This window comes from Xenopus tropicalis, chromosome 7 (genome assembly GCF_000004195.4).
Source record: "Xenopus tropicalis strain Nigerian chromosome 7, UCB_Xtro_10.0, whole genome shotgun sequence".
Taxonomy (NCBI): domain Eukaryota; kingdom Metazoa; phylum Chordata; class Amphibia; order Anura; family Pipidae; genus Xenopus; species Xenopus tropicalis.
Window position 1 is genome coordinate 15,566,985 of NC_030683.2, and position 72,089 is coordinate 15,639,073.

At 42.7% G+C, this 72,089-nt stretch overlaps 2 protein-coding genes across 2 annotated transcripts in view; one reads left to right on the forward strand and one right to left on the reverse strand.

Moving 5' to 3' along the window:
• Window positions 1-7,068: 7,068 nt before the first annotated feature.
• On the reverse strand, window positions 7,069-34,361 carry ipmk (inositol polyphosphate multikinase). Its single transcript, XM_002937105.5, has 6 exons — window positions 33,997-34,361; window positions 27,289-27,374; window positions 21,646-21,742; window positions 18,759-18,931; window positions 9,809-9,890; window positions 7,069-8,721 (listed from the first exon to the last, which is right to left on the reverse strand). Exons 1-6 carry the CDS (start codon window positions 34,133-34,135, stop codon window positions 8,099-8,101), a joined length of 1,200 nt encoding a protein of 399 aa, XP_002937151.3. The 5' UTR covers window positions 34,136-34,361; the 3' UTR covers window positions 7,069-8,098.
• A 35,636-nt stretch (window positions 34,362-69,997) lies between these two features.
• Window positions 69,998-72,089, forward strand: part of cisd1 (CDGSH iron sulfur domain 1) — an 11,203-nt gene continuing 9,111 nt past the window's right edge. Inside the window, 1 exon segment of the mRNA NM_001004811.1 lies at window positions 69,998-70,031. Coding sequence (NP_001004811.1) covers window positions 70,013-70,031 — 19 coding nt within the window. The 5' untranslated portion in view covers window positions 69,998-70,012.

The window sequence follows — 72,089 nt, forward strand, 5'->3', positions numbered from 1 at the left end:
TTTAACAAATTTTGGTTCGGAAGCCGGAGTTCCACTTTCATATCAGTCAACAGCGCCATCTGCTGTTCATATGGGCTGAATGGCTTAGTCCATTTTACAATAAGGAGAACATGGAGGACTCAAATATGTATTTTCCAGGACGCTGCCCATACATTGCAATGGAATTATACACCTTATCAATGACAGAAGGATCGAGGCTTTTCAGAGACAAAAAGAAACTTTAATAGAATTGTTGATATGCCAAATATACAGCTATTTCTTTTATTTTTCGTCTAAATATCACGTACATTACAAAAAGTTACCGTAATTCGTGGTCTGTTAAGATCCGGTCGAGAAAAAAAAAAGAAATGATCGGCTAAGTATCCACTAATATCGTATATGTACATGTAGTGGCAATAAAGAAACGTCACCAGAAAAATCAAATAAAAATGAGTAAAAGTACACGACGTACATTCTCTTTATCAAGTACGACATGTTTCAGTACTGCAGCTTTATGAACGGTCTCGGAGAGAGATTCCCGTGCAGTTTCCATCTCTCTCATACAACTTCCAGTACATGTCCCAGAGTATTAAAGTGTCTGTGTGCGCACAATTGCATCACGTAGGTGCAAACATAAACCTTCCATTGTTTCCATAAAATATTAAATGCTTTTAGAAGTAAACAATTACATTTTATATATATATATCAGGGATAAGGGATGCCCCGACTTCTGTATCAGTCACATGTTTAATAAATGTTAATGGGCGGCTGAAATGTAAAGCTGTAATTGGCCAAGTTTTCTAGTCATGTGGTGGCCATAAGTTTCCTGGAGGTCACCGAGCCCTAGGGCAATGGAGGAAAGGCAGGTTACTACAAAGGCAAGCAAGGAGGGGGCTTGGGGGGGGATTGTCAACATGTTGTAGGGTTGGGTCTACTACTGCCATGGACAGAAGTTCTGAGATCAACAGAATTCATATGCAAGTTAATTCCCTATTGAACATACCTAGTCCTCTACATATTCCCCATATATGTGGTATTTCCATTTCCAATGGTATGCAGGACACAGTGGTGTAACTACCGGGGTAGAAGTGGGTGCAACTGCACCCAGGCCCACATTCCTAGTAGAGCCCCCGGAGTCATCAAGCACACTACAAGTTCTGATGGCAAGAGCGTACGCATGTCCCACCGGGGGGGGGTTCCCTAGTTACTAGGGATATGCAGGCCAGCTCGAAACCCGTGGGACCAACTGGTTGGGTAGGTTTGGACCAGCAGCCACAAAACTTTCGGTGGTAGGTTTGGGCTGAATATTACCATGTGCCCACTACCACCTGCAACCCTACTGTGCCCTGCTTTCATCTCCAGAGCTTGGAATTTCTAGATGTGTCTGCATGCCCTACCCCTTTTTTGACATCTGAGAGGGGTGAGATTGGCCATGGGTCTATAAATACTGAGGCTCTGCAGCTGAGGGTTGGGTGCGGGTAGGAAGCACCCAGTTAGGGTCAGGCACGGGTAGGAAGAGGCCTGGTTAGGGTCGGGTGCGGGTAGGAAGAGGCCTGGTTAGGGTCAGGCGCAGGTAGGAAGAGGCCTGGTTAGGGTCGAGTATGGGTAGGTAGCAGTCTGGTTAGGGTCGGGTACAGGTAAGAAGTGACTAGATTAGGGTTGGGTGTTGACTTGTTGACCCGCACATCATTATGAATTATGGCACTGGCAGGACATATTCTACAGTTCTGTTGAGTAGCCATAACGTTAGGAAGACAAATTACATGCAAGTATTTGGTGAACCAGATGGTGTGGGGCTCTTGAACAAGTTGTTTAGACTCAGCAGTAAAACAGTTAACTCCTGGCTGCTATTGACCCTGGAAACATGTTGGCCAGTTCCTACGATGCAACAAATGCTCTTGGGGATTACTACGTATTTTGCACTCGTGTTTAAATAAAGCCAATTTTTATACAAACTATAGAGACATTTTATATTTTGCGCTACCGTTAAGTATCGGGTAAAGTTTGGGCAGTTCAGGTACAGAAATGAAATTCCTACCTACAACTAAAAATTCTATGTGTACTTTGTACAATGTATTAGTCAATAAAAGCTAATAGAATTATGTTTTTGAGAGAACGGAAAGAGCTATTTAATAGTAACTAGGTGTATCAAAGTAAAGATACCGGACACTATTTGGGTTAAGTTTTTGGTAATAACAGACCAGAAGGCACTGAGAATGAATTCATTTGGACTTTATAGATTAAATTCAGCTTATTGAGAGGGGAAAAAAATACTATGGGCCGTGGTCTATGTGGCATTTTCATTTCTGCTGCCCAAGAAAAGTGTCACCTTTCCCAGCTGGCAGCCACTTCCTAACGAGCAGACTGGCCTCATTGGCCAAACCAAAACCAATTGATAGTCGTTGGGGTCTGTAACTAGTATTTCTCAATCATTTTGGCCTCTCCATATACGTGACTGCAGGTCACATAGCAAAAAGTTCTCCAAAAATGGGTCTTTTCCACTTTTTTATCTTTATAACGTACTTATGGCTCTGCAAGAATACTACAGCAATGAGCAAAGTTGGCGCAGCCACGGAAAGAACTGACCAAACACAGTTGGAACATGTATAGTTATACAAAAACTACAACCAAATTTTAAAAACTGCAAGGTTTGTGTTTAACAAAACAGGTCCCAGAAGACAGTGAACCCAAGATTATTACGCCTCTTAACGGACCACCAAAATAAAGATGACCTTTTTAAAGGGGAACTACTATGAAAATGAATATTTCTAAATGCATTACATTAGAAATATGTACCAGTCTCAACGGGCAGGCCTTGTAAGTGCATGTATTAGAGCTAACTGTCCTTCACTAAAAACCAACTCCGACACCAAGCCTGCGTGTAGAGAGAAATATTGCTCAGAGAGGGACAGTGAAGAGTACCTTTATTATTTCAATGAGATGAGGCCTGTTTAAAAGTATTGTTTTCATTATCATTCCCTTTTGAAATAAGCGTTTTAATGTAGGAGGCTTGTCTGGAGTAGCTTCAAATCGGGGGGCCTAGTGGAATAGTCATTTCCAAGTTGTTCCAACACAACCTGCCATGAAAAGACATGGTGCACTCATTATTTTAGTCTTTGTATAGAACAGAGAAGCTGTACATAAAGCTGGGCACTTACCAGCCAAGTCTGCCTGATATCAAGCCAATGGGCCCACAGGAGGACCTGCCAGGTATTAGTTCAATTTGGCTACACGATTGGGGTTGACTGGCCATATAAACAGCTCTGGGTAGCAACATGGCCAAAGACTTGCTGTGACTTAATTGCCAATTTCCATATACAATCTATTTAAAAAAAAATTAACTTTCAAACAGCCTCATCCACCAACAGGAGCCTTGAAAAATACCACCTTCTCTGCAGTACGGATATATGCTAGTATCATACACACATATTTTCTATAGGTTACATTATTTGAAGACAACTTTTGGGGAGAAAGTAATAATTCTAACCAAAAACACTGGTGGCAAAATGTAAGGCTGGTTGTGTGCGTTGCTGGTTTCATGATGCCAACCATAATGATATTGATCAACTAAATAGGTAGCAGTTGGTAAAATGTATGCTTTAACCCTAAATGTCCAAATTTGTAGAACTTGCAATAGGCCAGATATTGGCCTATTGATAATAAGTAGGTGGCTATTTATGATCAATGATTTTCATACCCTTCTACAGTCCAGTTAATACTCTTATTTCCAGTCAAGAGCAGGAAATGTTGCAGAAGAAATGACCGAATGTTGAATTAAGGGTATAATTCCTGTACATTTCTAGCTGCCTGGGGTCATTCTAGACCAGGGATCCCCAACTTTTTATACCCGCAAGCCACATTTAAATGGAAAAAGTGTTGGGGAGCAACACAAGCATGAAACAAGGTTCCTGGGGGTGCCAATAAGAACTATAATTGGCTAATTAAAGAAGGAGGAAAGGTAAAAACGAAGTAAACCTTTATCAGAGAGGTCCTCTATCAAAAGAAACACAGGATTTCTATTCTTCTCTTCTTCTCAAAGACTTCAGTATCAGGTTTGGGGCTTGAGTCTGCTCTGTTCTCTCCCTCTCCCCCTCCCATAAGAATGCATAAGAACTCACTTCCCCCTCCCTTAGGAATGTGTGATCTGAGCTTCCAACGGCTAGAGCTACAGCAGGAAGCTACCAAGACCAAGCTAAAATGGCAGCTGCTATCAGAGAAGCTTCCAGGGCTCTTTACTCAGGTATAGTAAAGCTTTCTGCAGAATAAATAGTGTTCTGGGTGGGAAATCTATTGGCAGTAAAATTCCAAAATGGCTTTCCTTCTGCTTTAATAGCCCCTATGTTGACTGGCAGCCTGCAGAAGGCTCCGGTTGGCAACCAACATATTTGGTTTTTATACAACCAAAACTTGCCTCCTTACCAGAAATTCAAAAATAAGCACCTGCTTTGAGGCCACTGGGAGCAACACCCAAGGGGTTGGGGAGCAAAATGTTACCCCCGAGCCACTGGTTGGGGATCACTGGTATAGAATAAATGTTACTTTTGACTTCCAACTCCCCGAGTGCTACACATACCCACTCTGCTCTTCCATATGCCGCTTATTTACAACATCTCATACGGTACAAACATGGCCGCAATAAAACTGCCCGTAGTGTCAAATACCAGTTAAAAAAAAAAAAGATAAACAGAAGGTACAAAATATACATTTCACACCTGACAAAATAAAACCAGTTCTTTCCTTATAATGACAATTTCCTGACCAATCATCGGGCCAGGAGGCGGCCACTTGAAAACCAATCACCATATTACCCCAGTATAAAAGATTCTCAATGGTTATTTCCCCAGACAGGAAGACATGTTATTAAGAAAAACCTCAAATCATCAAATGTGGAAGAACATGCAAAAACCTCAGTACTGAAAGTAACATTATTGAGGAAATGAACACATATGGCAGCATTTATTCACAATGTATATAGATATTTTGCTCTATAGTCAATGGTTTTCTGCCAATATATTTGATATTACAGTTTAAGCTCCATTTAGAAGGGGACTGCTATACATGACCCTACTCGCCAATGAATGGTATGGCCTATTGTATTAGCTGTCCCGGCAGCACGTTCCACCTAAACATCAAATTAATGGGGTAGTTCACCTTTAAATTGATGTCTAGTATAATGTAAAGAGTGCTTCTCTGAGCCAATTTTCAACTGGTCTCCATTTTCTAGTATTTCTAGTATTTAGAGTTAGTTCAGCAGCTCTCCAGTTGATCATTTCAGCAGCTATCTGGTTGCTAGGGTCCAAATTAACCTAGCAACTAGTCAGTGGTTTGAAACAGAGTGGAATATGAATAAAGGAGAGCCTAAATAGAATGAGAATTTATATAAAAAAAGTAACTGGCAATGAAGTTAAAGCCTAACAGAGTGAGTTTTTTTTGGTTGCTATGGTCAGTGACCCCCATCAGAAAGCTGGAAAGAGAAAGAAGAAGGCAAATAATTAAAAAAAAAAAAAAAAAACTGTAAGAAATAAAGAATGAAGACCAATTGAAACATTGGTAACAAAGGCCATTCTTTAACATACTAAAAGTTAACTTGAATGTGAACCACCCCTGTAATGTGTTTTTTTTTTTAGTGGTCAAAGACACCACAAAGGTACAAATGTAATCAATGAAATTCAATAAAATGCAGAAATGTTTACACACTACAAAATATGCAGAATAGGCATTCAATAACTGCAACTATTCAATGTTAATCTCTTTCAGAGGTAGAAATCTCCTGCTCCAGTTTTCAGGGGGAAGCGGGGGTAGGGGGGGTGAAGCCTGTATTCAAGTACAATTTATATTAAAAAAAAAAATAAAATAAAATGTAGGGCTGAATAAGAACAGATGCTCTATTGTTTCAGCCTGGAGTCTGTGGTATATAGAATCTGTGTCCATGCAAAGTCACCATTTACTTTCTTTGGAATAGGCAATGGGCCTATTGAGGAAAGGCAGATGGATCTCTGTTCTTTGGAATAAAGGACTGATGTGTTGGAATTGTGCCCCACAAGGTTGCCTACACGACTACCGAATGTTTCTTAGAAAAGAAGGACAGAGCCTGTGTGCACCCCCCAATGCTGAGCTCTGCACCACACACTGATTTTTTTTAAACCACTGGGTGGCGCCAAACCGCTTGGTGCTCTTGCACTTTTTCCCTGGGCCTTCCCTATGTATTTGTTTCCTTTAATTAATAAGAGCCGATACGGATATGTTCTGGAAACTTGCTATCCAGAAAGCTCGGAATTACAGAAGGCCATCACCCTTACACTCAGTAATAATCAAATAATTCAGATTTTTACAAATGATTATCTTTTTCTCTGTAACAATAAAACTGTAGTTTGTACTTGATCCCAACTAAGATATAACTAATCTTGACTGAAGGGAAAACAACCCCATTGGGGTTATTTAATGTTTTATTATTAGTTTAGTAAACTTAAGGTTCAGTGATCCAAATTACATTCTGGATAACAGTTCACATACCTGTAGTATATATTTTTTCTATGAAGATTCTCATTCATCCAAGTCATGATATACAGTATCTAGTAGAATTAAGTCTAAAACAACTGGACTTTTCTGAGTTTTTTCCTTGAAAGGAAAAAACTCAGAAAAGTCCAGTTGTTTTAGACTTCATTCTACAAGATACTGTAGTATATATTATTTATTTCACCAAGTTTCTATGATGGGCTTACTGGCTTGGCTTGCTCTGCGGCAAGCCACACCCAAAATTAACCTCCTATAAACCCCAGTAGTTGAAATCATGTGGAATCAGGTCCGGTCTGGGGTTCAAAATAGGCCCTGGCATATCAAGTACCCTGGCTGATCATTAAAAAGAAAACTAGAAAGGAAAGTGGCACAACAGTGAGGTCTGATATCAGAGAGGGGGTTTGAATATGGCTCTCAGTGGTAGTGGCCCCTTTACGATGAAGACACACTGAGCTACTAGTAGCAGCTAGTAAATGCCAGAAAATACCCTGCCATAGACAATGCTGAGAATTGCCTCTGCTAAAACACATGTAAAGACAATTATCAGTAAATGATCAGCATTGTCTGTTTTAGTAGCCACAACAAGCAGCTGCTACTAGAAGCTTAGTGTGTCTTCACCCTAAATTATGCACCCCTGGCACCAGTTTTCGGCATGTTGTGGGGGCCTGTAGGCTCCTTGATGGTGGACACAAGAAACCTGGACAAGCCTGGTAAAGAGCTGGGGAAGAGTGGGAGCCAACTAACCAACCAAAAAAAGTGGCTTTAGGTCCCCTTGCATGGATACTCATATAGCTATATATTACAGACAAATGCAAAACTATTGAATTATATTCCAGTAACATTAGAAGTCTTGTAAACAGTAGGAAGAAACCCAAATGAAAAGTACAGTGGTTCCTAATGGCTCAGTATAAATACGGTCAATTTCATTACAAGAACACTATCGTCAGCAAAGCAGAGATGGTTAATCTGGGGGTCATTCCAGCAACTACTGTGCTTCCCAGATTTCTCCAGCAGCTACTAGGTTAGCAAACCCTTACAGAGTGTGACACCTATATATATATATCTCTATGGTGCAGTGAAATGAGAGATTTCTTTTCCTTTACAAATATAAATAAAATGAATGAAGGCACAGCTTATTTCCCCCGGGGAAAGACAGAAACAGCTCATTCCAAGTGGTAAACTATACGCGGTACTTCTGATCACCGATATTGTCTTCAGTTAGAAGAGTGGTCCCAAACACCGATTTATCTTATGTGTCAGAAAGGCAGAGATCCCCCCCATAGCGTCATTATTAATCCCAACTTTCCTCTTGGTTTCAATCATCAGCCCAAAGCCACTATCCGTTCCAACTTCCGGGCCATACTGCTTTTCCAGAAGGACACGAACCAGTTCAATTTTCCTGAGTAATATTATAAAAGTTAAAACCCTTCCACCAAAGATCAAAAAAAAAAAAAAGGGGGGGGGTTAGAATATATTTCGGAATTTACGATTAAAAACCCAGTATACCACAATTACAAGTGCAAATATTCTGAACGGCGTTATCGTCCATGATTATCAGGTCATTGCCCCCCCCCCCCCGACTAAAAATGTAAAAGGTAAGTATTCAGTCGTGCAAAATACTTTGCAACACTGAAATCAAGCTTTTGAGTCCGTAAATGTAACCCTCGTCTTTTCCGTTACTGGGGAACACGTGAGCGAAGTCGATCATCCGTACATCCACCTGAGGGCCTTCCTTGGGGTCGGTGGGAATATGGCAATGTATGTTTTCCAGTTTGGATACAAGGTTTCCGTTTAGGTGTTCGTGGGAAAGGTCATTGAGACTTCTCAGGGTGCCTTGGTCTGTACTCTCCCCCTCCTGAGACACTTGGCTGTGGTGCCTCTTGGAACACGGCTTTCGTTGAAGTGCACAGATTTCGGCCATGTCTTTTTCTACAGCTTCTTCAGTCTCTCCGTTCCTTACCGAGCTAAACATGGGAATGTTGTTGTTACACTCACCGTCTGTGAACTGTCCTTTTGGAACAGCCCTCTTCTCGACCACAGTCCCGTCGATCAGTCGCTTCGTGGTGTGTAGAGAGGAGCCTTCGTAGACAAAGAGCAAGGAGCTTGCATAAAAATGATAATTTTCCTGAAACTCGAACCACTGCAAGATGTTCTGAACTTTCCGTATGCATTCGGACACGGCGTCGTTTCTAAGGCGAGCCCCATTATGAAAAAATTTCGACACCCCTGCAAAAATAAATAAAACCCATTAGTGGCCATAATTACATTAAGCTGCAGGAACAGGCAACCTCAAAAGCCTACAGATGTTGCAAAAAGACAACTACACTTATGTTCTGCAACATGTGGGGCACAATAATTGGCGCTTCTCTGATCTACAAGAGAAGAACCACTGAGGAAGCAACAATCATTGAAACAAAAAGGTGTGAGTATTGTAAGAGCTCTAGAATGGTCTCTACATAACCTTTCAACAGCTACAAATCTGAATTACAAAACGGAACCTTTATATTTAAACATTGAGGGTTATGAGAAGGATAGAACAACAGTTATGCTGTGCATTCTGGAGAACTAAATCAGAATGCTATGGTGGCCAAACTGTTGACTTGGCCCTTCCAGACCAAATCGACATCTGATGAGGACCACACTGATACATTGATGAGCTCCTGGTCTTAAGGTCCCCATACACTTTCAGATCCGCTCGCTTGGCGCTCCCGATATCCCCCCACCTACGGGTGGGCGATAGCAGGAGAATCCAGGCTAATTTGATCATTTGGCCCTGGAGCCAAACAATCGAATTAGAGTGACGGGTATAGGCAAAGTTGGTCCCCAATCCAACTAGATTTTTTAACCTGCCCGATCAATATCTGGCCAATTTCAGGCCAGATATCGGTAGGACAGGCCCATCGGTAGTGCCCATACACGGGCCGTTTAGCTGCCGAATCGGTCTAAGGGACCCGTATCGGCAGCTAGAATCGGCCCGCATATGGGGACCTTAACAGGTCTGTCGGCCCCTCATATGATCCAATCATTAGCACCCAGATTGACAATCGGATCAGCCAGATTTGGTCTGACATGTAGGTTGCCGAAATGGTCCTAGGGGATCTTACCAGCAACCCCTTATTACTCTACTGAAGAACTCTGATGGCCTCTACATTTCCACCTTTTGTAAAATATCTCTTCCTATTCTGCAGCATTAGTAAAATTCTACCCATTTGTGGTACAAGTTTCATTAGCAATAAAATATTCTGCATATGGATGCAACACAGGGCATGATAAAATACATAATTCCCTGTTCCACATCAGTAACACAACCCACCTTCTTTTACCGTCTCTTTTGTCAAGCTCCTCCCATAGTGCTGGTTTTGAGTTTCGTAGCTGTCGGAAAGGACGTTATAGACCTACAGGGAAAAGACAAGCATGCAATTTATTTCTGAATTCATCTCAACTGGCTATTTCATATCAATTTTCATCATACACACAAAAAAAATGGAAAGATATCAGCGAGAATACGGTTTTGCTCAAAGAGAGGGCCTATTGTTCTGGATACTGTGAATGAGGGTATAGCGGCGGGATTCTAATAACAGTCTCCCTCCATAAATTTTATAAAGCATATTATTTTTCTAGCGTTCTGGCTGTTTTCATAAATACGTAAATGTCTTGCTAGGAGGGGAAACTTTTAAAACAAATTCACGGAAGGACAATTTACATCCTAACAAGGAGAATAAAGCATTTACAACATAAGGCCATGAATTATTATGATATTCAGAACAGTTGCCTGGGAGGTAACGGTGCGGTTTCAGCACATACGCTGCTGGCTGGTTACTGGAATATCAACATATTTCACTTTCTATACAAATTCGCTCAGACTTGGAAATATAAATGCTGCTATCACGTTGCTGTGGCTGATAGCCTTAGAAACAAGTCCGCATTATGATTTTATAAAAGCTCCTCTTAGAAGGTATTAAAAACAAAAACAAAGTATTAAGTGTACCAAACCTTTATTAAGCAAATATCAGCATCCTGCTTAAGCACCAAACCGGATCTGCTCTTGTGTAGCTTATAAATAATAATCTGCTAAAAGTCTCGCCTTACAATAAGTGGCTGTTGTGAGTATTTATACAGTCCTGGTCTGTGCCAATGTTCTCTTTACATTGGCAAATTCTGATGAATTGTCTAATTCTTTGTGGAAAAAAAACAAATCCAAAGATTGCTAGTGGGTAACCGTCACACCAGAATACTTTCCACCGTGACTGCCAGTTGGGTCTCACCGCGGACAACCAATATGGCACTGCAACTGGTAAAGCCTACAAGCAGCAACCATGGAGATGTGCCATACACTTACCAATGTTGTCCTCATTAGAAACCAACAGGACACCTTCATCTACTTTTCCATAGCATGATCATCTGATGAAAGGGTTTGGAACAGACCCCTCAGCGGTGCCTGCCAATAAGCACTGGAAACAATAATTCTCAGTTGAGTTTTTGGTTGCACCAGGGGGCACATCTATAAAAATGGACCCCACTCTAAAGCTGGCCATACACGCACTGATGATATTGTACAAAACCTCGTTTCATACGATATTCGGTGCGTGTATGGTGGCTCAACGAGGTGACCGATACTGCAAAAGGCTGCGGATATCAGTCAAGTCGGTGATCGGCCAGGATAAAAGATTTTGATCGGGCGCAATTGAAGACGCCCGAGCAAAATACCTTCAGGGCTGAATCGTCAGAACGAGGTAGCATTTCTATTGTTTCTACCTCCATATCTGGCAATTCAGCCCTGAACGTCAGTGGAGGGTGGGAACAATCTTTCGCTAGAAAGATCGAAATTGCTACGTGTATGGCCACCTTCAGAGACTAACCAGACTCTTATGAACGCTACAAGAAAATTTGTGTTGCCAAAGCATTGAGCTTACATGCCCGATCACATGAATGCACTTATTTTGAGACACAGCTTAGGGGTCTTTTCTGAACCCTTTGACATCCCCTAAGCCAGTGATCCCCAACCAGTGGCTCCGGGGCAACATGTTGCTCACCACCCCCTTGGATGTTGCTCCCAGTGGCCTCAAAGAAGGTGCCCATTGTTTTAAATCTCTGGCTTGGAGTAAAGTTTAGGTTGCATAAAAACCAGGTGTACTGCCATACAAAGGCTCCTGTAGGCTGACGATCCATATAGGGACTACAAATAGCCAATCACAGCCATTATTTTGCATTCACAAGGTGCTTTCTTCATGCTTGTGTGGCTTCCCAACACTTTTTACATCTAAATCTGACTTACGAGTAAAAAAAAAAAAGGGGTTCGTTGCAAACCTGTAAAATCATTTAAAGGCTCATTGTGATTGGTTGCTCAAATCCAAACCATGTTAGGAGAAATAAAGGTCAGTACAGTAGTATGATTTAAGTCTCATTCCAAGATAAATGCTATTTTCTCACACCCATGTCCTTATGGGATTCACAAGGCATAAGCTGTACTGAAAGGCCAAGGCAGCACTAATACCAGAATGTTTATCTAAGCTTAGGTCTATGTCAGGATCACAGCCACATACAAGTTCAGTCAAGGGATAATCAAATATCTACCCCCTTTTTTGATGCATAAGACTAAGGAGACTGCCACTCAAGTCGGGTGTATATTAAGGATTACGTGCCTAAAGCTTTACAGTTTATTTTAATCTCTTTATTGTTCTAAGGAAATGTTTGCTTTCAGGGAAAGGCGGCATAGGCGTAGGCTTAGACATAACTGTCTAACACCCACACCTTCATAAAGCCCTTTATCTGGTCCAGCATAGTTCAACATAACCTTTCAAAAGGAACTGGGAACGTCTTTATATCCTCAAACATAAAACCTCATCAACATGGGCCTTCAGGGATCTTACTCAGAGGAAAGTGCGCAACAACCATTTGTTAGGTGCCAATGTTGAACAAGGACCTCAACCATGACTTCAGTTTGAAATGGGGTTGGAATGGAGATCAGAGCAGTGATGACCACCTTAAATGTTAATGACCACCTTACATGCCCAAAAATAGAGTCTATGCCCACTATAATATATATAAGTGTATAAGTACTAATGCAAGCCCACATTTAAAAAAATGCTAATGTGAACATTTTTTCTCCCCGATATGCCCACCTAAGGTAGACAATATTGTCCTAGGGCCAAATAATCACACTACAGTGACAGGAAAACGAGCTGTCAGAGTAAGGACTGCATCAATGAGCCAATGGGCTCCTCGACTTGATGGGTGGGGGGTTTTCAGCCAGGTATCTGTTGGGTAGGCCCATTGTAGGGCCGCTTACATGGGCAGATAAGCTGCCAAATCAGTCTGAAGGACCTGAATCGGCAGCTTAAATCTGCCCTGGTATGGCTACCTAAGGCTAATGCCAGAAGAGGCGTCGGGCGGATATTTTCAGCAAGCGGAAAAGCACTTGCTAAAAAATTCCACCCTACACCTTCTACATGTGCCTGCACCCACATGAATGGAATACGCTCGGGTGCAGGCACATGTGGTCAAAATACACATAAAAACGTGAGACTTTCAACCACTCGCGTTTTTATGCGTACTTACGCTACATGTGCCTGCACCCGAGCATATCTCATTCATTCGGGTTCAGGCACAAGTAGGAGGCATAGGGCAAAATTTTCGGCAAGCGTTTTTCCGTTTGCCGAAAATATCCGCCCTACGCCTCGTCATTAGTCTTAAGGGCAGTGGTACACAGGGAGATTAGTCGACCCGCGACAAATCTTTGTTGTCGCAGGCAACTAATTTTCCCGCAATGCCATCTCACCGCCTAGAATGTAAATCACCGGGGGGTGGCATACACACTGCTGCAATGTCCCGAAGTCGCCCAAAGTTGTCTTGAGAGGAAACTTCGGGCGACTTCGGGACATCACAGCACATTGCTTTTCATTAAATACATTTTATGAAGGGGCTTGAAACCCTAGAACTGTAACAGATTGCCTTAGATAAAATAGTTTGGTGCAGAGCCTATAAGCACAAAGTAAACAAATGCCACCTCTGCACAAATCGAGGGAAAGTTCAGTGCAAGCCGAGCAAAAAAAAAACACTCCAATGACAATTCAGCATCTAAAAGCTGCCGAGTTAATGTACAACTGGGAGTTGCAGTTCCAACATTAGAGTTATTTTTCAACTTGATCTTTTGGGATAAATCTTAAATTTGCCATTATGAGTCAAAATGGCAAGTCAACGATTTATAAAGAAAATATGACTCCGTTCACCTATGAACTACAAATATTGAAATATTTCCTGCTGGAATAAAAACATTATCGGGGGTAGTTGCTTTGTAACAGGCAGAACAATGGCTATGTTAGTTCATGAGTCATAAAATGCTAAGATAGATGATCTAACCTTTGGCATGGCACACAAAGAGCCATTTGTTACCGGCTGGGCTTCGGCATGTGTGGAGGACGCTGCATTCACAGATAAGCCGTGTGGCACCTTCCTAGGAGTGTCCATAGTTACTATGAGAGCTATTTGTAACATGCTACAAAGGCAACAATTGTGACTCGCCACTTTCCATAACAGCGCTAAGGGCCAGACAAGAGGGGTGATAAGCTCTTATGAGTAGCCCGTGGAACAGAGGCCGTTTAAAGGGATGGCCCACACAAAAACAAAACACTTGACAAAACAGAAGGAAATGGCAATTTAAGCAACTGAACAGTAAAAGCAAATGGGGATGCTCTGGGGCATGACATACAGCAAAACGCTAAGGAATTAACAGCAGCTTAGATGGATCCAGTGAGCTTAAATACTATACGTCCATACGGTATAACACACTTTGTATTAATCCGGCACAGGAATTTACTCATTTACACAACATAAAGTTTTTCTATGAGAATTATGTATAGGATTGCATGTCGAATATTTACTATGAATGAAAATGGCGTTTTACAAAAAGCATTGCCCCATTTATACCACTGTTAGTACAGGTATGTACATTATTTTAATGAAATGTAACATTTTTCTCTGTAACAATAAAACACTGCCTTGTAATTGATCCCAACGAAGATATAATTACCCCTTATTGGGGCAGAACAGTCCTATTGGATTTATTTCATGGTTAAATGATTCCCTTTTCTCTGTAATAATAAAACAGTACCTGTACTTGATCCCAACTAAGATATAATTACCCCTTATTGGGGCAGAACAGCCCTATTGGGTTTATTTCATGGTTAAATGATTCCCTTTTCTCTGTAATAATAAAACAGTACCTGTACTTGATCCCAACTAAGATATAATTACCCCTTATTGGGGCAGAACAGCCCTATTGGGTTTATTTCATGGTTAAATGATTCCCTTTTCTCTGTAATAATAAAACAATACCTGTACTTGATCCCAACTAAGATATAATTACCCCTTATTGGGGCAGAACAGCCCTATTGGGTTTATTTCATGGTTAAATGATTCCCTTTTCTCTGTAATAATAAAACAATACCTGTACTTGATCCCAACTAAGATATAATTACCCCTTATTGGGGCAGAACAGCCCTATTGGGTTTATTTCATGGTTAAATGATTCCCTTTTCTCTGTAATAATAAAACAGTACCTGTACTTGATCCCAACTAAGAAATAATTACCCCTTATTGGGGCAGAACAGTCCTATTGGGTTTATTTAACATTTAAAGGGATATTATCATGATTTTTATGGGGTACTTTTATTTCTACGCTACTCTGTTTACATAGCAAATAATTCCCTCTGCCATTTAAACTTGTATTCTTGAACCAACAAATGTATTTGTAGCTGTAATATTGGTGTGTAGGCGCCATCTCAGTGCCTTGTGTCTGAGTCTGAGCTTTCAGCCAGCGCTACACATTAGAACTGCTTTCAGCTAACCTATTGTTTCTCCTACTCCCATGTAACTGGAGGAGTCCCAAGCCGGACTTGGATTTCTTACTATTGAGTGCTATTCTGATACCTACTGGGAGCTGCTATCTTGCTCCCTTCCCATTGTTCTGCTGATCGGCTGCTGGGAGGGGGGAGTGATATCACTCCAACTTGCAGCGCAGCAGTAAAGTGTGACTGAAATTTATCAGAGCACAGGTCACATGGCTGTGGCACCTTGGGAAATGAAGAATATGGCTAGCCCCATGGGAAATTTCAAAATTAAATATAAAAAAATCTGTGTTTTTGAAAAACAGATTACAATGCAGGAGTCTGCTGGAGAAGCTCTATTAACTGGGTTTTGGGGGAAAAAAAAACAAACACACCAGTTTAACCAGTGCCGGGCAACAGTACATTATATTTTAATCACTTTGCAAAACTTTCATGTTTTTGGTGTTACTGTTGCTTTAAGCAAATAAAAGCATATAAGCTCTTCTAACAAGAAAGCGGACAGATTTTATTTCTTCTCACCGTGTAACCGAGGAAAAGGGGGGGGGGGCGTCTTGACAAAATCATTCCCAACCACAGAAAATTCTGATATTTGCTGCAAAGAGAATTAGTTCCCTGCAGGCTTATTGTGCCTGACTTGAATCCAATACCCAAATCAGGATTTTGAACAGTAGGTGCAAGGGCTTTGTGTGATGGATAATGGCCGATAATCTCCATTAGAGACGTTTATGCCAATTCGGTGCCAGGCAAGGCTGTAATTCCAGACCCGTTGGCACTGGGCAGGCTCACTTAGCAGATGGCTATGGAAAAATTCCGCTCGCTGACTGTACCGAGTCCAGCGCGGAGGCATTTATACTGCGATAATTTGACTATAATATAGCAGGCGACATTTAGGCGCTATTGAGTCTCCAGTAATGTGCAAGAGCAGCTCAAGAAATACAGAATAGTTTACAATGGACACGGCGTTTTGTAATAAACATATGCAAATGCACTGTCACTGCTAATGAAAACAGCTCCTCGTTAGCTATTCTGCATCTATAATAAGCGGTTAATTATGCAGTAATTATGTAGAAAGAGGTCCTGTAGCACATAGTTACCCCCATTTTGGGCAAGTTCCCTTAAAGGAGAAGGAAAGGTAAAAACTAAGTAAGCTTTATCATAAAGGTCTATGTAAATACAGCCATAAGCACTCACATAGAGTCCTCTATCAAAAGAAACACAGGATTTATTGTGTCCTTTTTTGTAAACATGTTGTTCTGGTATTGGACTCTCAGAAAAATCCTTAACTCCTGGGGTCAGAGTCTGCGCAGTTCTCTCCTCTCTCCTGCTCCCCCCTCCTACAAGAATGCTAAGAACTCCCTCCCCCCTCCCTTAGGAATGTGCAATCTGAGCTATAACAGCTAGAACTGCAGAAGGATGCTACTTAAAACGGCAGCTGCTGTCTTAAGCAAAGGAAAAAGCTTCTAGAGCGGTTTATGCTTCCTGCAGAATAAATATATTGTTCTAGGTGGCACTAATGTGGCGAATCTATTGGCAGTAAAATGCCAAAATGACTTTCCTTCTCCTTTAAGACTGTACTGAGCATTCATAGGCAAACAAGATATTTGGGGTGAGTGCTTATTTGTGCCCTGGGTACCCCTGGAACTATAGCGGGGTGACTGTTACCCCAATGTTTCTATATATCTGTAACCTTGTTATGGGCTAAGGGGGCCCAGCCTGAAGGCCAGTTAGGGGGGGATTTGGGGTGAGTGCTTATTTGTGCCCTGGGTACCCCTGGAACTATAGCAGGGTGACTGTTACCCCAATGTTTCTATATATCTGTAACCTTGTTATGAGCTAAGGGGGCCCAGCCTGAAGGCCAGTTAGGGGGGGATTTGGGGTGAGTGCTTATTTGTGCCCTGGGTACCCCTGGAACTATAGCAGGGTGACTGTTACCCCAATGTTTCTATATATCTGTAACCTTGTTATGAGCTAAGGGGGCCCAGCCTGAAGGCCAGTTAGGGGGGGGATTTGGGGTGAGTGCTTATTTGTGCCCTGGGTACCCCTGGAACTATAGCGGGGTGACTGTTACCCCAATGTTTCTATATATCTGTAACCTTGTTATGGGCTAAGGGGGCCCAGCCTGAAGGCCAGTTAGGGGGGGATTTGGGGTGAGTGCTTATTTGTGCCCTGGGTACCCCTGGAACTATAGCAGGGTGACTGTTACCCCAATGTATCTATATATCTGTAACCTTGTTATGGGCTAAGGGGGCCCAGCCTGAAGGCCAGTTAGGGGGGATTTGGGGTGAGTGCTTTTTTGTGCCCTGGGTACCCCTGGAACTATAGCACTAGTACCCCTATTTATGAGCCAATGGGGACCTCCAAAATGCTGCATTCTAGCAAGCGTTCTTGGATGCAGTGGTACCAAACATTTTGCATACACTGGCACCCACACACTTACAAAAACAAAATAAACAAATATTTTTCTATTTTTGCTTTGCAAAGACTAACACTGCATCACAAATAGCCTGTTCCTGCAAGCCTAAAGCAATCACTGCATACAAATACACACACATCCTCCATACATACAAATACACTGGCTTTTATACAGATACTCTGTTCCACATGACAGAATATAACCACAGCCCTAGTTATAGGTGCTGACCATTGTACTATTATGCTATACAGATACTGATTATGATGCTTATGACTTTACACCAAGTTGTAACATACACAGGGGCTTTGCTATTTGGGTTCCAGTAACAAACTGGATGCTTGTTAATGGCTGTTGCTGCATGAAAATGAAGCAGAATGAGATTTCCAAACAAGGGATAACCACCTGTATTCAATAGGGCAACAACATTATCAAGCAAATAGTGAGCCAGCAGGGAGATTCTAGTTATAAAAAAAATAACATTAATTTTAGTCTCTGTGCTTGCCTGGGGACAGAATGGCACATAATTCAATCCCACTGCCTAAAGTAAAATGGCCAGTCACTTGCTATCTCCTACTTACTACTTAAAACGTAAAAAAAAAAAAAATTAAATATGAACCCACTATTTACCTAAGCTTAGGGACCCACTCACTATATAATGTACATATATAATGTAAGGCTGATTAGTAATTAATTCAGATTAACATGGCAGATCAGAAACCAGACCAATTAGCATCAGACTTATATAATCAGACCAGCAGCATCAGCTTCTATGATGGTGTTTTATGTTCTATTGGTTTTCAATGACCCCTAAGCTCAGCTTCCCAACAGCAGCCCAGAGCACACTGAGCATGTGCAGTGCCACTGACAAGCTGCCACGATCCAAGAAGGGGGGCTGCTGGGGGACATGCAGCGGTTCCACATCTTGTGGAGATCAGCTTTACAAATATCAGTGTTCGCATCACAGGTTCCTTTCAATAAACAGATATCGGACCCTGGGGACTTACCCTCATGCCGAGTACCAGGAAGCCGATCTCTTCCATCAGAGGGTACTTGCTGACCTGCTGCTGGATCTTCTCAGCTGAAGCAAATGGATCGTAGCTTTTTTGGCCTATTTTAATATCCATGATGCATGGCTTGTTAAACTTCCGGGTTATATCTTCCAGTTTTAAATAGAGATCTGCCATAAATAAACAGAATAAAAAGAGGATATCACAATGTGTGGGCTGTCGGCAATCAGACGGGGTGCTCACTGCCCCACTCTCCCTGACTCTCCCTGGCACCGCACTGGCGCAACACCCACAAAGACTAACTAGGGATGCACCAAATCCACTATTTTCGGATTCGGCTGAACCCCGAATCCTTTGTAAAAGATTTGCCCAATTCCTAATTTGCTTATGTAAATAAGGATAAAGAAGGGTTAAAGAGTACTGCAAAAATTTTTAACTTGTTTAAACATGGCCTTCCCGTAATTCAGAGCTTTCTGGATAACGGGTTTCTGGATAACAGATCCCATACCTGTACAGGTATGGGATCCCTTATCCGGAAACCCGTTATCCAGAAAACGCCGAATTTCGGAAAGCCCATCTCCCATAGACTCCATTTTAATCAAATAATTCAGAATTTTAAAATAGATTTCCTTTTTCTCTGTAATAATAAAACAGTATCTTGTAATTGATCCTAACTAAGATATAATTACCCCTTATTGGGGGCAGAACAGTCCTATTGGGTTTATTTCATGGTTAAATGATTCCCTTTTCTCTGTAATAATAAAACAGTACCTGTACTTGATCCCAACTAAGATATAATTACCCCTTATTGGGGGCAGAACAGCCCTATTGGGTTTATTTCATGGTTAAATGATTCCCTTTTCTCTGTAATAATAAAACAGTACCTGTACTTGATCCCAACTAAGATATAATTACCCCTTATTGGGGGCAGAACAGCCCTATTGGGTTTATTTAATGGTTAAATGATTCCCTTTTCTCTGTAATAATAAAACAGTACCTGTACTTGATCCCAACTAAGATATAATTACCCCTTATTGGGGGCAGAACAGTCCTATTGGGTTTATTTAATGGTTAAATGATTCCCTTTTCTCTGTAATAATAAAACAGTACCTGTACTTGATCCCAACTAAGATATAATTAACCTTATTGGGGGCAGAACAATCCTATTGGGTTTATTTAATGTTTTATTGATATTTTAGTAGACTTAAGGTATGGAGATCCAAATTACGGAAAGAATCCAGAATACCCTTGGTCCCAAGCATTCTGGATAACAGGTCCCATACATGAACCTACAACGGCAACTTTCATTTTGATTACGCTAATGGCCAGCATTATTAGAAAAATATATTTTTTCATGAAAAAAACATTTATGTATATATAGACTGGTGATATCCAGGAGCATAGTTCCCATTGAAGTGGGTTTTGATTGGTGGCTATCAGCTTGCAGAACTAAATTCTGTATGTCGGAGCATCAGTAGATGCATGGCAGTAACTGCATGCTTGGGTGGCACAAAAACAACAACAACTAAACAGGTTTCCCTAAGAGCGCAACGTCGCTGCAGTCGAACTACTTTGAAAAAAAGGGAGCACGGTGTTTGTGTGGGTGATATATTTAAGGGATTTAAGTGCAGTTCTGCAGCCATTTTTGTGCCTGGTGCTGTGACTATTGATGGTAAATGAGCCCTACAGCCTTTGCCATTTGTGTTCATACACTTTTATTTATTGGCGAGCTTAGGTTTTTAGCTCGCTGCGTCAGTCCATTCGCAACGCACTACTGACACTCGGCGTAGGCGAACTGTGTACAAGTAAGGAAAAATCTAATAGGTTTTGCACAAGTCAGCTCTCCTCCAGCTAAGACTCCAATCCCCGCAGTGCCTTGCAGGGTTCTTCAATTTGTTGAAGAACCTTCATAAAGTACGAATAAATAGCATTTTTATATGCTGAAATTCAGCTGCAAAACAGTTCTTTTCTTTCAGCATCATTTGAAATCCTGGCAGGGGAGGAGGGACTAAAACATTGATGTTACAAATTGTAACAACTTCTCCACAGCTTACAGACAGCATGCAGGAACTACATACCCCAAAATGCATTGCACTGTGATGTTCCTTTCCTTATTGACATCACGTGTGCAGGGAATTGTGGGATTGGGAGGATGCAGGCTGAAGCAGGCTGAGGGAAAGGCGACTACTGTTACATTTTATTTGAGTCTCAAAGCAGTCAGTCAGATCAGCAGGGGGACAGTTGATCCCAACTAAGATATAATTACCCCTTATTGGGGGCAGAACAGCCCTATTGGGTTTATTTAATGGTTAAATAATTCCCTTTTCTCTGTAATAATAAAACAGTACCTGTACTTGATCCCAACTAAGATATAATTACCCCTTATTGGGGGCAGAACAGCCCTATTGGGCTTATTTCATGGTTAAATGATTCCCTTTTCTCTGTAATAATAAAACAGTACCTGTACTTGATCCCAACTAAGATATAATTACCCCTTATTGGGGGCAGAACAGCCCTATTGGGTTTATTTCATGGTTAAATGATTCCCTTTTCTCTGTAATAATAAAACAGTACCTGTACTTGATCCCAACTAAGATATAATTACCCCTTATTGGGGGCAGAACAGCCCTATTGGGTTTATTTAATGGTTAAATGATTCTCTTTTCTCTGTAATAATAAAACAGTACCTGTACTTGATCCCAACTAAGATATAATTACCCCTTATTAAGGGCAAAACAATCCTATTGGGTTTATTTCATGTTTAAACAATTTCCTTTTATACTGCATGAAAAACATTTATCCTATGTGGCTAATGGAATTCTATAAGCACCATTTCTATAAAAGGGGTCCCTTTAATATGCAACGTGCAAGTAATAAAAATTACCATTTGTAGATCCTGGAGGAGACCAGGTGCCAAAATATTTTGGCAGAAGCATTTGGAGGTCAAGGAGATGACTATTAGTGCAATCAGGTGAAAAAACCTAAAACGAGATTAAAAGAAAAGAAATAAATATGTTGACATTGACTTTACCCAGTAAGCGACATTTCGCGCTCGAGCCACATCTGTATAATATTAAAGTGACAGCTCCTGAGCCTATTTTTCCCCTTAGTGGTACACATCAAAGACAGGCAGCCGGCGACTCTGTAGTCTCGTCTCTGCTGCAGAGTGGAAAGAAAAGAAAAGGCAGTTTCCAGAAAATCACACTTTTCAAAGAGAATCTCTCTGATATGATCAAACAAAATAATGGTCTCTTTGTGACCTTAACAGCACAGGATTTATAGGCACCATGGAAAAAAAACAAAGAGAAAACAGAGGTTGCCCTATGGCACTAGCAATACCTGATACACTAAGCCGGCAGCGCGTGGAGCTGCTGTGCTGTCACATTAACCAACAGCCTTGGATGGAGCCTTTCTGCTTTATATCAGTAGAGCAGATGTTCAGTAGAGCTGTAGGGATCAGTTTGGACTCCAAATTATCTGTTTGAAGAGCCTTGAAACTATCTATGGGAATGAGTAGAGTAGGGAAGAACAGAATCCAGGATTTGGTTCGGTATTTGGCCATGATTCGGCCTTTTTTCTGCAGGGTTCGGATGTGGCCAAATCCACCGTCCTGGCTGAACCCAAATTCTAATTACTATATGCTAATTAGGACTTGGAAGGGTTAAATGTACACGTGGACTCGGAAGTGAAAAATGTTCACGTTTACCCCTTACGGATTCTAATTAGCATATTCGGTTCGGTATTCGGCCAAATCCCTTGGATTCGGGGGTTCGGCCGAACCCGAAAACCTGGGTTCGATGCATCCCTAGAGTAGAGTATTAATAAAGAATATGTTCTACTGCTTCAGAGATGTCAGCTCCTCCCATTTGGCCCCTTCCTGTCACCTTAAAGGAAAACTATACCCCCAATGAACACTTACCCAACTGACAGTTTATATTATGTTAAGTGACCTATTAAAGAATCTCACCAAACTGGAATATATATATCAGTAAATATTGCCCTTTTACATCCTTTCCCTTGAGCCGCCATTTAGTGATGGGCTGTGTGCTCCCTCAGAGATCAGCTGACAGAAAGTGATGCAGCTCTAACTGTAACAGGAAGTAGTGTGGGAGTAAAAGGCAGAACTCTGCCCATTCATTGGCTGATGGGGCCTAGCATGTATGTGTGCCTTGGCTTGTTTGTGTGCACTGTGACTCCTAGGAGGCCCTTAATTCTTAAAAAGGCAAAAAAAGAAAAGTACATTTTAATGAAAATGGTTTATTTAGATGCAGCAGGGTTTTACATATGAGTCGTTTATGCAATATATTTTTATAGAGACCTACATTATTTGGGGGTATAGTTTCCCTTTAAGGGCGAGGGCACACAGTGGGTATATTTGCTTCTCTCAACCCTGCACCTTTCAGCCAAGCTGAGAGAAGCGGATCCACTTGCCTATGCCCCTCTGTGTGCCTGCATTAAAAACTACGGCAACCAAGTGTGGACACAGAGTGGAGCAGATTGGAGGTTGGCCTGTTTAGATCCCCTTTACAGTGGTCCACTCTCCAGTTCCTAACCCCCATTCTTATCTTTGTACCAGCTATGCTTTACAGCAGGGCTCCCCAACCTTTCTTTCTTGTGAGCCACAGTCAAATGTAAAAAGACTTGGGGAGCAACACAAGCACCATAAAAGTTCATGGAGGAGCCAAATAAGGGCTAAGATTGGCTATTAGGGGCCTCTATGCACCCTATCAGCTTACAGGGGCTTTATTTGGTAGGAAATCTTGTTTTTATTCAACCAAAACTTGCCCCCAAGTCAGGAATTCAAAAATAACTCCCTGGTTTGGGGGCACTGAGAGCAACATCTAAGGGGTTGGGGAGCAACATGTTGCCCTGAGGCACTGGTTGGGGATCACTGCTTTACAGAATCATTTAAACAAAAACGTGGATATATGCCTTTCCAACATAAAGGAGTTATGTAATTATGATCTGCATTTGCCCTTTGGGGGGCTGGTGGGGTATTTGGGCTGCTAGGGTTATGCTTGCCCTTCTTGTGTGTGTAGTGCCTTGGAAAGGCTTGACCACAACAACTCAAAGGGGTTGTTCACCTTCAACTTAACTTTTAATAGGATGTAGAGAGTGCTATTCTGAGACAACTTGCAATTCGTCTTCATTTCTTATTATTTGCATTTTTTTATAATTATTTATCTTTTTATGAAACAGCTCTCCAGTTTGGAATTTCAGCCAAATTACCCTAGCAACCAGGCTTTCAGTTGACGGAATGAGAAACTGGAATATTAATAGGAGATGACCTGAATAGAAAGGTAAGTAAAAAAAATAAACAATGAAATTGTAGCCTCACAGAGCAATAGCTTTTTGGCTTTTTGGACCCCCATTTGAATGTTGGAAAGAGGCAGAAGGAAAATTAAAAAAAAAAAAAAAAGAAAATGAAGCCCAATTGAAAAGTTGCTTAGAATTAGCTATTCTATAACATAAAAAGTTAGTTTAAAGGTTAAAGGTTAACCACCCCCTTAGGCTGGCCATATGTGGCCTTTTCCAAACTGGCAGGTAAGAAAATCCTATTGGGCAGGCCCAACACGTCTGACCTGATTGTTGGCCCGGGGGACCAAATTATGAGTGCACAGATGCACTTAACCATAGGCTTCTCTCATAATAACCCATTAGCCAAAGCTCTTCCCGCTGCAGAGCCGAAAGATGGAAACCATTTTCTTTCCCTTTGTGCAGTTCCAGGAACCCTCGCTCAAAAAATTTCCCAAATGAATTAATAATTACTGGCTGTTGAGTCATCACATGTGAGATGGATGAAGAAATATTTTAACCTTTAACATAGTGGGGCTAATTAACCAACAGCAGGCCAATTTGCCTGCGAATCTAGAGGAACGACGTATGTTCAATATCATGCTGTTGGTTTGATGATGTAAAATAGTGTCTGTAAATCACTTATTTTAAAGGAAAACTATACCTCCAGAATTAATCCCTAACCAACAGATAGTTTATATTATGTTAAGTGACCTATTAAAGAATCTCACCAAACTGGAATATATATATATATCAGTAAATATTGCCCTTTTACATCCTTTCCCTTGAGCCGCCATTTAGTGATGGGCTGTGTGCCCCCTCAGAGATCAGCTGACAGGAAGTGATGCAGCTCTAACTGTAACAGGAAGTAGTGTGGGAGCAAAAGGCAGAACTCTGTCCATTCATTGGCTGGATGTGGCCTAGCATGTAGTGCTTAAACATGCAACCCTAAAAAAAGCATATAGGCCTAATAATCTATGGCCCCATCACTTCCCCCTAATACTGTCCCATTTGCAATGGCTGTGGAGTTGTCCAATAGCCGACAAGGGTGCTATGTGCACTTGTATGAGACTGCTGTAAACTGTAAACAAGGGGTCCCCAACCTTTCTTACTCGTGAGCCACAGTCAAATGTAAAAAGACTTAGAGAGCAACACAAGCACCATAAACGTTCATGGAGGAGCCAAATAAGGGCTGTGATTGGCTATTAGGGGCCTCTATGCTCACTATCAGCTTACAGGGGCTTTATTTGGTAGGAAATCTTGTTTTTATAGAACCAAAACTTGCCCCCAAGTCAGGAATTCAAAAATAACTACCTGGTTTGGGGGCACTGAGAGCAACACCCAAGGGGTTGGGGAGCAACATGTCGCCTCTGAGCCACTGGTTGGAGATCACTGCTGTAAACAGTATGGCCACCCGGTGTAAGAGTGCTCCCTACATAAACATCTGGCTCCACAGCATTGTTATTATCAGAGAAGAATTATTAACTTGGGCAGTCAAATATGAGACTTTACTGTGCACTGTAAAATTAAGGTTAAACAAAAACAGAATGTGGATCAATAACTTCAGTTAATAATTAAAGAACTATTGATTGTGCTAGGTACCGGCTACAGAACCAATACCTCATATGTATGTTTGTGGGATTTTTCACCAAAACAAAACAGAGTCTGTGGAAGTAAATTATATGGAGACTTTAGAAACATTGGGGTAACAGTCACCCTGCTATAGTTCCAGGGGTACCCAGGGCACAAATAAGCACTCACCCCAAATCCCCCCCTAACTGGCCTTCAGGCTGGGCCCCCTTAGCCCATAACAAGGTTACAGATATGTAGAAACATTGGGGTAACAGTCACCCTGCTATAGTTCCAGGGGTACCCAGGGCACAAATAAGCACTCACCCCAAATCCCCCCCCTAACTGGCCTTCAGGCTGGGCCCCCTTAGCCCATAACAAGGTTACAGATATATAGAAACATTGGGGTAACAGTCACCCCGCTATAGTTCCAGGGGTACCCAGGGCACAAATAAGCACTCACCCCAAATCCCCCCCTAACTGGCCTTCAGGCTGGGCCCCCTTAGCCCATAACAAGGTTACAGATATGTAGAAACATTGGGGTAACAGTCACCCCTGCTATAGTTCCAGGGGTACCCAGGGCACAAATAAGCACTCACCCCAAATCCCCCCCCTAACTGGCCTTCAGGCTGGGCCCCCTTAGCCCATAACAAGGTTACAGATATGTAGAAACATTGGGGTAACAGTCACCCTGCTATAGTTCCAGGGGTACCCAGGGCACAAATAAGCACTCACCCCAAATCCCCCCCCTAACTGGCCTTCAGGCTGGGCCCCCTTAGCCCATAACAAGGTTACAGATATATAGAAACATTGGGGTAACAGTCACCCTGCTATAGTTCCAGGGGTACCCAGGGCACAAATAAGCACTCACCCCAAATCCCCCCCTAACTGGCCTTCAGGCTGGGCCCCCTTAGCCCATAACAAGGTTACAGATATAGAAACATTGGGGTAACAGTCACCCTGCTATAGTTCCAGGGGTACCCAGGGCACAAATAAGCACTCACCACAAATCCCCCCCTAACTGGCCTTCCGGCTGGGCCCCCTTAGCCCATAACAAGGTTACAGATATAGAAACATTGGGGTAACAGTCACCCTGCTATAGTTCCAGGGGTACCCAGGGCACAAATAAGCACTCACCCCAAATCCCCCCCTAACTGGCCTTCAGGCTGGGCCCCCTTAGCCTATAACAAGGTTACAGATATGTAGAAACATTGGGGTAACAGTCACCCTGCTATAGTTCCAGGGGTACCCAGGGCACAAATAAGCACTCACCCCAAATCCCCCCCTAACTGGCCTTCAGGCTGGGCCCCCTTAGCCCATAACAAGGTTACAGATATATAGAAACATTGGGGTAACAGTCACCCTGCTATAGTTCCAGGGGTACCCAGGGCACAAATAAGCACTCACCACAAATCCCCCCCTAACTGGCCTTCAGGCTGGGCCCCCTTAGCCCATAACAAGGTTACAGATATAGAAACATTGGGGTAACAGTCACCCTGCTATAGTTCCAGGACTATTTAAGACAGTAAATATGTATTTTTACTCTAGTTGGCCTTTGAAGGGCTTTTGCACATGAGGCAAATCTACACATTAGGCCAGCACGCTCATAATATAACGTACATTACAGTCAGTTAGGAAGAAGCTTAATATAGGGGACAGTTACCATGGAATAGAAGTTCAGCTCCCTTGGTCCACGCGGAGGCGGCTGTAGCTGTTTCAGGACAGTCCCATCTGGATGCTGCAATATACCTACAGAAGGAAAGCAGAGAAGCTGAATATAGCACCTAGTGAAAGCTGCTAAATGGGTTCTGGCACTAAGCAATGAGCCAAACTGGTAGATAGAGTGAGAGACATCTGCCTGCTTATCCTCATTTACATTCATTTCATGAAACACCATACATTGGCTTAATTATAAATACTTTCCTTCTGCATGTACTTATCACAGTATGGCACATTAGGGGGGTGGCAGATTATAATAAAATGCCAACCAGTCTCATCTGTGCCTTAGCTAAAATAAGCAATGGGTATATCTTCTGAATGGGCACAGGAAGCAGTAAATGCTTATGACTGGTAAACAACCAGCCCAAGCCTTTGTGACCCAAATATTACTATTAATGGGGGTCAGCTACCTGTCATGGCTAGTAAAACAGACAATGCTGATCATTTACTGATAATTGTCTCTACGTGTGTTTTAGCAAAGGCAATTCTCAGTTGTCTATGGCAGGGGATTTTCTGGAGTTTAGTAGCCATGAATAAGTAGCTGCTACTAGTAGCTCAGTGTGTCTTCCCCTAAGGGCAAAGACACACTGGGTGACTAATCCGCGCAACGAATTTGTGCGGGTGCTGTCGCGGCGACGCAATTGTCCTATGTCGGCACGATTAGTGGCCGCGACTGTGTTAATTAAAAGTCGAGGAGACTAATCGCCCCATGTGTCTTCGCCCTAAAGGTTAAAGGAACAGTAACAGCAAAAAATGAAAGTTTTTTAAAGTAATTAAAATATAATGTATTGTTGCCCTGCACTGGTAAAACTGGTGTGTTTGCTACAGTAATACTACTAGTTTATATAAATAAGCTGCTGTGTAGCCATGGGGGCAGCCATTAAAGTTGGAAAAAAGGCACAGGTTACATAGCAGATAACAGATGACCTCAATAGAATACAATAGTGGATATCTGTTATGTCCTATGTGCCTGTGGCTTTTCTCCTTTGAATGGCTGCCCCCATGGCTAAACAGCAGCTTTGTTTATATAAATTTCTGAGGCAAACACACCAGTTGTACCAATGCAGGGCAGCAGTATATTTTATTCTTATTACTTTTATACACTTTCATTTTTTGGTGTTACTGTTCCTTTAAATGCTTTTCTAGTATACTTTCTGTTCAGGCCCTCTCCTATTCAAATTCCAGTCTAACATTCAAACCGCTTCCTGGCTGCTAGGGTAATTTGAACCCTGGTTACCAGATAACTGCTGAAATTCCAAACTAAAGAGCGTCTGAACAAAAAGCTAAATAATTCAGAAACAACATATAATAAAAAAAAGGATACAGATTATGTCAGTATCAGCAGGGGTGTATCTGCCCTGAGGGTCCTCCGGTGCCACCCCCCTCCGCTTACCTTTACAGCGCCAGAGGGGGCTCTGCACTAGCCCTTTAAGGCATGTGTGCTATGCATCCTATACTATCACACACAAAATCAATATATAGATTTGTACTCTCAGGGTCACTTTACCTCAAGGCTAAAGGCTAATGACACACTGGCTACACAGGTATGGTGCCATTCAGCTTTTTAGTACAAAGGTGAGCAGGCTATCAGACGGATCTCATTTTATTTACCCCAAACAAGCCTCGAGGACACTGTTTTTAAAAGCCTTTGTGGGGTAGAGAGGTGGGAGGATATAATAACTTTTAGTATGATATAGAGAATGCTATTCTGAGACAATTTGCAATTGGTGTTTACTTTGTATTATTTGCCGTTTTTGAATTATTTAGCTTTTTGTTCAGCAGTTATCTGGTTGCTAGGGTCCAATTTAACCTAGCAACCAGGCAGTGATTTGAAAGACAGACAGGAATATGTATCGGGCTAAATAGAAAAAAATAAATAATAAAAAGTAACAATAACAATAAAATTGTAGCCTCACAGAGCAATATTTTTTTGGCTGCCTATTTAAAAGCTGGAGGTAGAAGTAAAAGGCCAATAATTCAAAAACTATACAAAATAAAACTGCTAAGAATAGGCCATTCTATACCATACTAAATGTTAACCTGAAGGTAAACCACTCCTTAAACTACTAATTTCGCATGATTATAAAGATGTGCAATTTTGGAAACAACCAGCTTAGGTAATTTAACACAGTACTGCCCTGCTCGGTGGCACAGATTATAGGCTGAGTCAGTTTACCTTTATGCAAAAGGGTTATTTACAGCTGCTTGAATTTAGCAAACAAAGCAAAAGAGATAAAAAAAAGCTTCGCTGACGCACAGCAAATAAAGTCAATGACCTCGAAAAGACACAACATCTAACCTTTGGGGCAAGGGCACACAGAGCGGTTTGTCTGCTTCTCTCAGCGTGCCTTTTTTCCATCAGGCTGAGAGAAGCAGATTCGCTTCCATACGTTGCTCAGTTTGCCTATACTAAAAAACTACAGCCTCCGCCTTGGAGCAGCTGATGGAAGGGGATCTGCTCGTCTCAGCCCGACATAAAAATGCAGGTTGAGAGAAGTGGACAAACTGCCCTGTGTGCCCAAGGCCTAAAGCTGGCCCTGCACATTAAGATCTGCTCGCCTGGCGAGGTCGCCAAATGAGCAGATCTTCTCCCGATATGCCCACCTACGGGTGGGCAATATAGAGCTAATTTGGCACTAGGGCCAAACGATCAAATTAATGTGACGAGCAAAGGCGCCATCAGTTTGAGGACTGTATCAACAAGCCGATGCAGTCACCGCTCTGATCAAAATCAAACCTGCCCAATACACGTGCAGATAAGCTGCCAAATCGGTCTAAAGTCCCAACCAGTGGCTCGGGGGCAACATGTTGCTCACCAGCCTTAGATGTTGCTCCCAGTGCCCCCAAACCAGGTAGTTATTTTTGAATTCCTGACTTTTGGTTGAATAAAAATAAGATTTCCTACCAAATAAAGCCCCCTGTAAGCTTATAGGGTGCATAGAGGCTGCTAATAGCCAATCACAGCCCTTATTTGGCTTCTCCATGAACTTTTATGATGTTTGTGTTGCTCGCCAAGTCTTTTTACATTTGACTGTGGCTCACGAGTAAAAAAGGTTGGGGATCCCTGGTCGAAAGGATCAATATTAGCAGCTAAAATCGGCCCATGTATGGCCACCTTAAGGCTAATGCCACATGGAGCTGGTACTTCGCCCCTCCACTGGCATCAGCCTAAAGGTGGCCATAAACGTTACAATTACGATCTTTCCTGCAATTGGTAGCAGATAGGATCGCTCGTACCCTCCACTAACGTTCAGAGCTGAATCGTCAACTATGGAGGTAGAAACAATAAGAAATCTACCCCTATCTGACGATTCAGTCCTAAACGCTTCCCTTTGCCCAAGCCAAGACGACCAATATCCAAGGCTTTTGCAATAACGGTCGCCTCGTCAATCCACCATACAGGGACCGAATATTGTACAATAATATTGGTGCGTTTATGGGCAGCTTTATACTTTTCCTGCACCTGGGAGCATTGTCTCCACCTGGGCAACAATATATAATACAACGGATTTCAAACAGAACCATGAGATCCTTTAAAGAGGAAACTAGACCCAAACAAACACTATGAAACCTTGTCGGGCCAGGAAACGTTAATCAGCCAGCGTTGCTATAAAATGTTATTGCCCTGACTGGGTTTATATGCAACGTTTACTTAACTCTTAAAATAAGAATATTTATTAGTTTTATTTACAATGCCCATCAATATATATTATTGGAGGCACAAACAAACTAAACGTGCCGAGTGGAAGGCTGTTAAAATAACATAAAACACGTCCGCTGATTATTAACCCACTTTATATACTTTATTGCTAATTGTATCTACGTGTGTTTAAGCAGAGGCGATTTTTTGTAATGTCTATGGCAGGGGATTTTCTGGTGTTTACTAGCCGTGAAAAAGTAGCTGCTACTAGTACTGTAGCTCCGTGTATCTTTGCTCTTAGGGCAAGAACCCATGGAGCAATTTACTCGCCCACAACTGGTCTCTGCTATCACGGGCAAGTAACCTCTTCAAAAAGGCTTCACACCGGCAACAATACAAGTCGCCAGTGGAAAGCCTTTTCGGATCTATCGTTACCGAGTAACTTGCTCCGAGGGTTCTTACCCTTAGGGCAGTGACAGACGGGGAGATTAGTCGCCCTGCGACAAATATGTTTGTTGCGTCGCTCCGATCTGCCAAAGTCGCCTTCAGAGGAAACTTCCGGCGACTTCGGCAAATCGTAGCAACAATACAAGTCACTAGTGGAAAGCCTTTTCGGACCTATCGCGGGCTAGTAACTCACTCTGTGGTTCTTACCCTTACACAATCCTTATCAGCCCAAACAACATAGAATTCCCTGCAGTATGATCCCATGCAGTGAATCTTGGGTCGGAACATACAGTATTAGAAACGCATTCCGTAAGGCACACGTAGTGTCTCTCTGCCGGCGTATTCCGGAACGCTATGTGTGTGCCATGGGACTTATAGTCTGCCCATTTTCTTATGAACCCCAAGAGCTCTGAATATTTGCGGCTGCCTAGTGTATCCTGCAACTTTATATTGAAGTGGAACTTACAACTTTGTGCAGTAAAACAAAACCCCTTTGCGCACTGTAACGGGCATGAAGCACAGGATTACGGCACACGTGGTATTTATTCTGCCAACAATTGTCAGCTATGGCACCAAGTCATTATCCCCCCCACCAAAGCAAAGCTGCTTGCGTTCTAATCCAGGGGGGAGCAGTTGTTCCAGTTCTGGATATAAGGTCAGAACAATGGAATGGTTTTGGAATCTCCAACTTCCATCTTGTTCAGGTGTCTCAATAGTGAGAACTAAACTGGATCTGGACCCACACTAGTACAAAAGGGGCAGTTTTAGTAGGTCATAACCACCCCTGTTAATAAGGCAGTTACTACAATTTTAGGAGTTATGAATATATATATATATATATATATATTCATGCTTCAAGGCACACAGGGCAACTTCTACCCAAGTGGCAGGGAACAAACCCCTGAAGATGAAGCTACTACATTGCCAAGAGCCATTTGCCAGACAAGTCTCGGGAAATCACCACATCAGTCACTGCCCTAGGAGATCAAAGTTAAACTGAAGAACAACAATAAAACCCTCTGGACTTTTAAAGGGGAACTCCGCTCAAAAAAAGAAAAACTTTTTTGCACGGTGAAAATGTCCTAAGCAACTTCCCAATGCATGTTTATTAAAAGCAGTTCTGAAGTCATTTGGTGAAAGCAGAGGTTGTTTCTATATCTGCACAGCTGGTTCTGACTCCTGAAGCTACGCAGCAGAAGCCAGACCTAGACGACTGGAGTGTTGTTTAATAGAAAAAAGACAGACCGCCACTGCTTCCAATGGCAATTGGGACCAACAGAATTCCCTGTGCTACAAACATTCTTCTTAGCTTCGACAGTCTACCAAGAACTGGTCAACTGAGTGTAGAAAAGGGAAAAATAAAGTTCATGGGAAGAAGTGATGCCAATGATATGACCAACAACTGATACTAAACCCAGTATCCACTATACTAGCTGGCAATTCAGCACAAGCTTTGCCAAAATAAATATATTCTACTGACAGCTTTGCCTTTTACAGGACCTGCACAATAAGAGATACGTGTCACCTATATAGGTAGCAACTCCCTGCACCCTTCCTCTTCAGCATTAAGGTACTGGGGGGGGTTGTTAGGGGTAAGTTGGAAAGCCTGAGTATAAAGTGTCCATTTGGTGCATAAAATATCCTCTGATAATAGATAAGAGCTTCAGAGAATGCTGGGAGTTGCGGTCAAAGTCAGATACAATAATGGTCTTAGGGAGCAGAAGGTGCTGGGGGTTGTAGTCAGCACTGGGTAGAATACCCACTGGCAGCATAATGATCTGAGAGCAGCAATTGAGCAAAGAATGCTGGGAGTTGTAGTCCTAAGCAGTTATATGCCAAATAATAGCAAGAAAGCAGAGCACATACCCACTAAGCCCATAATAATGAAAGCTGCAAGAAAGCAGGGGATGCTGGGAGTTATAGTCCTAAGCGGTTATATGCCAAATAATAGCAAGAAAGCAGAACTTGTAGCCAAAAGAAAGCACATAGCCACTAAGCCCATAATAATGAAAGCAGCAAGTAAGCAGGGGATGCTGGGAGTTGTAGTCCTAAGCAGTTTTATGCCAAATAATAGCAAGAAAGCAGAACTTGTAGCCAAAACAAAGCACATACTCACTAAGCCCATAATAATGAAAGCAGCAAGTGAGTAGGGGATGCTGGGAGTTGTAGTCCTAAGCAGTTATATGCCACATAGAAGCAAGAAAGCAGAACTTGTAGCCAAAACAAAGCCCATACCCACTAAGCCCATAATAATGAAAGCAGCAAGTGAGTAGGGGATGCTGGGAGTTGTAGTCCTAAGCAGTTATATGCCACATAGAAGCAAGAAAGCAGAACTTGTAGGCAAAAGAAAGCCCATACCCACTAAACCCATAATAATGAAAGCAGCAAGTGAGTAGGGGATGCTGGGAATGACACCAACAGTCAGGTATATACCCACTTACACCATAACGATAAGTGCAACTTCAGGGAATGCTGGGAGTTGTAGTCACAGCCAGGTACATAACCACTAACACCATTATAACACCAGCAGCATCAGGGAAAGCAGGGAGTTGTAGTCTCACTCACCGACTTTATCCTTGCCGTACATATGGCCGGCCACCTGGTGTGAGAGCGGAACGCAGCCATTCAGGAGCCTCTCCCCCTTCTCTGCGCTCTGTGACTCCCCCCCGGGGTTGGAGCGATGGATGAGGCCGGGTGCTGCCATGCTGGGCCGGGGTGGGGAAGAGATGCTCAGGGGGGTCCCCGACTAATTCTCAGGTGGAGCCTCTGCTGCTGCGCCTTCTCCTTAGTGCAGTCCCTGTGCTGCGCATCGCGCCCCCTTGCGGTGGGACTGGGGGAAGTGACAAGCGAGCGCCAAACTCCCGCACATCCAGCCACCGCCGTGGGCTGACGGCTTCTGACCTACTGCGTCACCGCCTCATTCTCCTGCTACCATTGGTCACGCCCACCAGCAGCGTCACAGCGGAGTCGCCTCACTCGGTCACAGCTACTAGGACTTAATGGGCGTGGCAAAGGGCTGGGCGTGGCATACATGAGCATTGGGTTCGGGGCAGCGAATGAGTAATACAGGGAGCGCTACCGCACAGGGTCCTTGTTAACTCTGTGTTTGCTGTTGCCTGATGATTATAGTACGGGAACGCTGTGGGCAAAGGGTTTAGTGCGTGTATATCGAGAATATTCTATATTAGTGGGGTTATGTAATAGACGGCGCTAAATTTGCCCAGGAGCAGTAACCCATAGCAACCAATCAGCAGGTAGGAATTTCTGGTCGCATGTTTAAAAGAAAACATCTTTTTGGTTGCTGTGGTTACTGCTCATGGGCAAATGTAGTACTTTTTATTACATATGGGGCTGTGAGTCAAACTTGTGGGTAATGTTGTGCTAATTTTGCGTTATTTAGGCAGAAATGCCCCCGGCTGGTGCTGTAAGGTGTGTTACATTTATTAATGGGGCTGGGGGGTTCAGGGCCCACCGGGGCTGCTGCCCTAGGGACCTTGCAGGTGCCCCCAACGGCCCTGTCCCCCGCAGCCTCTAAGGGCCCATGCTGCACCTCCTAACCCCCTGCAGGGGCCCCCACTGAGCCTCCCGCAGGGGCCCTGCCCAACATCCTCCCCTGAGGGCATGTAAATTTAACATATCGGGGGAGGAACACCATCGGCAGCGGGAGTGCTGGCAAGGGTCGGGTCTGTGCCACCGGGGCCCACTGGGTTTTTTCCCGGTGTCCCAACCCAGTCCGACCCTGCCCACAGGCACAGGGCCACCATCAGTAATAATGGGGCCCCATAGTACTAAGCAAAACCCTCGCCCCAAGGAGGCCCTAAATATTGCCCACCAGTCGTTAGCCTTGCTTATAAGTACAGTGGTGCTACAATGGCCCCAGATGTGGCCGCAGCCATATGCCAATCATGCTAAAACATTGCCCATAGGGTTTCCACTTGGCTTGTATTTTACCAGCCTGGCAGGTAAAAAGATTCTTAATGCTCATGTTATTAATAGGTAATAAAGATAAACGCATTGGAAGGCTGGTACTGTTTTCAAGAAAAGGTGCCAACTCTAATCGCCCATGATCCACCCAAAGCCCACTCAGTCCCTGCAGTCCCCTTTAACGACCAGAGAATTGTGCCCAGCTGGATTACCTACTGATGGCAGCTATGCATGGACCCGCTCCATCCCCTGAGCTGGCAGCCATGCATGGACCCGCACCATCCCCTGAGCTGGCAGCCATGCATGGACCCGCACCATCCCCTGAGCTGGCAGCCATGCATGGACCCCCACCATCCCCTGAGCTGGCAGCCATGCATGGACCCCCACCATCCCCTGAGCTGGCAGCCATGCATGGACCCCCACCATCCCCTGAGCTGGCAGCCATGTACGGACCCCCACTATCCCCTGAGCTGGCAGCCATGCATGGACCCCCACCATCCCCTGAGCTGGCAGCCATGTACGGACCCCCACTATCCCCTGAGCTGGCAGCCATGCATGGACCCCCACCATCCCCTGAGCTGGCAGCCATGCATGGACCCCCACCATCCCCTGAGCTGCTAGCCATGCGTGGGGTGGTAATAGGGCATAGAAAAATAGTTTGCTGGGGGGCCTAGGGAAGCAATGTTTTCTCATCTGTAAAATATTTATTACCCTTCTACCCAATGGCTATTATGCCTTTTTAATTCCCCAGTTATACCTGAGTGCTTGTGTGTTACTTTACCCTGCGTAAAGCTGTACACTGCTGGTAAATCATATTTAAAGGGGTAGTTTACCTTTAAGTTAACTCTTAGTATATTACTCCTTACAGCTTTCAAATAGGGGGTCACTGACCCCGGCAGCCAAAAACTAATGCTCTGTGAGGCTCCAGTTTTATTGCTATTGTTACTTTTTATTACTTATCTTTCTATTCTGCCCTTTTCCAATTCATATTCCAATTTTTCATTAAAGCCGCTGCCAGGTTGCTAGGGTTATTTGAACCCTACCCAGGGCCGCCATCAGAAATCACGGGGCCCCTCACAATAAATTTTTCTGGGCCCCCCAGAGGGCTCCTCCCCCAATGAACCCTCCCCTCAGTACAAAGGACACACAGACATAAAAAGTATCAGGGCCCCCATACACAGTACACCCAATTTCCCCCATACACAGTGCACCCAATTGCCCTCATACCCAGTGCCCCCCATACGCTATGCTGGCCGGGGCCCCCCAAAACAGTGCCCCCATACACAGTGACCCCAATTCCCTCATACACAGTGCCCCCCATACGCTATAATGGCCAGGGCCCCCCAAAACAGTGCCCCCAATTGCCCCCATACACAGTGACCCCAATTCCCCCATACACAGTGCCCCCATACGCTATGCTGGCCAGGGCCCCCCAAAACAGTGCCCCCAATTGCCCCCATACACAGTGACCCCAATTCCCCCATACACAGTGCCCCCCAAAGTCAGTGCCCCCATACATACTGCCCCAATAGACAGTGTCCCCAATTGCCCCCAATCTGTGGATTCTTCTTTGGCAGCTTATTCTGCGTCAGCGGTGGCTCCTTCTGCGATGACTTCGGGCTCCTCTGCGAGACGGGCCATTTTATAAGGTTGCGGCCTGTGCATACTGACGTCACACGTACACACAGATGTGACCAATCAGAAAACTGTAAACAGCCAGGCCCCTTTAAATGTAAAGATGGCCAGGGTCCGGGATGACTGCGCCCTGCTGATGGCGGCCCTGACCCTACTAACCTGCTGAACAAAAAAGCAAAAAAATTTGTAAACCACAGAAAATAAAAAATGAAGACCAATTGCAATTTGTCTTAGAATATCAAGCACTACATCGTACCAAAAGTTAATTTTATGGTAAACAACTTTATTGGGAAGCCTTGCTGGCAACTGATATCCATTCACTCTTATTACCTACATGCTCAGCACTTACAGTCCTGCTGCAGTCAGCCGTGCAGGGATTGGATGATCCCATGGGAACTGGAAACTCCTGCCCCAATCAGAATGTAACGAGCATCTGTCAGACTGCCGGGGTTACAACTGGAGCGTATCGATAAAAAGAGTAATTGCCCCATAGCACATGTATAGTAATGTAGAAGCCCCCAGGGAAATAGCCAATAAGGAAGCAGAGAATAGAGGCTTGTGAGAATAAAATAGGAGTAAAATGAACATACACGGAGCATTATTTCTAAGGGTGGGCCCTCGGTGTAAGGTTTCTCTGGTGGGTCCCAGGGGCCCAGTGTGAAGAGGTATTTAGGAGTGAGAGTGAAACTATTAGTGGGTGTGAGTTGTTTAGTTAGTGGTTGTGGCTCTGCATTAATTCAATACACGTCATTGTGAACAAGTGCGAAGTTTGTCTCTGTGAGAGCGTCTGTATGTGCGATTTCTCGGAGCGTGAATTCTTTATCGGAGGCAGCCAGGGAGGCCATGCTGGGGTTATCGGAACAGTCGGATACTGTGCACTTCCAAGCTTTCTACACTGTGCAAATGTTCTACCCTAGCAAACATCTTGCGGATTTAGATTTAATTAATTTATATGCTTAAATAGTGATATAAACCCCCAAGTTAAGATTTTGCCTTATGAAAGTAAAGGTGGCTATACACAGTAAGATCTGCTTGCTCGGCAAGGTCACCAAGCGAGTGGATCTCCTCCAGATACGGGTGGCCAATATCGGGCTAATTCGGTCGTTTGGCCCTATGATCTAAAGGTGGCCACACACGTGGCGATTTGCAATCTTTCGTGCGACCATCGCTGTTATCTGCCGTTTCACCCCATAGGGCTGAAACGGCAGATAAGGAGGTAGAAACAATAGGATTTCTACCTTCTTCTGCCGATTCAGCCCTGATGGCAGATTTTGCTCAGGCGTCTTCTATGGCTCCCAATCAAAATCTTTTAACCTGCCCGGTCGGTGAGTCGACCGATTTCAGCAGCTTCCTGCGATATCGGTCGACCTGCTGACTTGCCAGCTTACAGGAGAAGGAAAGGTAAAACTAAATAAGCTTTATCAGAAAGGTCTATGTAAATACAGCCATAAGCACTCACAGAAACGCTGAGTCCTCAATCAAAAGATTAGTTGTGTCTGTTTTCCTGTGCCAGACACACGCAGCTTTCTGTTCTCTGCTCTATCCTGCTTCCCCCCTCCCTCAAGAATGCTAAGAACTCACTCCCCCCCTTAGGAATGTGGATCTGAGCCAATCAGCAGGAAGCTGTCTCATAGTCTTATTAACTGAGTATGTTCACTTGGTCTGGGTGTCTGTGCAGGAGTGAGGCATTATGGGAACTTTCTTTACACAGCTCAGCGTTTTTTCTTCCTGTTTGGCTTCTGATCTTCTGAACAGGAGAAATATGGGGAGACTTAAGGGCACTATTGAGAGAACTGAAGGTATGCCTGCAGCTTGAGATTAACACTTTATTAGCCTTTCCTTCTCCTTTAAAGGACTAATATCAGCAGCTAGAATCGGCCCGTGTATGGCCACCTTAAGTGTAATTCTAAACAATGTTCCAATATACATCCATTGTGAATTGTATAAAGATAACTGCTAATGAAAGCTGTATCTGTTTATCACTTTCTGTTCTTTGTCCTGACGGTTCTGACTCTTGAAACAATGTAGTATTAACCAGCTAATGAACAGACCTGTAAATGAACATACAAAAGCCGACACTTGCTGCATTGTTCCAAGAGGCAGAATCAACAGTGCAAATGGGATGGACTAATACCACATTCAATTGCAAATACATTTACAGATAACTGTCGAAACTATTATTAAATTGTTAGTTAATAGATATTAGAAAGTTTGCCAACAACAGGGGAAGTGCTGTGCGGTTACTAACGGAGGATCGGAGTGTTGCTACAAGCAGTGCTGACCAGAAAGCTGTGTAATACTGGCCTTACTGTCCTTACTACAGCCACTCTGTTTTCTGCTAAACATGAAGGATCACGGAGGAACAATTTAGGGAGGTGATTCAGTAGCTTTTCTTATTGTCACAGTACATTGTGTTGCCTCTTAGATTCATTCTCCATTAGTGTTTTTCAGCCAGCGGCAAAGCACCCAAATCCAGCAGTAACAGGTGGATTTGGACCAGAAAATGTGCAAAGCTGCTTATCACAGAAAAGCAGAAAATATAATCCCCTCCCTTTCTGTGAAGTTTTCACAGTCTTAAAAAACAGGCTTGGGGTTGGACTGACAAATTTGTAGTATTCAATCATAACACCCAGTGCCTCCAACAACCAATGCCCCCATCTCTCCCTACTATACCTGCTAACCTACAGCCCCAGTCCCTTCCCAGAGGCTATTATCCCCCCACTGCTACTATAGGCACCATCTCTCCCTACTATACCTGCTATCCCACAGCCACAGTCCCTTCCCAGAGGCTATTATCCCCCCCACTGCTACTATAAGCACCATCTCTCCCTACTATACCTGCTATCCCACAGCCCCAGTCCCTTCCCAGAGGCTATTATCCCCCCACTGCTACTATAAGCACCATCTCTCCCTACTATACCTGCTATCCCACAGCCCCAGTCCCTTCCCAGAGGCTATTATCCCCCCACTGCTACTATAGGCACCATCTCTCCCTACTATACCTGCTATCCCACAGCCCCAGTCCCTTCCCAGAGGCTATTATCCCCCCACTGCTACTATAGGCACCATCTCTCCATACTATACCTGCTATCCCACAGCCCCAGTCCCTTCCCAGAGACTATTATCCCCCCACTGCTACTATAGGCACCATCTCTCCCTACTATACCTGCTATCCCACAGCCCCAGTCCCTTCCCAGAGGCTATTATCCCCCCACTGCTACTATAGGCGCCATCTCTCCCTACTATACCTGCTATCCCACATCCAAAAAACTGGGCTGTTTGGGTCAAAACCAGACAGGTAGCAACCCTACTCCAGGTACATTTTTCATGCTTGTGTTGCTCCCCAATTCTTTTTACATTTGAATGTGGCTTATGGGTAAAAAAGGTTGGGGACCCCTACTATACAAATTTGCTTTTTTTAACATAAGGCCCCCATTCTACTTAGTCGGCAGGGCCTACAAAGTAAACATCTGGAGGGCCACAGGTTGGAAAAAAAAAATTGAGCAATATGTAACTTGTAAGTTCCAAACACAATATTGCCCTAACACAGCCCCTGCCAACTATTTTTCATATTTTCAGGTTACTTTGTAAAATGTCTTTTTCTGAAGATGTTAAAGCCCCTGCGCGGCAGCACTGCCCCCACCTCCTATAACCGTATGTACGGCGTATGGTTTATCCATTCCCAATTGTTCTTGATTCTGCTGTTCTATGTAACATAGGGAAACAAAAAAGAATAAAGCGTTAGTATTCATGATGTAACATTACCAGCTGTGTTGCTTAAAAAATGCATTTTGTGTTTGAGAATTCGCAAGAGTTTTAACGCCCACACAGACTGCCAGGAGCTCCGGAGCCCTGTCCAATTTTCCACTCTCCCATCTGTTATTCGCTGCACGGCCTCGGCATATTAGCCTTGCGCTGTGCCTAAGTGGAACTCTCCAGGGAGCGCACATCATTGCTGTTCTCTAAAGGGCAAGTGAATTTTTAATAGATAATAGTGATATTCTGAAACTGACAGCCAAAGACACCCTGCTATGTACTTGGTGGGAATCGTAAAGGGCCACCCCCGCGGGGGGAGGAGTGGGGTGGTAGTCACAGCAGTGGAGTAAATTAAAAGAAATAACAGTAATGTTCTGGCTTTTAAATAAGTCAACAGCAGACAGAAAGTATATTTTCAGAGTAAAAAACAAGATAAGGCTCAAACACGAAGGATTGCCCTTTACAGCACCATTATGCACATGTGAGCAGCCCAGGACAGCAGCTTCTGTTGTACAGGTATGGGATCCATTATCCAGAATGCTCAGGACCTGGGGTTTTCCGGATAAGGGATCTTTCTGTAGTTTGGATCTCCATACCTTAAGTTTACTAAAAAAAAACAATTAAAACATTAAATTAACCCAATAGGATTGTTCTGCCTCCAATAAGGGGTAATTATATCTTAGTTGGGATCAAGTACAGGTACTGTTTTATTATTACAGAGAAAAGGGAATCATTTAACCATGAAATAAACCCAATAGGGCTGTTCTGCCCCCAATAAGGGGGAATTATATCTTAGTTGGGATCAAGTACAGGTACTGTTTTATTATTACAGAGAAAAGGGAATCATTTAACCATTAAATAAACCCAATAGGGCTGTTCTGCCCCCAATAAGGGGTAATTATATCTTAGTTGGGATCAAGTACAGGTACTGTTTTATTATTACAGAGAAAAGGGAATTATTTAACCATTAAATAAACCCAATAGGACTGTTCTGCCCCCAATAAGGGGTAATTATATCTTAGTTGGGATCAAGTACAGGTACTGTTTTATTATTACAGAGAAAAGGGAATCATTTAACCATGAAATAAACCCAATAGGGCTGTTCTGCCCCCAATAAGGGGTAATTATCACAGAGAAAAGGGAATCATATTTAAAAATTAGAATTATTTTCTTATAATAAAGTCTGTAGGAGATGGCACCCCGGTAATTTGGAACTTTTTGGATAACAGGTTTCCAGATAACAGATCACACACCTGGGCCACCGAAGCCAATAAGGTGGCACAGTCAGCAGCAGATAATTAGCTTCCAGGGACCGTAGAGCAGCTAAAATATAGTCAGGGACTAGGGACTAAGGAGGCTGTCCTTTAATCCTGGGGTTGTGAAATATTATGAAACACATAAAACATCTCCATTTACTGTATATGCTTTTACATGCAAGTACAGGCCCCGCGTGCACACACACTGAAAGGTATTGTTTTTCAGACACAGTAAGAAACCGAACATTTTGATGAGTTAGTTCCCCTTTAGCACAGCATTGTTCCAGCAGCAGAACGTGCGGGGAAGAGTGTTTAGGAATACGATGTAATTCATTCAGATACAGGAATGCTGGATTGTTTGGATACTGCGTACACATATGGATTGGGTGCACACAGTTTGTATCCATTCCTTTAAATATTGTTTAAGTAAAGGCAAAAATATTTATTCCAGGAGACGTTTTTTTGTTAACACTCATTCAGATCTGAGTACACTGTGCATTAATCGCCCACGGCGGCTGGGACCATGCGTACATCTCAGATAGTAGTGGACTGAATCAGTGTCGGACTGGCCCAATAGGATACAAGGAAGATTCCCGCGGGGCCCAGGTGTCAGTGGGCCCTCCTGCTCACCCAACCAATTGCCTTGTATGCCTATACCAGTGATCCCCAACCAGTGGCTCGGGGGTAACATGTTGCTCCCCAACCCCTTGGGTGTTGCTCTCAGAGCCCCCAAACCAGGGAGTTATTTTTGAATTTCTGACTTGGGGGCAAGTTTTGGTTGAATAAAAACAAGATTTCCTACCAAATAAAGCCCCCTGTAAGCAGATAGTGTGCATAGAGGCTGCCTAATAGCCAATCACAGCCCTTATTTGGCACCTCCATTAACTTTATGGTGCTTGTGTTGCTCCCCAAGTCTTTATACATTTGGCTGTGGCTCAGAAAGGTTGGGGATCCCTGGCCTATACCATCCACATAACTGAATTCTATAGGAGAATAAACAGAATAAATGGAGGAAAGGGTAGATAATAGTATGTAAAAGAAGTAATTAAGATGTTAAAGAAAGTGAGTAAAGAGAGAAGGGGAACGTGGGCCAAAGGCAGGGATGGACTGGGCCACCGGGAAAAAACCCGGTGGGCCCCAAAGGCCCAGACCCGACCCTTGCCGTCGCTCTTCCAGCCGACGGTGTTCCTACCCTGACACGTTAAACTTACGTGTGCTCAGGGGAGGATGTCGGGCGGGGACCCCTGTGTGGGGGTTGGGGGGTGCAGCGGGGGCCCCATGGGGGTGCGAGGGATGCGGCCTGTGGGGGCACTTGCAGGGCCCCAATGGGCGGCAGCCCAGGTGGACCCTGCACCCCCCAGTCTGACCCTGGCCAAAGGTCTAAGGTTTTCTGGTGGGCCCTTGGCACCCCAGTCCAACACTGGACAGGATAGGAAAGATAAGTAAGTAGTAGCCCTGATGTAGAACTGGGACTTGTTGCCTCAATTTTTGCTGTCCCAGGAACTACGGTCCCACCAGTTCCTTAATCTTATCTTCTCTGTCCATTATGTCAGTAATGTAATTATGCCCAGGTCTCTCCATATCTGTTATTACAATACCGCCATCTTCTTAACTTTGAATATGGAATTCACAGGGAGTTTTGCATCCTGTTTTGACTGAACTTTCTCTGGATTATCAAAGTGTGGATTTTGCTAGAGGTGACACTGAAGGATTTATTTTAAGCGGTTTTGGGGAAAAAGAAGATATAATAACTAAGATATAAATCAATCCTAATGGGTTTATTTCATGTTTAAATGTTTCCCTTTTCTCTGTAATAATAAAACATTGGGGGAAGAACAGCCCTATTGGGTTTATTTAATGGTTAAATGATTCCCTTTTCTCTGTAATAATAAAACAGTACCTGTACTTGATCCCAACTAAGATATAATTACCCCTTATTGGGGGCAGAACAGCCCTATTGGGTTTATTTAATGGTTAAATGATTCCCTTTTCTCTGTAATAATAAAACAGTACCTGTACTTGATCCCAACTAAGATATAATTACCCCTTATTGGGGGCAGAACAGTCCTATTGGGTTTATTTAATGGTTAAATGATTCCCTTTTCTCTGTAATAATAAAACAGTACCTGTACTTGATCTCAACTAAGATATAATTACCCCTTATTGAGGGCAGAACAGCCCTATTGGGTTTATTTAATGGTTAAATGATTCCCTTTTCTCTGTACTTGATTCAATCTAAGATATAATTAATACTTGTTGGAGGCAAAATAAAACCAATAATAATTAGGTTTAATTAATGTTTAACCCTTTAAGTGCCAGCCGAATTCGTCATTTCAGTTCCCCCCAGTGCCAGACGTTTTTTAAGCATTTTGTACTCATTCACTTTAAAAATGTTTTTTGGTAGGAAAACCTCCATGAAACTAGGGAAATTATATATTGTTTTTTTCGTCACTAATTGGGCTTCGACATACATACCAAATTTTATAATTTTTCTGGAGATATGATGTGTATTTTGGGTGAAATATGTAAAAAAAAAATAAAATTATGAAAAAATTTCTGTATATTTTGAGTTTTTTTTCCATAGAAAAGTTAATTTTACACACTTTTTTTTGTTGTTTGTAAAAGCCCTGATACTCCCAAGTCCAACGATACCAATATGTGGTGGTACCCCACAGTTCCTGTCCAGAAGTAACCCCCAAACTAAAGCAATACTTAGTACAATATCACACCAGAACAAAGCGGAAAAGCGCTTGTAACAGTTGATGCAGCATAACTTATATGTAAATCTAGAATATCCCCTCATGTTTGGTATCTTTAGAAACTACAGACCTTCAGGTTTCCCAGGTGCAATGTAGTTTTCACTCAAAAGCCAAATACCTTTTGTCAGTGCATTGTGAAATTTGGAACTTTTTTTGACATTTTTTTTTTTTTTCTAAAACGTAAACTTGGACGCATGATCAAATGTGGATTTGACAAAAAAATGTCATAAAAATTTTCTAACAAAGGCAAATTTGAAAGACAAACTTCTCCTGAATAAAATGATGCCCCATATGTATGGGTGCACATAAAGACATGGGCATCAAACACTCCAAAGCAGGGGCAATGCACAAGGGCAATTACAGCTAAAAATGTGGGTGCTGTGCTCCATGTGCACTACCTGCAGTTTTTTCAGTGTTAACCCCCCCTACTTGTGGAAATAACCCCCACAAACTATATATGTCTGAAAAGTGCACACCTTCAGCTATTCACAGACGCCACTCTCCTCTTTCTACATGGAAAATTGTGGCCGCAGTCCCTTGCAGAAGTCAGCACTTTGGTCAGAAATCAAGAAAAAAACAGATACAAACCTAGATTTCTCCCCAAAATCTCCATGGCAACTACCAAAAACTTACTAAACATCAATCTGCAAGTTCCCCTGAATAAAACGATACCCCATATGTATGGGTGCACATAAAGACGTGGCCACCAAATGCCCAAAACAGGGGCAATGCATAAGGGCAATTTCAGTTGAAATTTTGGGGGCTGCGCTCTATGTGCACTTCCTGCAGTTTTTCAGTGTTAACCCCCCTACCTGTAAAATAACCCCCACAAACTATATATTTCTGAAAAGTGCACACCTTCAGCTATTCAGAGACACCACTCTCCTCTTTCTACATGGAAAATTGTGGCCGCAGTCCCTTGCAGAAGTCAGCGCTTTGGTCAGAAATCAAGAAAAAAACAGATACAAACCTAGATTTCTCCCCAAAATCTCCATGGCAACTACTAAAAACTTACTAAACATCAATCTGCAAGTTCCCCTGAATAAAACGATACCCCATATGTATGGGAGCACATAAAGACGTGGCCACCAAATGCCCCAAAACAGGGGCAATGCATAAGGGCAATTTCAGTTGAAATTTTGGGGGCTGCACTCTATGTGCACTTCCTGCAGTTTTTCAGTGTTAACCCCCCCTACCTGTAAAATAACCCCCACAAACTATATATTTCTGAAAAGTGCACACCTTCAGCTATTCAGAAACACCACTCTCCTCTTTCTACATGGAAAATTGTGGCCGCAGTCCCTTGCAGAAGTCAGCGCTTTGGTCAGAAATCAAGAAAAAAACAGATACAAACCTAGATTTCTCCCCAAAATCTCCATGGCAACTACTAAAAACTTACTAAACATCAATCTGCAAGTTCCCCTGAATAAAACGATACCCCATATGTATGGGTGCACATAAAGACGTGGCCACCAAATGCCCCAAAACAGGGGCAATGCATAAGGGCAATTTCAGTTGAAATTTTGGGGGCTGCACTCTATGTGCACTTCCTGCAGTTTTTCAAGTGTTAACCCCCCTACCTGTAAAATAACCCCCACAAACTATATATTTCTGAAAAGTGCACACCTTCAGCTATTCAGAAACACCACTCTCCTCTTTCTACATGGAAAATTGTGGCCGCAGTCCCTTGCAGAAGTCAGCGCTTTGGTCAGAAATCAAGAAAAAAACAGATACAAACCTAGATTTCTCCCCAAAATCTCCATGGCAACTACTAAAAACTTACTAAACATCAATCTGCAAGTTCCCCTGAATAAAACGATACCCCATATGTATGGGTGCACATAAAGACGTGGCCACCAAATGCCCCAAAACAGGGGCAATGCATAAGGGCAATTTCAGTTGAAATTTTGGGGGCTGCGCTCTATGTGCACTTCCTGCAGTTTTTCAGTGTTAACCCCCCCTACCTGTAAAATAACCCCCACAAACTATATATTTCTGAAAAGTGCACACCTTCAGCTATTCAGAGACACCACTCTCCTCTTTCTACATGGAAAATTGTGGCCGCAGTCCCTTGCAGAAGTCAGCACTTTGGTCAGAAATCAAGAAAAAAACAGATACAAACCTAGATTTCTCCCCAAAATCTCCCATGGCAACTACTAAAAACTTACTAAACATCAATCTGCAAGTTCCCCTGAATAAAACGATACCCCATATGTATGGGTGCACATAAAGACGTGGCCACCAAATGCCCCAAAACAGGGGCAATGCATAAGGGCAATTTCAGTTGAAATTTTGGGGGCTGCGCTCTATGTGCACTTCCTGCAGTTTTTCAGTGTTAACCCCCCCCTACCTGTAAAATAACCCCCACAAACTATATATTTCTGAAAAGTGCACACCTTCAGCTATTCAGAAACACCACTCTCCTCTTTCTACATGGAAAATTGTGGCCACAGTCCCTTGCAGAAGTCAGCGCTTTGGTCAGAAATCAAGAAAAAAACAGATACAAACCTAGATTTCTCCCAAAATCTCCATGGCAACTACCAAAAACTTACTAAACATCAATCTGCAAGTTCCCCTGAATAAAACGATACCCCATATGTATGGGTGCACATAAAGACGTGGCCACCAAATGCCCCAAACAGGGGCAATGCATAAGGGCAATTTCAGTTGAAATTTTGGGGGCTGCACTCTATGTGCACTTCCTGCAGTTTTTCAGTGTTAACCCCCCCCTACCTGTAAAATAACCCCCACAAACTATATATTTCTGAAAAGTGCACACCTTCAGCTATTCAGAAACACCACTCTCCTCTTTCTACATGGAAAATTGTGGCCGCAGTCCTTGCAGAAGTCAGCGCTTTGGTCAGAAATCAAGAAAAAAACAGATACAAACCTAGATTTCTCCCCAAAATCTCCATGGCAACTACCAAAAACTTACTAAACATCAATCTGCAAGTTCCCCTGAATAAAACGATACCCCATATGTATGGGTGCACATAAAGACGTGGCCACCAAATGCCCCAAAACAGGGGCAATGCATTACAATGGGGCTGCAATTTATGTGCACATCTCAAAGTTTTTCAGACAAAATTGCCCCTTACCTGTGAAAAAACCCATATAAACTATACATTGATTAAAAATAGACAACTTCAGCTATTCAGAGACACCACTCTCCTCTTTCTACATGGAAAATTGTGGCCGTGGTCCCTTGCAGAAGTCAGCGCTTTGGTCAGAAATCAAGGAAAAACCAGATACAAACCTAGATTTCTCCCCAAAATCTCCATGGCAACTACCAAAAACTTACTAAACATCAATCTGCAAGTTCCCCTGAATAAAACGATATGCCATATGTATGGGTGCACATAAAGATGCAGCCACCAAATGCCCCAAAACAGGGGCAATGCATAATAATGGGGCTGCAATTTATGTGCACATCTCAAAGTTTTTCAGACAAAATTGCCCCTTACCTGTGAAAAAACCCATATAAACTATACATTGAAATAGACAACTTCAGCTATTTAGAAACACCATTCTTGGTTTTCTACAGGCAAAATTGTGGATGCAGTTCCCTATACAAGCTGGACTTTAGTCTGAAAAAAAATATAAAGTTAGATTTCTCCCCAAAATCTCAATGGCAACTATCAAAAAACTTGCTCAGTATCAATTAGCAAGTTACCCTGAATAAAATTACACCCCATATGTCTGGTTGCACATAAGTACATGGCCGCCAAACCTGAAAATGCATAATATTGGGGCTGCACTCTATGCACCCCTTGCAGTTTTTTAACTTTAACCCCCCCCCCCCAAATAAACCCCTAAATTGTACTTTACTCACCTATTTCAGTTTAGCGGAGCATCTTTGATTTGAGTTCCATCTTTCCTGTGGTGTTATGATACCAGTTTTTTGCTTCTTCCTACACTACTTTAGAAATGACAAAATCTGCACCACATTTAGAAGGATATTTGCCAAAAAAATCAATAGTAATTTGGCCCATAAATGATGCAAGTGTCCTTAGAAGTTGCACTAAAGGTGCCAACAATAAAGCTTGGGGCATTAGCATCAGAGATAAATTATGTGCACCATTACGTGCCGTGCAGCAGTCACCAGTGGCACACCAGTATTACGCAAAGTTTTTATATTTAGAGAGCCACTGCAACTTGTGTACCTAACCAGAACATACAGTAGATATTCAATTTGTACTACAAGCACAAAAAACCGTAATGTATCTGTCATCCTGTGCTCAAGAACCTTTGCAAAAAACTTAAGGCCTACACTTACAGTAGTTAAATGCTGCCCAGAAATACAAAGTATATAATACAAAACTATGCACAGATAACTGCGCTGACAGGCATGCTTTTGAGGTGCCAGTAAAAGGACTTGTGGCATCAGCTTTAGAGATAAAAACATCTCATTGATTCATCACACACCACAAGTTTTATCATGCGCCCTGTCAGTCACCCAGCACCTCAGTTCGCTATACCAACAGCACAATACAAGTCCTACCCCATAACCAAAGAAACACTGCAACTAGCCTGAATAACCATAGCTCAAACACAAAAATCTGAATGCCCAAGAACAAGTCTAAACAACCACAAGCTACAAGCACACACTGTTTTTCTGACAACCTGTGCAAAAAACAAAATCACATACCATAAAACCCTACTTTACTAAAAAAAAAAAACTTTTGCCAATAATATGACCACACCTTACCAAACTTTTCATCACATATATCTATAACCTAGTTATAAGTAAAGTTACGGACCTGCCAGAATAGATAAACTCAATAAATAAAAAACAGCGTCACTTTGCCAGCACAGCTAAGTTTGGAGGCCTGCAACCTTGTGCATAAAAACCTAGAACATGCCAAGTCCCACTATTCTGATATGCTAAATCCTTATTCCACCAACAAAACCCAGAGAACCATAACCTACCTATAAAACACAAAATTCAAGTCCTCTCATAGTGTACCCAGTATGGTACACTTCAAAACATGGGTGGAAACACAAAGCAGGCTTGCTAGGACACTTGGGACAATAATACCGGACATCTCGCCTAACACCCTTGGAACGGCAAACCTTACATTTTCTCTGGGCATATCTTTTATTAGGTGTTGGTGGAATTTGTGCTATAAAATGCTTACCCACCATTCGGGCAACATTGTCATTACCTGGCATGTCAGGAACCTCCTCTACATCACCAAACAACAAGGCAGGGAGCAACTGCAGCAAATAATTATAATAAGACAATCTGGGGCCTGGTACTGCCGCCTTTGTAAACGACATAAGAATTATAAAGGGCCATTTGGATCATATAAATTGCTGCTTTTTTGTACCAGGCCCTGGTTTTTCGGGTGGCATTATAATAATGTTGTATTTGGTCGGATTTATCAACACCACCCATATGCTTACTATATCTTTACTACACAGGGGCTTTGTTTTTGAGGGCCTACCGCCACTTCTGTGTTGGACAATCATGGTCTCATCGTGGATAGTAGTAAGCATAAGAACAACTTTGGTGTCTGAATATTTTATGGCCAAGAGCTCATTGCTTCTTAGAGCATGTACTTCTCCACGCTTCAGTTTCTTATCCAGCAATTCCCTGGGCAGTCCTTTGCGGTTACGGTGGACTGTGCCGCAGGCTGGGGTGTCCAAAGAATTTAGGGCTCTAAATAAAGGGATGCCTGTGTAAAAGTTATCCACGTATAAGTGGTAACCTCGGCCCAGCAGTGGAGTTATGAGCTCCCAAACAATTTTACCACTGGTAGTCAAGTCAGTGGGACAACCGGGGGGGTCCAAATTAGTGTCCTTTCCCTCATACAGCATGAAATAACTAGTGTAGCCCGTGCTGCTTTCACAGAGTTTGTAAAATTTAATCCCATAGCGAGAACGCTTACTAGGGATATATTGGCGAAATTTTAGGCGCCCTTTGAAGAGCAAAAGGGACTCATCTACACAGACATTTTGGGAGGGGGTGTAAACCTCTGCGAAGCGCTGAGACAGGCTATCTATAAGGGGCCTCAATTTATAAAGCCTGTCATAACCGGGCTCATTAGGGGCAACAGCCGTTGTGTTGTCGTTAAAGTGAAGAAACCGCAATAAAATTTGATAACGGTTTCTTGCCATAACGGCTGAAAAAAGAGGGATGGAAAGGACTGTATTGGTATCCCAGTAGGAAGCTAAAGAATTACGTTCTACGAGTCCCATTGCCAATGTAAGAGCCAGGAATCTTTTTATTTCGTTTATATTTGTGGGATTACCATGCCTGGGCTCTTGAAAACCCGGTAAAGGGTTGCTGGCAAGATACTGCTCAGCATACAAATTTGTGTAACGGACCATGTCCTGTAGGATGGCCTCTGTAATATAGAGATTAAAAAAATCTATAATTTCAAAATTAGTGGTGTCCACACTGAGGCCAGGGACTGCAGTGAAAGGGGGAATTCAGGGACATAATTACAGGGAGGCCCCCACGCAGGCTCTCCAACTGCTGCATCAGTGCTACCCTCACCCTCTTCTACATCCATGGGTACATCTTGGGCACTACCACTAGCCTCTGCCTCTTCAGCAGTAAGCGTGCCACCACTACTAACCTCTGCGCTAACCGTGTCACTATCGTCTATCTCTGATTCCTCAGTAGAGTGGTCAGATGGAACATACTCAGACCCAGAATCGCTAAATTCTTCTGAGCTGGAGTCCATGCAATACCTAGCAGCTTCCTCTGTGCTGTAAAACCGTTTGGCCATTGTGCCAGAAATATACAGACAACTACAAATCTAGCAATCAGCAGGCAAAGTCAAAACAAGCAAGCAAAAAAAAAAAAAAAAAAAGCAAGACAACACTTGTAATGATGTAATAATGTAATAGGAGAACACTTGTAATAGGAGAAGCTAGAAAAAAAAAACTCACTGTAACCTTTTGATAAACTCAAGCCAGCAAGAGATGACCAGGAGTTAACCTTTGGCAATAGAAACTACCAGAACAATCTGAACTTAGCACCTCTGGACCTTTCTAGAAACAACTGAAATCAAATGGAATAAAACCACTAAAAGCAATCAAAGAACAATAATTGCAATGAAATCAGTGGTCAGAGCCCTGGATCCACTAATGTCACTGCAAAAGCAACCTTTTTTGGGGCACTAAACACACAATAAAGAACAATGCAAAGATAAAACACCATAAAATCAGTAAAACCCAATAAAACCACCTAAACCAACAGAAGAACAATAATTGCAATGAAATTGGTGGTCAGAGCCCTGGATCCACCTATGTCACTGCAAAAGCAACCTTTTTTGGGGCACTAAACACACAATAAAGAACAATGCAAAGATAAAACACCATAAAATCAGTAAAACCGAATAAAACCACCTAAACCAACAGAAGAACAATAATTGCAATGAAATCGGTGGTCAGAGCCCTGGATCCACCAATGTCACTGCAAAAGCAACCTTTTTTGGGGCACTAAACACACAATAAAGAACAATGCAAAGATAAAACACCATAAAATCAGTAAAACCGAATAAAACCACCTAAACCAACAGAAGAACAATAATTGCAATGAAATCGGTGGTCAGAGCCCTGGATCCACCAATGTCACTGCAAAAGCAACCTTTTTTGGGGCACTAAACACACAATAAAGAACAATGCAAGGATAAAACACCATAAAATCAGTAAAACCGAATAAAACCACCTAAACCAACAGAAGAACAATAATTGCAATGAAATCGGTGGCCAGAGCCCTGGATCCACCAACGTCACTGCAAATTCAGCACCCAATAGCAATACAAAAGTTACAGTGCAATAAAAACAGAAATCAATTATGAAAATGCCAAAAAAAAAACTAAAATGCAACCAAATAAATCAGATAATTATAGAGCAAGATCAGAAATAAAGTTTTAGTAAAAAAAAAGACTGCCAAAGGAAGCAAAGAAAGAAAGAAAAGAAAGAAAGAAAGTTTTTTTTTTTTTTTTTTTTTTTTTTTCTAAGTGTAAGTGTGTGTGTAAGTGTCTGTGTGTGCTTTGGAAAGTTGTAAATAAGTGTGTATGTGTGTAAAAGTGTAATAATGACAAAGATAGAAGAAGAAATGGAAAAAAAAAAAAAAAAAAATTTTTAGACAGTTGAGATAAAATAAGCAAAATAAACAGTGGTTAGAGAGTTGTAGTTCAGCTCACACAATGCAGGCAGGCAATCAGGGCGACCAATCCAGCAGGAAGGCAGCAGGAAGGCAGCAGGGGGGCTCCAGCAGTCACACGTGCACAGCAGGAGTGAAGAGGCGACGCGGGGGCGGCGACATTTAAAGGGACAGCAGTGGACACGTCATCAATGCGTGTCCACTGCTGTCATTGGCTAAGGGACCGGATCGGTGCGGCTGGGCGACCGGATCCGTGAGTATGACCTTACTTGCTCGTTGCCTAGGGGGTTGTGCAGGCTTTACAAGCGCTGCGCTGCTTTAAAAGCGAGCGCAGCGCTTGTAAACCCGAAAGTGCCATAGGACGTAGATTCTACGTTCTATGGCACTTTGGTCCTTTAGTGCCTAGGACGTAGAATCTACGTCCTATGGCACTAAAAAGGTTAAATGCTTTTTAGCAGGCTTTAAGTATGTTTATCCAAATTATAGAAAGACCCTTTATCGGGAAAACCCCAGGTCCCATGCATTCTGAATAATGGGTGCCATACTTGTATATACAATATATCATATTCACACAATAGGGCATATTTACAATTACTGGTTGCTGCATTTGGTGCAAAGTTTCACCAGCTAAAACAGCTTTCATCTGCATTCAGGCACAGGTAAACCTTAGCCAGCCAGTATTTCCAGGGTTCCTTTTGCATGGTTTGCTCACAAATGTGCTCACTTGAATTGCACACAAGAGATGTTATTGAGGCCAGGCACTCACATTGGAGCTGTCACAACTTGTGCCTGATTTGTCAAAGAACGCCAGTCGTGCAGCTGTACGCTAATCATGCACAAGTTGCCTTACATATAATTTTGTCATTATGCTGGAATTCTGGGAATGCCGAAAAGACATGGCTAACTGCACTGTTATTTGTATGCAGTTCTAGTTTTGTTAACAACCCCCCAATATATTCTGTAATATGACATTTTACAAATATTTTTGTGATCAGAAACACTTTGTCAACCCAAAATGCCTTCTGTCAATTAAAAAATGAATTCTTGGCCAGTAAAAATCATTTTGCTATTGTGTTGTTTCACCACATAGTAACATAGTAAGTTAGGTTGAAAAAAGACATACGTCCATCATGTTCAACCATAATGCCTATATATAACCTGCCTAACTACTAGTTGATCCAGAGGAAGGCAAAAACCCCATCTGAAGCCTCTCTAATTTGCCCCAGAGTTCTTACAGGGGGAAAATTCCTTGTACAACTTGTACTAAGAGCTATCTCCCATATCCCTGTATTCCCTCACTTGCTAAAAAGCCATCCAGCCCCTTCTTGTACCTATCTAATGTATCAGCCAGCACGACTGATTCAGGGAGAGAATCCCACAATTTCACAGCTCTCACAGTAAAATAATCCTTTCCAAATATTTAAACAGAACCTCCCTTCTTCTAAACGCAGTGGGTGCCCTCGTGTCCGTTGGAAGGACCTACTGGTAAATAAAGCATTAGATAGGTTATTATATGATCCCCTTATATTTCTGTGGTGACAGAATTAATTTTGTGACTACAATGTCTTGATGAATTGTATTTTGTTGCTACAAAATGGTAACTGTCAACAAAAATAAAATGGATACATTTTCAGTTTATAAAACTGTTTATTTGTATCTCTTATTTGTATTCCCTTCATTTTCTAGAGCCCCATTATCTCTAATGTTCAATTTAAAAAGGAAATCAAAATCTGTTTTTCAAAATAGAAACTGGTGAAGCTTTGTGCAAATGATTGTAGCACGTTCGTTCATATAAACACGTACTATACGTTTAAGCAAGAACGTCATTCCCAGGATGAAAGTTTCCATATTTTCCAATACCGTTTCCGGGACATAACTTTCCTTCAATTGTTGTCTGTCAATTAATGGCCAGAACATCGTCCGATTTGTTATTTTTCCAACTTTAATCATACAATTTCAGTTTAAATGTTAGCCATATATGGTTGTGTTACAACTTATGATCGATATCCGAACGTTTGGTAAAATCTGAAAGTATATGGCCAGTTTAACTGTCCCTTATTGTGTAGTTGAATAGTTGAAATCTTTTTTTTTTCCAGCCAAAAGTACATTGTGGAGAATGTCACAAATAAATATTTGCTTTTGCTTGCACCCTTGCTTTTCTAAGAGTCCGTGTGGGTCTATTATTAGAGTCTGTTTAACTTTCCGCGGCGGCCCCCAACTCGCTATCATGCATTAAGGAAGCCCGAAGAACAGGTTGTTTCTTTACACCATGGGGAAAGAATGTGAAATTTGGATTATTCTGAGGCCCTTTCTGTGCTGCTGTTTAGCCAGTTTGGTATTCAAGTAACAAGTATTGGCCAAGAATTGCTTAGACCTGGACGCGGCAGCTTTTATAATGCTATTTTGGCTCACAAATGCGCCTTAGAATTAAATATTGAAAAATTTTATATGAGATATTAGCATTTTTTGTGCTTGCATTGACCTTTTTTTAAATTTTCTTCCTTTCTGGCAAACAGCAGCAACCATAGGTCAAGCGCATTTTCATCAACACTATTTATGGCAGAGCTGATGGTATTAATATTATTAACATTTATTTATAAAGCACCAACATATTCCGCAGCGCTGTACAATAAGTGGGTTCCATACATGGGACATACAGAGTAACATATAAAGCAACCAATAACCGATACAAGAGGTGAAGAGAGCCCTGCCCAAAAGAGCTTACAATCTACAATATGTTAGAGCTGCTTCCTGTTCACTTGAATGGGCAGCAATGTGGGTCTCTCAACACCCGTTACTAGCACCTCAGGCACCCGTTACTAGCACCTCAGACACCCGTTACTAGCACCTCAGGCACCCGTTACTAGCACCTCAGGCACCCGTTACTAGGACCTCCAACACATGCAAGCAGGCTACTGGGGATCAATGCTTCGTCTGGTGGAGTGCACTCGTGTACTAATCACAATCAAATGAGTGTAGGTTAGTTTGAGAGCTAAAAAAAAAAATAGCGGGTGGTCAGCTAGGGATGCACTGAATCCAAGATTGGGTCCAAATCCAAACACTGTGACATTGTGACAGCCTAGATGCAGACACATGGAGCGGATTTCAGCACCAAAACACATCAGTATGCATTTTCACCCTAAAATCTGTTCCGTGTGTCTGCACCCAGGCTGAAACAGTGTCTCTAGGTGCAAACACACCATAAAGCTGATCAAAGCAGAGGGGTGGTTTCTTGGGGTTGCCACCTTTTACGCCAATAATGTCACTGGGCGGGACTATGATATTGCAGGAGACTATGGAGTGGCGATTAACCAATCGCCACATCAATCTCAAAGAGGCCTGCCTGCTTTTCCAAATTGGGGAAGCCATGTAGGCGGTGTTGACCTGGACAATCGTTCCGAAAACCAGGCTGCCCAGGTCAAAACCATACAGGTGGCAACCCTACGGTTTCTTGGCCTGTGCTTATACACTATGCTGGGCACATGCTAGTTTTTTATCTTAATTTTCTTATCTGGGTCCTCAAGCTATAAGCTGTGGATCCTTTTCCATGGGAAAATCTAAGACACAATTGGACCACCACCCTGCCTTATTTACCCTAGAGGAGTCACCAGACATGTTAATCAGGCTGTTCTGTACCTCTTCCATTCCATGTAATCTCTAATCACCTATCCTGGAACACAGGCTTTACATTCCACTTGCTCACCTTGGGACGCAAACAAGGTGACATACTGTACATACAAGAAAGAGCCTTTCCAACCACATGTTTTATGCACAAACATGGGCTCGGTTGTGTCCAGCCCTGCACTGAATTTACCAGCAGTTTTCCAGTCCAATTCAGTTAGAAAACCAAAGGCAAATGTTTTGTTGCTGAGTTACAGGGCTACGGCAAATGTTTTGCGTGCTTGTGAACAATCCCAATATGGATTAGTGATCCTTCAAGATTATTTTACTTATAACTTGTCCTGTGTTAAACCCTACAGCAAAACATTACATACCCGATGGGTGACAGTTTCTTCTCAATGATCTCTTCAGCTGAGGAGCTGAGGCAATGGAGTTGTATATCAACAATAAATCTAAATGTTTACATAGCAAATAATTCACTCTACCATTTAATATTTCATTCTTGAACCAACAAATGTATTTTTTTAGCTGTAATATTCGTGTGTAGGTGCCATCTCAGTGCATTGTGAGTCTGAGCTTTCAGAAGGAGCCAGCACCTACCTATTGTTTCTCCTACTCCCATGTAACTGGAGGAGTCCCAAGCCGGACTTGGATTTCTTTCTATTGAGTTCTATTCTGAAACCTACTGGGAGCTACTATCTTGCTACCTTCCCATTGTTCTGCTGATCGACTGCTGGGGGGGAGGGGGGGGGATATCACTCCAACTTGCAGCGCAGCAGTAAAGTGTGACTGAAGTTTATCCAAGCACAGGTCACATGGGAAATTAAGTATATAATTCAACTGTCTCAATGAGGATTATGGTACCATTGTGACTGGATCACACTTTCTTACACCTATGAGTTTCGGCAAACACCTAACTGAATCCATTCAATGGAACCATTGTGATTGGATGTCTATGACTGTACTACTCTCCAAGGTTTTAATGGCGGGGAATTCTATACCACTCATTGAACTGAAGAACCCACTCGGATGAGTGGTAAAACATTTTCAAGAAAACTCAGAAAATCCCAGTTGTTTTGGACTTAATTCTACTAGATACTGTATATCATGACCTGGATGAATGAGAATCTTCATAGACAGTATTGTCATTAATATTCAGATATGAGAAACAATTGCATCAGCAGCATAAGGCGTTTGTAGTCTGTTAGAACTGTATGATGGTTTCAATGGTTATAGATAATACACACATTCAGTTCTGGCCTTTTAAGGTCTGTTCTTCTTTGCCGATCAAGTTCCCAAACATTTCATTCGGTTACATTTATAACCTGTACCCGGAACACTTGAGTGATGAGTGTAAACATAGATTCCTCCATGCTGCGTTCGGCAGCTTTTCCTCACTCGAGCTGATTTGTCTGTTCCGTAACTGCTACAGGTATGGGATCCCTTATCCGGAAACCCGTTATGCAGAAAGCTCCGAATTACGGAAAGCCTGTCTCCCATAGACTCTATTTTAATCAAATAATTTAGAATTTTAAAACTGATTTCCTTTTTCTCTGTAATAATAAAACAGTACCTGTACTTGATCCCAACTAAGATATAATTACCCCTTATTGGGGGCAGAACAGCCCTATTGGGTTTATTTCATGGTTAAATGATTCCCTTTTCTCTGTAATAATAAAACAGTACCTGTACTTGATCCCAACTAAGATATAATTACCCCTTATTGGGGGCAGAACAGCCCTATTGGGTTTATTTAATGGTTAAATGATTCCCTTTTCTCTGTAATAATAAAACAGTACCTGTACTTGATCCCAACTAAGATATAATTACCCCTTATTGGGGGCAGAACAGCCCTATTGGGTTTATTTAATGGTTAAATGATTCCCTTTTCTCTGTAATAATAAAACAGTACGTGTACTTGATCCCAACTAAGATATAATTACCCCTTATTGGGCACAGAACAGCCCTATTGGGTTTATTTAATGGTTAAATGATTCCCTTTTCTCTGTAATAATAAAACAGTACCTGTACTTGATCCCAACTAAGATATAATTACCCCTTATTGGGGCAGAACAGCCCTATTGGGTTTATTTAATGGTTAAATGATTCCCTTTTCTCTGTAATAATAAAACAGTACCTTGTATTTTATCCTAACTAACATATAAATGATCCTTATTGGGTGCAAAACAATCCAATTGGGTTTAATTAATGTTTTATTGATTTGTTAGTAGACTTAAGGTATGGAGATCCAAATTACAGAAAGACCCCTTATCCGGAATACCCTTGGTCCCGTGCATTCTGGATAAGGGGTCCTATACCTGTACTTGCACAGCGACTGCAATCGGCTGAAGGCTAAAGCAATACCTCACAGGGCTTTTTGTTGATGGGGAAAGTTGCAAAAACAAAATGGCAAGAATTGCTGCAGAATTTTTCCAATTTTCGCAAACATGCAACAGGGTGTGATTCTTGATATAATGAAGTCAGGCCCATTTTTAAGCAGCAATTACACTCACTGTGCCACTTAATATCTGTTCATCCTAATGTGCATCCTGGTTGCTATGGTTGCTGGCCCCAGTAATGGTAAGGGCTTGTTTGTTTTTCTTGCAGGCCAGTTAGTTAATGAAGGCAGTATACAGTATGGCTGCCTTTCAGGGCCGGAACTAGGGGTAGGCAGAAGAGGCAGCTGCCTAGGGCGCAACGATTGAGGGGCGCCAGGCAGGAGCCTCTCCTGCCTACCCCTAGTGCTACTTTGTCATTGCCTCCGCCGCTTGTCATTAGAGGCGGAGGCAATGACCGATGTAATTGCACCGCCCCCCCCCGCACCTCCTCCTGTACTTTGGCGCGCATGCGCCATTCGGGGGGCGGGGAGGTGGGCGGAGTTGGCCGACCGGGTTGCCTAGGGCGCCCGGTCGGCTTGGCCCGCCCGTGCTGCCTTTTTAGGGTGAAGACACATAGAGCTACTTAGTAGCAGCTACTTGTTATCGCCAGAAAATACCCTGCCATAGACAATACTGCAAACTGCCTCTGTTAAAACATATGTAGAGACAAAAATGAGTAAAAGATTAGTATTGTCTATTTTAGTAGCCGTGACAAGTAGCTGCTACTAGTAGCTCTGTGTGTCTTCACCCTTATTGTTCAGGCTGTGGGGCTCCTATTCACTTCCTTTTCTGCCTAAGTACCATATATTATTATTATTAGTAACATGTATTTATAAAGCGCCAACGTATTCTGCAGTGTTGTACAATAAGTGGGTTTATACATTGGACATACATAATTACATGCAAAGCCGATAAAAGAGGTGAAGAGGGCCATACCTAAAAGAGCTTACTGATATGTTGCAATGTGTACTGTATGTTATTGGACTGAGGGAGGACACAGGTAAGACAGAGGAACAATATACAAACTCATTGCAAATAGTGCCTAAGGGCGAAGACACAAGGGGTGATTAGTCGCCGCGACTTTTAAAAAAGTCGGTCGTGACAGCATTTCTCGACTAATTGCGCGAGGTTTGCTCTGCGTGGATTAGTTGCTACTAAACGCCACATGTGTCTTAGCCCTTAAGCTGGCCATAAACGTACCGATATAATTGTACGAAATGTAGTTTTGTACTGTTTGTGGGCTCAGAATTCTTGTACCGATCAGTCGTTTAGTCGTTCGGACAGGTTTGAAAACTTTGGTTGGATAACGATAAAATCTGCGCTTGTATTGTGTATCTGACAATATCCTTGGGGGACCTACAATAAATTTACAGTAAGTCACTTTTGTACGATTGGTACCTGCCAACTATTTCATGTTCAGAACATCCTCCAATTTGTTATTTTTAGGGCTTTATCCTACAATTTCAGTCTGAATGTTAGTTTTAGATCGTTGCATTTAAATGTACAAACAATATCCGAATGTTTATCGGAATACTAAAATCTGAACATGTATGGCCATCTTAATGTCCCAGGAAGAGATCTCTGCTACCCCAGGCGACTAATCTCCCCAAAATGCCTTTTCATTGGCTACAAAGGGAATTGCTGGTGGGAAGGTCTATGCATCTCTTTGGTTTTTTGAAGTTGTGCGAAGTTGCCTGCAGGAGGAAACTTTGCACAACTTTAGAAAGACGAAGCGATGTGTATGCCTTTCCACTGGCTATTCCCTTTGTTGCCAGTGGAAAGGTGTCTCAGAGAGTTTAGTTTAATCTATCACTGGTGACTAATCTCTTTGAGGGACATTAGGGCAGTGACACACAGGGAGATTAGTCCACCGTGATCTTCAATATTGTGGGCGACTAATCTGGCCAACATGCCATTGGGCATACGCACCACTTTGGTCGCTCGAAGTTGCCTCGCAAGGAAACTTCAGGCGATTTCGGAAAACCTTGGTGAGGCAACTTCAACTAATCTCTCTGTGTGCCGCTGCCCTTAGCCTAGGCTAGAATTAAACTCAGGACCTCATAGTACTGATTTTTGGGCTGCCATACACACAACTTCATTTTATTTGATTTTATCTGTGCTTCCTACTTGCACAGGAACGAACGCACACAGGCACTCCGACAGTGGGGGGGGGGGGGGGGTGTTGAGAGGGGTGGCTGCGTGGTTGGCAAGGTGACCGGCTAGGTTGCCTAGGGCATCTGGCCAGCTAGGCCCGGCACTGGTGCACAACCTCACCCTCCCAAGTGTAATCACAATTCAAGCAGTTGCTCACCCTTGTGACTTTTCAGAAGTGATCAAATCTGATAAAATACCATGGGAAGAAGCGTCAGCTGAATGTTGCAACTTTCTAGTGAAATTCATATTTTACTAGAAAAAAGGTTACACAAGTACAACAGGTTGCTTAAGACTGAGTTTGCAGTTTTCCTAATGATCATGCTCAGGACTCCTGTAGTAAAGTCTGGTGCACTTCAGTTTCAGATGCAGTCCTTGCTCCTCGGCAGTGGTATATATAAGTAAATTGTGGAAGCAGTAAGGAAGTGGCATTAGGCCAGCAGCTAAATAGTGTTCAAGTTTTAAGAACAAATGCCAGAGAGGTCTGTGTGTCACCAGGTCCAGACTGGCAATCTGTGATTCTTGCAAATGCCAGAGGGGCTTCTGTAAAATGCCATAAATAGTCACTATTTATTGGGGCTAATAATAGGCTGCTGGGGGCTGTTTGGGCCTCTTTTTACTTGAAATTCCAGGGCCCAGTCTAAATCCCAATCCAGATCTGTTTGGGATTTACTATTTGTATAGCTTCCTTATGATTATGTTCTTATGAGCAGAGCTACCATTAGGTGGGTACAGGGGGTACTGCAGTCAGGGTAATATATACAGTAGGTGTTATTTGCAAAGAACGTGGGACTTGTGGGGTAGAAGGCAGTGTTTTGGAGGATGTCAGGATCAAGGAAGAGGTGTTGTTGGAAGAACTCGTAGAGGAAGGACCTCTCCTACACCTCCCACTAAGGAACACAGCCGCTGGAGCTGGAGACAGGACTGGGACCAAGTGGAGGAGTGGCAGGAGTGCCGAACCAGGCGTCAGAGCAGAATCGGGAGACAAACGGATAGTCAGGCAGGCAAGAGGTCGGTACAGGCAGCAGGATTCGTAGTCAAAGGGAAAGCCGGATCAAAAACAGAAGGATAACAACGCTCAGTGTCTTCCAGGAGGAAAATGATCACTTCGCAGTGATCCTAGGCCTCTGGCGTCTTTTAAAACGCAAGGCGCATGCGCCAGGACGCACGCTGGCGTCAGAGCGTGTGCCGGCATCATGACGCACGCCGGCGTCATTGCGCGCGCAGGCAACAGTACGCGCCCCCTTGTGGCCAGGCGGGCGCCCGCGCTGCTGCCGTTGGGCCTTACAGAGGATGAGGTTCTGGCATAATGGTAGAGCGGAAAAAAGGCTGCACTCCTTCTTCAATAAAAATAGTACTTTCTCCCCACTGCTCCGTTTGGGAGTTAAATGCCTGCGCATGCGCACTTGAGTCGACGCGGCGCGGCATGGAGGGAGGGGGGGCTTGTTCGCGCATGCGCAGGGGGCGCGAATGGGGGACGGCCTAGGGACGGCTGCTTTTGAAATCCGGCGCTGAATATATCAGCTATCTATAGGATTCCATGAAACAAAAAGCTTTGCTCTGTCTCTGCCTGCTGTTTTTGTTTTTTAACTTCCCGGAACTCTGTAAACCAGAGAAATCACAACTATGATTAAACTAACGTCTGGGTCCATAAAGATAAACGGCCCTTCATTCTCTTATCAGGGCTTTGCCAGTAACATACTGAGAAAAATGGTACTGTATCTGGCCTGACAGACTTCCCATGGTGGTTAGAGGCTGCTGACACAGGAAAAATAAATGTTCTTTTTAGCTTTGGTTGAAGGAAAAAATAACTGAATATATAAGGGCTCATTTACCAAAGGAAAACAATACACCATGAATGTATGTATATACATACTGAATATATATCTAATGTCATATAAAGCAGGATAAAAATTATGGTAAAAAGAAAAAAAGTTTATTTGAGACCTTTGTCAAGGTAAAGTCAATGTATATACAGTATATATATCGTGAATGTCCCAGCTTTCTAGTGACTGTATTCGTTCTCTCACAAAAGAATGATTCTTTTCTACAAATGCCATCTTTTCTGCCAAATAGTTACCATGGAGATAAAGAACTTTGTCACATCCTGTTTTTAACATAATACATATTGTTTCCCAAAATAATGTATTGCACAGCAGTTTGTAAGGGCATGTAAGGATTGTAGAAATGTATTTTACGCTATATGGATGTAACGGCTCAACCAGCAGTCATAACATTTGGCAGTCTCTGCAGCGCTGCACAGCAATATACTGGTAAAAAAAACCTGGTGTAGGGATCCATAGGGTTAACATGCCCCTATGGTTTTAAACCCTACAATTTCCTAGTTTGTGCTGTTACCGGGCAAAGACCCATGTATCCAGTTATAAGTTTTGCATATGTGCCTTATTGGTTTACAGGTTGACTCCACCCTTTGCAATCCAATATAGTGTTTAGCAAAGGGGTGGGTCTTCCTCTTTAGCTGCATCTGTGTCTCAGGTGGAAGTTCCACTGAGCCTGGGATCAACAGGGCCCCAGTAAAGCCATCTCTACCCTAGAGTTACCATCCACCCTAGCAAAGTCGGGGACAGGGAACCCTGTGAATGAGGACCAGTTATATAGGTACACTACGTAGAGCACTTTCTAGAAAAGTGAGGCAGTTAGGAAGCAAGAGCAGTTTCTGGCTCCAACCAAGAGGTTAGCTGTAAGTATCTTTCTATACAGGAACTGTTGCCTCAGCATAGGGCCACGGTTAAGACACAGGAGACAGGCAGTACCTAACCCTGATCCACAGTCGGCTGTAGGACTCTTTAAGTTAGAGGTATTCAACCTGAGGACTGAGGTATATATCCAGACTGCCCTCCAGTGTCGGACTGGCCCACCAGGATACCAGGGAAAATCCCGGTGGGCCCAGGTGTCAGTGGGACCTGCTGCTCCTGACCATTTGGCCTGTTTCATGATCATTCCCTATTTCTGAATGGGAACAAGGAGGAGAAATAGACGAAAGGATAGCATCTAAATAAAAGAGACTTGGAGAATAAAGAGGTTGGGTGAGAAAAAATAGTTTGGAGAGTGGGCCCATGGTCCAAGGTTTTCTGGTGGGCCCCTGGGGTCCCAGTCCGACACTGCTGCCCTCCATAGTGTTGCCATTGCTGACCAGGTGCTTTACCCTGCCCAGTCTCTCAAAGAGGTGGGATAAACCGGTGGCATCCTCTCTTGTTGTCCTCAGAGTGTACTACTGCTATAATATCTGCATTTGTGAGTATATAAGCTAGCCCTGTGCACTAATTGACTTTGACAATAAACCAAGTTATCATTTGTTCATCAGCAAAGAACCTTCTAGTGCCCATTATTTGCTATTTTACTCTGCACACAGTACAGTGAGTTGTAGTTGTGATATTTCCACTTAGCGAAAGCCCATCTGAAGAATCGAGACCTATGAACCCCATGCTCTAAACCTATTCTAGCTGGTGCTTGTCTGTTTTACAGCCAAATAGGGGTTACACTTGGAATATTTGATTCTGTCCCTAGCCTGTTCTGAAACTGTATCAGACCCAGTCAAGGGGTCACAGTATTGCAGAGATTTGTGAAAGGACTTTGTGATCACAGGCAGGAGAGCTCTTATCGCTCTTGTTCTGAATGTATAGCCTGGAGGGATCAGTCAGAGAATAATAGGGTTATAATTAGGGTTGTAGTTAGAAAAGACAGACAGGCTGGAGACATTTGTATGCAGAACTGGGAGTCTCTTTTGTAATTTTGGGACTGAGGAAATGTAGGGCACTGATGGCCAACCTAAGAGCCACCAAGGAGCACTGAGCTACAAAGTAACACCGGCAGCTGAAAGGCACGAGACAACCTTAACTATAGATTCTTATAATACATTAAACATTTACAGTAAACTGGTAACAAATCATAATTCACTGATGCACAGAATATTACGCTGTGTGTTTTATTCTGGTTTGACACACAGGACGTATTGTGGGCCATGATAAATCTGGGCTACTGCAAACAACAAAACATCTAGTTTTTTTCTTTTTGCTTCCCGCAGACTAAAGTGCATATCACTGGCGCAAATACTTTCCGAGGTAGCATGGAGTTTCCTCAAATGGCAACTTTGGAGCTACTTTGCACTGCTGATTTACATTATTGCCGGAGGAAAAACAGTTGCAGGGGATTAGTTGTCCGCAGTAGAGGGGATTTTTCGCAGGCAACTAATCTCCACTTGTGTTGTTGCCCTTAATGTTTACCAGAGCCACAGGGTGCCAATTAACCATAAATACACCATCAGTTGCAGGGGCGCGCCCAGCCGATCGGGCGCCCTAGGCAACCCGGTCGGCCACCATTGCCCCCACCACGTAATGACAAGCGGCGGGGGCAATGACAAAGGAGCTCGGACTAGGGGTCGGCAGGAGAGGTTCCTGCCTGGTGCCCCCAAATTGTTGCCCCTAGGCAGCTGCCTCTTCTGCCTACCTCTTCTGCCTACCCCTAGTTCCGGCCCTGATTGGTTGGCAAGGCTAATAGAATACAGGGTAAGTACTAGATTGTAGGGTTTTCCAGAAACTCTGGGCATTTTGACTGCTGCTGCTGCTATCCAGTAAAAAACATTGACAAAATGTGCCAGTCCTGATTTCACCAGTCTATGGGGTACATTTACTAAGCAATTTTTCGAAAATTTTTTTAAAAAAAATCATTTCTAGATATTTTTGAGATTTACAAATGGGTTTTTGTTAGTTCTCGATTTTGGGTTTTTCGAAAATAACTCTTATTGTTCTCTTTCATCCAGTTTCAAGGGGAAGTTAATCTCCTCATTGTTTTCCATTTCAACCAGTTTCAAGGGGAAATTAATCTCCTTGTTGTTTTCTATTTCACACATTTTCAAGGGGAAGTTAATCCTCTCATTGTTTCTATTTCACCCAGTTTCAAGTGAAACTTAAACAGATTATTGTTTTCCAAGAATGTGTGCCAATGCTTCCAAAATGGCTGCTCGAGCAATTCCTGTTTGGGAAAAATAAAGAGAATTCACGGAAACGAACGTCAATTTAAACTTGAATTTTTCGAGTATTGATCTAGCTTGAAAAATTTCCCTTATTAATATTATAAATATCAGTAGGATCAACCCTACATGCTAGAGGTCACCCTCTGAGTTGTATAAAGCCCAAGTCAGGTATCTGTTGATCAGATCTAACCGGACCTGTCTGAAACTTGCTGGAGCTCGTCATAATGAGGCAGAAGTTCTGCTCAGCAAATGCACTGCCAGCTGGGTGAAAGTTCACATATACATACAGTATATTCAGCTTACGGAAAGCAGAAACTGTGATCACAGCTCCGCACCTTCTCTGTTGTATTTTCTACATAGAAATACATATAGGTTTGGCACAACGCAGTACTTTGTAAAAAAAAAAAAAAAAAGAATTAAAGTTTATTTATAATTAGTACTTAAAATCCAGTGTTTTGACCCACTTGTGAGCCTTCATCAGGGCCAAAATGTTGTGAGCCTTCGTGCTTATGCGCTAATTATAAATAAACTTTAATAAAAGGCACTAAGTTTGTCCAGGAGCAATAACCCATAGCAACCAATAAGATGTTTGCTTTTGAAAAAGGTGACCGGTAAATGCTTCCAGCATTTTATTACAAAACCCCCTAGAGTCCTGTATTGTACCAACCTTTTTTCTAAATGTGATATTTTTGTGTACTGAAGCATTTGCACCATAATATTGAGTTTGTATTATAACATTTTTATAGATACATATATATATACAGGTATTGGACCCCTTTATCCAGAAAGTTCCCAAATTACGGAATGGCCATCTCCCATAGATTCCATTGTAATCAAATAATTCACATTTTTAAAAATGATTCCCTTTTCTCTGTAATAATAAAACAGTACCTGTATTTGATCCCAACTAATATATAATTACCCCTTATTGGGGGCAGAACAGCCCTATTGGGTTTATTTCATGGTTAAATGATTCCCTTTTCTCTGTAATAATAAAACAGTACCTGTACTTGATCCCAGCTAAGATATAATTACCCCTTATTGGGGGCAGAACAGCCCTATTGGGTTTATTTCATGGTTAAATGATTCCCTTTTCTCTGTAATAATAAAACAGTACCTGTACTTGATCCCAACTAAGATATAATTACCCCTTATTGGGGGCAGAACAGCCCTATTGGGTTTATTTAATGGTTAAATGATTTCCTTTTCTCTGTAATAATAAAACAGTACCTGTACTTGATCCCAACTAAGATATAATTAATCCTTATTGGGGGCAGAACAGCCCTATTGGGATTATTTCATGGTTAAATGATTCCCTTTTCTCTGTAATAATAAAACAGTACCTGTACTTGATCCCAACTAAGATATAATTACCCCTTATTGGGGGCAGAACAGCCCTATTGAGTTTATTTAATGGTTAAATGGTTCCCTTTTCTCTGTCATAATAAAACAGTACCTGTACTTGATCCCAACTAAGATATAATTACCCCTTATTGGGGGCAGAACAGCCCTATTGGGTTTATTTAATGGTTAAATGATTCCCTTTTCTCTGTCATAATAAAACAGTACCTGTACTTGATCCCAACTAAGATATAATTAATCCTTATTTGGGGCAGAACAGCCCTATTGGGTTTATTTAATGGTTAAATGATTCCCTTTTCTCTGTAATAATAAAACAGTACCTGTACTTGATCCCAGCTAAGATATAATTACCCCTTATTGGGGGCAGAACAGCCCTATTGGGTTTATTTAATGGTTAAATGATTTCCTTTTCTCTGTAATAATAAAACAGTACCTGTACTTGATCCCAACTAAGATATAATTACCCCTTATTGGGGCAAAACAGCCCTATTGGGTTTATTTCATGGTTAAATGATTCCCTTTTCTCTGTCATAATAAAACAGTACCTGTACTTGATCCCAACTAAGATATAATTACCCCTTATTGGGGGCAGAACAGCCCTATTGGGTTTATTTAATGGTTAAATGATTCCCTTTTCTCTGTCATAATAAAACAGTACCTGTACTTGATCCCAACTAAGATATAATTACCCCTTATTGGGAGCAGAACAGCCCTATTGGGTTTATTTCATGGTTAAATGATTCCCTTTCTCTGTAATAATAAAACAGTACCTGTACTTGATCCCAACTAAGATATAATTACCCCTTATTGGGGGCAGAACAGCCCTATTGGGTTTATTTAATGGTTAAATGATTCCCTTTTCTCTGTCATAATAAAACAGTACCTGTACTTGATCCCAACTAAGATATAATTAATCCTTATTTGGGGCAGAACAGCCCTATTGGGTTTATTTAATGGTTAAATGATTCCCTTTTCTCTGTAATAATAAAACAGTACCTGTACTTGATCCCAGCTAAGATATAATTACCCCTTATTGGGGGCAGAACAGCCCTATTGGGTTTATTTAATGGTTAAATGATTTCCTTTTCTCTGTAATAATAAAACAGTACCTGTACTTGATCCCAACTAAGATATAATTACCCCTTATTGGGGCAAAACAGCCCTATTGGGTTTATTTCATGGTTAAATGATTCCCTTTTCTCTGTCATAATAAAACAGTACCTGTACTTGATCCCAACTAAGATATAATTACCCCTTATTGGGGGCAGAACAGCCCTATTGGGTTTATTTAATGGTTAAATGATTCCCTTTTCTCTGTCATAATAAAACAGTACCTGTACTTGATCCCAACTAAGATATAATTAATCCTTATTGGGGGCAGAACAGCCCTATTGGGTTTATTTAATGGTTAAATGATTCCCTTTTCTCTGTAATAATAAAACAGTACCTGTACTTGATCCCAACTAAGATATAATTACCCCTTATTGGGGGCAGAACAGCCCTATTGGGTTTATTTAATGGTTAAATTATTCCCTTTTCTCTGTAATAAAAAAACAGTACCTGTACTTGATCCCAACTAAGATATAATTACCCCTTATTGGGGGCAGAACAGCCCTATTGGGTTTATTTAATGGTTAAATGATTCCCTTTTCTCTGTAATAATAAAACAGTACCTGTACTTGATCCCAACTAAGATATAATTAATCCTTATTGGTGGCAAAACAATTCTATTGGGTTTAATTACTGTTTAAATATTTTTTTTTAGTATACTTAATGGTAAAGGTCCCCATACACGGGCCAATTCTAGCTGCCGATATCGGTCCCTTAGACTGATTCGGCAGCCAATCGGCCTGTGTATGGGGATTACTGACGAGAATGCCCGACCGATATCTGGCCTGAAATCGGCCAGATCTCGATCGGGCTGGTTAGAAAATCTAGTTGGATCGGGGACCGCATTGGCTCGTTGATACGGTCCCCCGACTGACTTTGCCTATGCCCATCATTATAATTCGATCATTTGGCCCCAGGGCCAAATGATCGAATTAGCCTAAATTCCCCTGATATCGCCCACCCGTAAGTGGGGATATCTGGAGAAGATCCATTTGCTTGGCAACATCGCCAAGCAAGCGGATCTTAAGGTGTATGGCTACCTTTAACGGATCCCATACCTGTATTTTTTTTGAAGGAACATTTTACAGTGATAGGTATATTGGGGGTTTCTGTGTTTTCCCCATTCCCCTATAATAAAAACTTGCATCACCACTAGCGCTGTTGTTGAGCTATATCCCTACATCCATACCAGTGGCAGCACAACTAGCAGGTTTGCTAAGAATTATAGTCCTACAGTAACCAGTGTGTAAACAGAGTCTATCAGTTTAAAACATTTTACTGCAAGTAAAGACATATGCCTGTAAGGCAGACGCTGCGTCTTTACACTAGCCTCCAGTACCTGTGCCCAAAACAATCATGGCGGCAACAACTCTAAACGGCACGCCCACAAACAGACGTCAGTCTTCATACCCTTGTCCAATTGGGTAACAGAGAGCGCCGCGCATAGATACACGTGATCAGTGCCCGGTGCCCTTGAGCCGAGCAGACTTGTAGTGAGAGACAGAACCTAAACAATGAGCTCCGGGGTAAAAGGTAAGTGTGACCCCAGCCGGGGTTTCCCCATATTCCCTGCTCATGGGAAGTACGGGTACTTGCAGAGGCCATGTTTATCTGCTACGCTTACTACTGTACTCACTTTCACCGGAGGGCTCTGGGAGTTATAGTGAGGCATATTCAGGGGCAAGAGGGCTGTTAGGATCCCCTTAGCCGGGTATGAGTGCCTGTATCATGGTGTATTGCCCCCTCTCTGATTCTGCACTTCCCTGGCACCACACCTGAGTACCCCCATACACATTCTGGGAGCGCTGGCAAGTAAAGCAAGCGCAATGGCTGCTGGGTAAATGCTGCTCAGTAAGCAACCTGATTGGCTGCAGAGAGGACCATGTTATTAGTAAGCACAAAGCTATGCACTACAGTGTTTGGGTGGGTGTTTGTCTAGTCACTCCCTTACCTGCAGCTGCCACACCTGTGTAACACTCCCTGCACCCTTCCCTGCCTGATTGCCTCCCTCTACTCCTGTCTGTGTGCAACTGTGTGTGTAGCTTTTATGCAACTGTGTGTGTAGCTTTAATGCAACTGTGTGTGTAGCTTTTATCCAACTGTGTGTGTAGCTTTTATGCAACTGTGTGTGTAGCTTTTATGCAACTGTGTGTGTAGCTTTATGCAACTGTGTGTGTAGCTTTATGCAACTGTGTGTGTAGCTTTATGCAACTGTGTGTGTAGCTTTATGCAACTGTGTGTGTAGCTTTATGCAACTGTGTGTGTAGCTTTAATGCAACGTGTGTGTAGCTTTATGCAACGGTGTGTAGCTTAATGCAACGGTGTGTGTAGCTTTAATGCAACGGTGTGTGTAGCTTTAATGCAACGGTGTGTGTAGCTTTAATGCAACGGTGTGTGTAGCTTTAATGCAACGGTGTGTGTAGCTTTAATGCAACGGTGTGTGTAGCTTTATGCAACGGTGTGTGTAGCTTTATGCAACGGTGTGTGTAGCTTTTAATGCAACGGTGGTGTGTAGCTTTTAATGCAACGGTGTGTGTGTAGCTTTTATGCAACTGTGTGTGTGTGTAGCTTTTATGCAACTGTGTGTGTGTGTAGCTTTTATGCAACTGTGTGTGTGTAGCTTTTATGCAACTGTGTGTGTGTAGCTTTTATGCAACTGTGTGTGTGTAGCTTTTATGCAACTGTGTGTGTGTAGCTTTTATGCAACTGTGTGTGTGTAGCTTTAATGCAACGGTGTGTGTAGCTTTTATTGGCTGGAATCTTTATTCTTTATGTTGAAAATAAGTGGCCAATAGCTCAGTATGGGGTATATATGGGTGCGTTTGCTGGTCTGCAGCAGTGTGGGCCTGGGCTTTTATATAGAGGCCTGATCTGTAACGTGGGCTTAATATGGCTGTCCCTGTGGTGTCTATTTATCCCAGTGACTGATTATCACACAGGTTAATTGGTTGGTTCAGGAGCACCTTACTAGGGGGGCTCACTTGGACATGGGTGGTATACGATCCAGGGGTAAGTGTTGTAGAGCGCAGGACTGTGGTCGGTAAAATAGTATTTTGCCCAATCAGTGAATGCAAAGCACATGCAAATGGATTTCTCTTTTACCAGTCAGATACATTGTTACATAGCTGTATTGTGGCTTTATTCCCGACCAATACCCACGTCCGGTACCCACACTCACTCATATTGAATATTGTCATTGTTTCAGTCTTCTCTTCCATTGGCTTTCTAGGAAATAATTCCACCTCTTGAGAAATATCCTGTTTGTTTGCACTAATTGCTTGACTTTTGTTTGCACAGAGTCATTTGTTTCCCTTCTGAACTGGGTCGTTTGTCTTCTGATGTTGTTTTCTGTTATCTGTAAGGTTGGGGTGAGATTTGGGGCGTATTTGTGCCCTGGGTACCCCTGGAACTATAGCAGGGTGACTGTTACCCCAATGTTTCTATATATCTGTAACCTTGTTATGGGCTAAGGGGCCCAGCCTGAAGGCCAGTTAGGGGGGGATTTGGGGTGAGTGCTTATTTGTGCCCTGGGTACCCCTGGAACTATAGCGGGGTGACTGTTACCCCAATGTTTCTATATGTCTGTAACCT

What these genes read in the sequence shown, in the direction of transcription:
- ipmk (XM_002937105.5), bottom strand. Translation starts at nt 34,135, where the DNA reads ATGGCAGCACCCGGCCTCATCCATCGCTCCAACCCCGGGGGGGAGTCA. An exon ending in TCCTCCAGGATCTACAAATG is followed by an intron (nt 18,932 to 21,645) that starts GTAATTTTTATT and finishes TATTTATGGCAG; the next exon opens with ATCTCTATTTAAAACTGGAA. An exon ending in TCCTGGTACTCGGCATGAGG is followed by an intron (nt 9,891 to 18,758) that starts GTAAGTCCCCAG and finishes TTTTCCCTGTAG; the next exon opens with GTCTATAACGTCCTTTCCGA.